Below are 72,089 nucleotides of genomic sequence, written 5' to 3' on the forward strand. Positions count from 1 at the left end.
GCCATGATTGTAGATGTAGCTTAGCAACGACTGGAGAACAGTATTCTGTGTGTTAAGCATTGGCAGATTCTAGAGTGTGTCCTCTCCAACATGGCAGGAAACAGGGGAGAGGACTGGTGTGTGTGGGGTCTGTATACAGGGGGAGAGGACTGGTGTGTAGGGTCTGTATACAGGGGGAGAGGACTGGTGTGTGGGGTCTGTATACAGGGGGAGAGGACTGGTGTGTGGGGTCTGTATACAGGGGGAGAGGACTGGTGTGTGGGGTCTGTATACAGGGGGAGAGGACTGGTGTGTGGGGTCTGTATACAGGGGGAGAGGACTGGTGTGTGGGGTCTGTATACAGGGGGAGAGGACTGGTGTGTGGGGTCTGTATACAGGGGAGAGGACTGGTGTGTGTAGAGTGTATACAGGCGGAGAGGACTGGTGTGTGTGTGTGTGTGTGGGGGGGTCTGTATACAGGGGGAGAGGACTGGTGGGTGGGGGGTCTGTATACAGGGGGAGAGGACTGGTTTGTGTGGGGGTCTGTATACAGGGGGAGAGGACTGGTGTGTGGGGGGTCTGTATACAGGGGGAGAGGACTGGTGTGTGGGGGGTCTGTATACAGGGGGAGGGGACTGGTGTGTGGGGGGTCTGTATACAGGGTGAGAGGACTGGTGTGTGGGGGGTTTGTATACAGGGGGAGAGGACTGGTGTGTGGGGGGTCTGTATACAGGGGGAGAGGACTGGTGTGTGGGGTCTGTATACAGGGGGAGAGGACTGGTGTGTGTGGGGGGTCTGTATACAGGGGGAGAGGACTGGTGTGGGGGGTCTGTATACAGGGGGAGAGGACTGGTGTGTGGGGTCTGTATACAGGGGGAGAGGACTGGTGTGTGGGGTCTGTATACAGGGGGAGAGGACTGGTGTGTGGGGTCTGTATACAGGGGGAGAGGACTGGTGTGTGGGGTCTGTATACAGGGGGAGAGGACTGGTGTGTGTGGGGGCTCTGTATACAGGGGAAGAGGACTGGTGTGTGTGGGGGGTCTGTATACAGGGGAAGAGGACTGGTGTGTGGGGTCTGTATACAGGGAAAGAGGACTGGTGTGTGTGTAGGGGGGTCTGTATACAGGAAGAGGACTGGTGTGTGTAGGGGGGGGTCTGTATACAGGAAGAGGACTGGTGTGTGTAGGGGGGTCTGTATACAGGGGAGAGGTGTAGGGGGGTCTGTATACAGGGGAGAGGTGTAGGGGGATCTGTATACAGGGGATAGGTGTAGGGGGGTCTGTATACAGGGGGAGAGGTGTAGGGGGGTCTGTATACAGGGGGAGAGGTGTAGGGGGGTCTGTATACAGGGGGAGAGGTGTAGGGGGGTCTGTATACAGGGGGAGAGGTGTAGGGGGGTCTGTATACAGGGGGAGAGGTGTAGGGGGGTCTGTATACAGGGGGAGAGGTGTAGGGGGGTCTGTATACAGGGGGAGAGGTGTAGGGGGGTCTGTATACAGGGGGAGAGGTGTAGGGGGATCTGTATACAGGGGGAGAGGTGTAGGGGGATCTGTATACAGGGGGAGAGGTGTAGGGGGATCTGTATACAGGGGGAGAGGTGTGTGTGGGGGGGGTCTGTATACAGGGGGAGAGGTGGTGGTGGTGGGGGGGGTCTGTATACAGGGGGAGAGGACTGGTATGTGTCTGTATACAGACCCCACACACCGGTCCTCTCCCCCTGTATACAGACCCCGCACCAGTCCTCTCCCCCTGTATACAGACCCCGCACCAGTCCTCTCCTCCTGTATACAGACCCCACACACACACCAGTCCTCTCCCCCTGTATACAGACCCCACACACACACCAGTCCTCTCCCCCTGTATACAGACCCCGCACCAGTCCTCTCCACCTGTATACAGACCCCGCACCAGTCCTCTCCCCCTGTATACAGACCCCGCACCAGTCCTCTCCCCCTGTATACAGACCCCGCACACACCAGTCCTCTCCCCCTGTATACAGACCCCGCACACACCAGTCCTCTCCCCCTGTATACAGACCCCGCACACACACCAGTCCTCTCCCCCTGTATACAGACCCCCCACACCAGTCCTCTCCCCCTGTATACAGACCCCACACACCAGTCCTCTCCCCCTGTATACAGACCACACACCAGTCCTCTCCCCCTGTATACAGACCCCACACACCAGTCCTCTCCCCTGTATACAGACCCCACATACCAGTCCTCTCCCCTGTATACAGACCCCACACACCAGTCCTCTCCCCCTGTATACAGACCCCACACCAGTCCTCTCCCCCTGTATACAGACCCCACATACCAGTCCTCTCCCCCTGTATACAGACCCCACACACCAGTCCTCTCCCCCTGTATACAGACCACACACACACCAGTCCTCTCCCCCACACACCAGTCCTCTCCCCCTGTATACAGACCCCCACACACACCAGTCCTCTCCCCCTGCATACAGACCCCACACACCAGTCCTCTCCCCCTGTATACAGACCTCACACACCAGTCCTCTCCCCCTGTATACAGACCCCCCCACACACCAGTCCGCTCCCCTGTATACAGACCTCACACACCAGTCCTCTCCCCCTGTATACAGACCCCCCCCCCACACACCAGTCCTCTCCCCCTGTATACAGACCCCCCACACAGTAGCGTAGCAGTTCACTGCTTCCCCCTTGTAAGCTCAACATAACCCCGCCCCTCCTGGTGACATCACACTGAAAGCAGAGGATACACTCTAGCATGCATACAATCCCCAGACAAGCCCCCGATAGGACCGCACATGTGATGTCTGCGGATAGCACGGCTTAGTGTGAATAGCTGTCCTCCTTACTGCCTGTGTAGATGGCGGATAACCAGCGCTCTATGAATTACTGATGTATGCAGGCAGTGTGGTGGACACCTATATATGGTCATCGGCTCCTCCAATCACCGTGCAGCAGCGGGGGCCTGGCGAGCAGTGACGGTCGGAGGCTCCGCCCAGCTCGGTCATGGTGAGTGCTGTGTGCTGTGTAGTGTCCCCCGGTACAGCGCCCGGCAGGTCTCCTCTTCCCTGTACCGTCACCTGTCCGATCCCTGTATAGCCGCCCTGCCATGCCCCAGTCAAGGCATGCTGGGAACTGTAGTTCATACATGACTGACCCTGTTCTCTGCCATCCCTGTGCCCCTCTCTGATCTCACCTGCGTCTCTGCATTCACTACAATCTACCCCACCCTGTCTACACTTATTGCTGAACTACAACTCCCAGCATGCCCCTCATCTCATACAGAGGTGTGCCCGACATGTGACCCTCCAGCTGATGGAGAACTACAACTCCCAGCATGCCTCTTATCATACAGAGGTGTGCCTGACATGTGACCCTCCAGCTGATGGAGAACTACAACTCCCAGCATGCCTCTTATCATACAGAGGTGTGCCCGACATGTGACCCTCCAGCTGATGGAGAACTACAACTCCCAGCATGCCTCTTATCATACAGAGGTGTGCCTGACATGTGACCCTCCAGCTGATGGAGAACTACAACTCCCAGCATGCCTCTTATCATACAGAGGTGTGCCTGACATGTGACCCTCCAGCTGATGGAGAACTACAACTCCCAGCATGCCCCTAATGTCATACAGAGGTGTGCCTGACATGTGACCCTCCAGCTGATGGAGAACTACAACTCCCAGCATGCCCCTCATCTCCTACAGAGGTGTGCCTGACATGTGACCCTCCAGCTGATGGAGAACTACAACTCCCAGCATGCCCTTCATCTCATACAGCGGTGTGCCTGACATGTGACCCTCCAGCTGATGGAGAACTACAACTCCCAGCATGCCCCTAATGTCATACAGCGGTGTGCCTGACATATGACCCTCCAGCTGATGGAGAACTATAACTCCCAGCATGCCCCTTATCTCATACAGTCCTGTATTCACTCTGTATAGTGCTGGGCTGTTCTTACATATATGTATATACATATAGAGGTCAGAGCTGGAGACCCCACAAGGTTACACTTCAAGTCAACAGAAACAATGTAAATCCATAGGCAGTGAGCTCCCCCTAGTGGAGGCTGCCGCACACAGCAGCTGATATGAGATGGTAGATACTGCAATCATCTGTCTGTATATCTGTATGTATAGTTATGATCAGCTGTGAATACTTACACGTCGTCTTCTGCTATTCCTTTACAGGGGACCCCACAGAAGGATGTGACTATAAAAGCTGATGCCCCCAAAGCCCTCCTGCTAGAGAAGCACTCTGATTACATTGAGTCCTATGGAGCTAAGAAAGATGATTATGTGAGTAGCTGTTATGTGTAATGCGGAGTGTGTGATCTCAGAGCACACCTATATACTCCATAGTGTTCATGTCTCTGCAGGAGTACTGTATATCAGAGCACACCTATATACTCCATAGTGTTCATGTCTCTGCAGGAGTACTGTATATCAGAGCACACCTATATACTCCATAGTGTTCATGTCTCTGCAGGAGTACTGTATGTCAGCGCACACCTATATACTCCATAGTGTTTATGTCTCTGCAGGAGTACTGTATGTCAGCGCACACCTATATACTCCATAGTGTTCATGTCTCTGCAGGAGTACTGTATGTCAGCGCACACCTATATACTCCATAGTGTTTATGTCTCTGCAGGAGTACTGTATGTCAGCGCACACCTATATACTCCATAGTGTTCATGTCTCTGCAGGAGTACTGTATGTCAGCGCACACCTATATACTCCATAGTGTTTATGTCTCTGCAGGAGTACTGTATGTCAGCGCACACCTATATACTCCATAGTGTTCATGTCTCTGCAGGAGTACTGTATGTCAGCGCACACCTATATACTCCATAGTGTTTATGTCTCTGCAGGAGTACTGTATGTCAGCGCACACCTATATACTCCATAGTGTTCATGTCTCTGCAGGAGTACTGTATGTCAGCGCACACCTATATACTCCATAGTGTTCATGTCTCTGCAGGAGTACTGTATGTCAGCGCACACCTATATACTCCATAGTGTTTATGTCTCTGCAGGAGTACTGTATGTCAGCGCACACCTATATACTCCATAGTGTTCATGTCTCTGCAGGAGTACTGTATGTCCGAGTACCTGCGGATGAGCGGGGTCTACTGGGGTCTGACTGTCATGGACCTGATGGGTGAGCTGCATCGTATGAACAAAGAGGAGATTCTGACCTTCATCAAGTCCTGTCAGCATGAATGTGGCGGCTTCAGCGCGAGTATCGGACACGACCCCCATCTCCTGTATACACTGAGTGCGGTGCAGGTAATGCTACTGATAGGTTACACTAGTGTCCCCTACCTGTGACTATACAGCTGTAGCAAAAGCTCCATCATGTCCTGCCTTCAGCTGACGGGCATGATGGGAGTTATAGCTGTGCAGTAGCCTTCAGCTGACGGGCATGATGGGAGTTATAGCTGTGCAGTAGCCTCCAGCTGCCGGGCATGATGGGAGTTATAGCTGTGCAGTAGCCTCCAGCTGCCGGGCATGATGGGAGTTATAGCTGTGCAGTAGCCTCCAGCTGCCGGGCATGATGGGAGTTATAGCTGTGCAGTAGCCTCCAGCTGCCGGGCATGATGGGAGTTATAGCTGTGCAGTAGCCTCCAGCTGCCGGGCATGATGGGAGTTATAGCTGTGCAGTAGCCTCCAGCTGACGGGCATGATGGGAGTTATAGCTGTGCAGTAGCCTTCAGCTGCCGGGCATGATGGGAGTTATAGCTGTGCAGTAGCCTTCAGCTGCCAGGGCATGATGGGAGTTATAGTTGGCACTAGCTATTAGATGCCAGGGCATGATGGCTATTACACAGCTATAACTCCCATCATGCCCCGGCGGCTGGAGGCTATTACACAGCTCTAACTCCCATTAGCTGCTGGGGCATGATGGGAGTTATAGCTGTGTAATAGCCATTAGCCGCCGGGGCATGATGGGAGTTATAGCTGTGTAATAGCCATTAGCTGCTGGGGCATGATGGGAGTTATAGCTGTGCACTAGCCATTAGATGCCGGGCATGATGGGAGTTGTAGCTGGAAGTCACAGGTTGGAGGAGACTGCTCTACATGACTGGGAAGCCTTATCCTTGTGTCTCCATTATGACATTGCTATATGTCTATAGATTGTATTTCGATATCCATAGTCTGTATATACAGGATTCTGAGACGTTCTGCTTTCCTTGCAGATCCTGACGCTTTTCGACAGTCTTTCTGAAGTAGACACAGAGAAAGTAGTGGAGTATGTGAAGTCTCTGCAGAAAGAAGACGGCTCATTTTCTGGAGACAAGTGGGGTGATTATCGGAGATATTAAATAATATTTCCCATCTGGTTGGACCCCTGCAAGCTCAGGAACAGAGACCCCAATCTGTGGATAGGGAATAACTTTGCCACATTAAAGGGTGTGTTCACACGTACAGGATTTGCAGCAGGTTTGATCCTGCAGATATCAATGTAACAAACACTGAACACAGCATCAAATCTGCATAATCAGATCTGCTGTGTATCCTGTTTGTTTGAACGCACACTTAAGGGTTATTCCCAGTTGATAAATTGATGACATATTACTAGGGTATAGAGACTAAGGGGGAGATTTATCAAACATGGTGTAAAGTGTAACTGGCCCAGTTGCCCCTAGCAACCAATCAGATTCCACCTTTCATTCCTCACAGACTCTTTGGAAAATGAAAGATGGAATCTGATTGGTTGCTAGGGGCAACTGAGCCAGTTACACTTTACACCATGTTTGATAAATCTCCCCCTAAGGGTCCATTTACACAGAAAGATTATCTGCCAAAGATTTGAAGCCAAAGCCCAGGAATGAATTTAAAAAGAGGAAAAATCTTAAATCTCAGTCTTTCCTTTATGACCTGATCTCTGTTTATATTCTGTTTCTGGCTTTGGCAGATAATCTTTCTGTGTGAATGGATCCTAAGTGTCATTATAAGACGATTACCCCTGAGATGGTGACGTAGCTGGTATATATGGGTATCGTTTAAGTTGACTTCAGTTCTCTCTTTTCTTGCAGGAGAAATAGACACCCGGTTTTCATTCTGTGCTGTCGCAACACTTGCACTTTTGGTAGGTTCAGTAATACTATACATCGATCTCTTTGTGGCCTCCATCATTAAAGAGGTTGTCCGGGAAGATTTATACTTACCCATGCTGCTGGGACTGCAAAGGGGCATGTCAGGGATGTATACTTACCTGTCCTGCTGCTGTTGGTTCCTGGGCCGCCCACTCTGCACTACTGTTAGTGTTTTCATAATATCTGATGATGTCCTGTTTCCAAAGGAAATGGCTGGTCAGCATAGACCCGTGTCCTCAGGTTGTGTGTGGTATTACAATTTAGCTTCATTCACTTCATAGAAACTGAGCTGCAAAACCCCCACATGCAAACTGAGGACAGGAGTGGCGCTATTTCTGGAAGAAAGCAGACATATTTTTCTATACCTCAATAACCTGTCAGGATAAGTGATTAGTTGGTTTCTTTTATCTCTTACTCTTGTTCTTTCAGGGGAAGCTCAATGCTGTTAACATAGAGAAGGCTATAGACTTTGTTTTATCCTGTATGAATTTTGATGGTGGCTTTGGCTGCAGACCCGGCTCTGAGTCTCATGCGGGGCAGGTAAGGCCTCTAGTGCGGGGGTCACTGCAGTATTGTTACTGTCCTTAGTGTTCTCATCTATGAACTGTCACAAGTTCACATTACAACTTTGTGTTTGTAATTCTAGATCTATTGTTGCACAGGATTTCTGGCAGTCACAAACCAACTGCACCAAATAAACGCCGACTTACTGGGCTGGTGGCTTTGTGAGCGGCAGCTGCCATCGGGGGGACTGAATGGACGACCAGAAAAGGTGGGAATGGTTCTAAGAAAGTAACGTTATTGTTAGAAAAAGAACTAGACCAGAAGTCTTGTATAAAGAGTTACTGCTTAGCGTAGCTATTATATCTAACCTATCATAGTGACGCGTGAGACGTTTGTATCGATGTTGGTCTAAGTTGCAATTTAAATATTTGTAAAAAGTTAAAGGAAAAGTCCGGCGAAAATTTTTATTTAAGTATTGTATTGCCCCCCCAAAAGTTATACAAATCGCCAATATACTCTTACTACGGGAAATGCTTATGAAGTGCTTTTTTTTTCCTGCACTTACTACTGCATCAAGGCTTCACTTCCTGGATAACATAGTGATGTCACTTCCTGAATAACATGGTGATGTCACTTTCTGGACAAAATGGTGATGTCACTTCCTGAATAACATGGTGATGTCACGACCCGACTCCCAGAGCTGTGCGGGCTGTGGCTGCTGGAGAGGATGATGGCAGGGGGACGCTGAGGGACACAGGACACTGGAGGGACACTGAGCATCCCTCTGCCATCATCCTCTCCAGCAGCCACAGCCCTCACAGCTCTGGGAGTCAAGTTGTGACATCACCATGTTATGTAGGAAGTGACATCACCATGTTATCTAGGAAGTGACGTCACCATGTTATCCAGGAAGTGACATAAATTGGGGGGGGGGGGGGCAATACAATACTTAAAAAAAAAAAAAAAATCACTGGGCTTCTCCTTTAATAACGTCAAAAGTTGTCAAGAAAAAATGTTATCATGTGTCAGCCACATTGTCCCCGGCATCCAGTTAATTCATGTTAATTGCCTTGTGTTCCAGCTCCCGGATGTCTGCTATTCATGGTGGGTTTTGGCTTCTCTAAAAATTATTGGAAGATTGCACTGGATAGACAGAGAGAAGCTGCGGCTCTTTATTCTGGCCTGTCAGGACGAGGAGACCGGGGGGTTCGCAGACCGTCCTGGGGATATGGTGAGTTATTCTGTAGATCTGGGTAACAGTAACACGACCATAGACCACACTGACAGATATAATAAAGAGTTCTGCAACTTTCTAATATACTTTGTTTAATGCGGTTCAGGGAAGAAACAAAGTGCTGCACCTCACACCTTATCCTGGTCCTGTGACATTGGGGTTGCAGGGCCGTTCCATGGCCTCCCTTCCCTGCATGTGCACGCTTTGCGAGGTTGGCGGTCGCTGACCGACACGGTGTGGAGTTAGCGTAGGAACCCGTGTGGACCAGAGGACCTGCGCGGTGGTACATGGGGCAATATGGCTTGATCAATTCATATACAGACACTCTGGTGTTGATTTTTAATATAGGCCTAGCGGCATTAGTATCGGCCATAGATGGGATGTGCAACCGTTCCACTCTCTCCAATTCGTGTTTCATACTTTGTTTAATCCATCACCATTCTCAAGATCTCTGCTTGCTTTCCATCAATGTCTTCTCACAGCGGAGGGTTTGTCACAGTTGTATTCTGTCCTGAATACATGATGTGGATGAGGCCTCAGTCTGAAATCATGGCATATTATCTAGACTCGATATAATTGTAACTAACCCCCAGCTATAAAATTGTTGAGGAATCAAAACACAAAGGGAGACATTTATTAAGACCGACGTAACGTCCCTTAGAGTCTGTGGGTCCTGCTATTGCCACCCATGGCCAGCGCTGCAGCCTCTTTATTGGTCACCATGCACTTGGGAGCGGTTGTGTCTACTATTACAGCTCTTTGAGAAAAGTCCTGCACACCAAGTATCATATAGTGCAACCAAAATCCAAAGAAATTGCACAAATAAATAGGAATATAACAAAAAATTTCAAATGTTAAAGTTAATTTGATAAAAGCACATACGTCAAAAAACCAGAGGGAGAGGAAGAAATCATTGTGGTATAACACAAGTAGTACAATTTGGTATATTGTGGTGGGTGTGTGGACAACACCACCATCTAGTGGTCACTTATTATATGGTAATCAGTAATGGATCCCCTCCTATGTGGGCAATCTCAGACTAATATTCACTGTGAAGAAATCCCACGAGGAAAACTACATAGCCAGTCTATATACAGCCATACAAGGAAAAAGAGGAAAGCGAGCACTATAAACCAGCACTGATACCTTACCCTCCGTCTGGCACAGCAGCCCGACGTACGTTTCGCTCACTTCATTAGGAGCTAATTCTCCTGATGAAGCTGAGCAGTAATATATGGCACAACTTCTACTGAATATACACAGCTCTGCCTACTCAACGGTAATCAGGCTGGAATCCTGCTCAGACCAATATGGGTGCCCTGTCCTAAGGAGAGGCCATCAATGTTAAGAGTCCCAGAAACAGCGACCACACATACTGTAAAATACGTAGATAGGCAGATGAATGTATGCGATGTATGGACCAGTAAGGACATGTCCCTTTTTTGCAGGTGGATCCATTTCATACCCTGTTTGGTATTGCCGGACTGTCTCTCCTGGGAGAAGAAAAAATCAAGCCAGTGAATCCAGTGTTCTGTATGCCTGAGGAAGTCCTCCGCAGGGTGAACGTGCAGCCGGAGCTCCTGAGCTGAAGCCTGCAGGAAAAGATGCGTCGCCGTGATCAGCTGCTATTGCTCCCATGCTCCTAACTCTGGCACTATAGACTGAAGCAGAGAGACAAAGTCAGGAACAATTGTTTCCACTTCTTGTATAGCTTTTAATTTAACTTGTATCTATTTGTGATTATTTTTTTAAGAGCCATCACACTGTGGATTTCAGTGACGGACTTTGGTGTGTTCTGTAACATAATACTAAACGTGCTGAAGGAGCGCAATAAAGATGTATGTGCAAAGGATACTGTGATCCGTGAGCTGCCGCCTCCGAGCGGTTTATCTACTGTCTTTAAAGGGGATCTCCAGGACTAGAAATTGTTATGGCCAATCCTTAGGTTAGGCTAGGTTCACACTGCGTTTTCAGCATCCGTTTAACGGATCCGTTTTTTTTAACGTCCAGAAAAATAGGGTCAGCAACGTTTTTTGGTCCGTTTTGGTCCGCCAAAAAAAACGGATCCGTTTTTTTTTATAATGGAAGTCAATGGAAAAACGGATGCACACAAATGAATCCGTTTTTTGCAATCCGTTTTTTATGCGTTTTTTGCAAAAAACGGATGCGTTAAACGGATGCTGAAAACGCAGTGTGAACCTAGTCTTAGGATCTGAAAATCAGATCATGGGGCCCAACTGTGTCCCCATGACCGAAAGATATGTGCTTCTCCAATGAGAGTCCTGGGCAGGCGGTATCTGCAACTTTTTAGCTTCTTTGTAATGCTGGGAGAGTTAATGTGAGGTCAAGTTTCTTGAACCCTCTGTGATTAGCTCTCCTGACATTAGAGTTTTTTTCAGCCGTATCGCGGGGGAGACAGAGGGAAAAGTTCACACAGATTTTTTTTTCTTCATCAGAAAGCAACAGCTCAGAACTGTGGGAAGGAGACTGAGTATAATAAAAAAGTATGGAAGGAATTGTTGGCGTCTGCGGTGCTCCGGGTGCAAGTGGGCGGCTGCGGTGCTCCGGGTGCGGGTGGGAGGTGATCATGTAGGTGGGTGTGTGTTTGGTAGGCCGGCTTTCGCGGTTCTCTTGGTGCTGGCGTGCTCCGGAGCGCCACTTCTCCCCCTGCTGGTTGGAGCGCATTTTTTTTTTTTCCTTGAAAATCAAATTTACGGTTGTCAAAGAAATTGAAATCGATTCTCAAAATCTAAGAGAATTAATCGAATTAATGTGATTAATCGCCCAGCCCTAGTCTCATCATGGGAAGTAAGATATCAAATATTATGTTTTAGGAGAATACCCCTTTAAGTAGTCCTGGAGAACCTTCTGGTTTCTAATCTCATTTGTCAAGCATCATTGAGATGAACATGGAGTGCAGTTCTGGCAAATATATATACGTTTCTTTAATAAAGGCATGTGTCCTTTTTATTTTTCTTTACAATGAGTGGTAGCAGTACGCAGCCGCTCTTTGTCAGTACACTAGCGCAAACTTTTAAACAGTATCGGAGCTCCTGACATCATAATAAATAAGGTTGCTGAGAGCTCCAAAGGTCCAGTCTGCAGAATACCATCCGTGTATGGACGGAATTCTATGGACGTGTGCATTAGCCCTTAGATATCCCGAGCACTGCTGCATACAGATACTAAGCCTCCCCTGATGTACATAATACATGTTATCATTAGAATAGACATTACCCTGGGGAAAGCTGTAAGTAGTGTAGGACAAATGGCACATTCTAGCAGGGTGAGCAGGATAACTGTCAATCACTGCTCGCTGTGCTACTTTGTGGCTTTAAAGGGGTACTCCAGCGAAAAAATGTTCCTGACATGGACACAGGTAGCAGCAGAGAGCACTGTTTCAGACTGGAAAGAATACACCACATCCTGCAGGGCATACAGCAGCTGATAAGTACTGGAAGACTGGAGATCCTTGAATAGAAGTAATTTACAAATTCCTGGCACCAGTTGATTTGAAAGCAATTTTATTTTTGTGCTGGGGGTACCCCTTTAAGGCTTAAAACATGCAGCATAAAAAGGGTTATCTAGGTAAAGGAAAACATGGCTGCTTCCTTCCAGAAACTGCAGAACAGAACTATTGTCTTCAATTTGTAATACCACACACACCCTGAAGACAGGGAGGGCGCTGCATTTGCAAGAAAGTAGCTGTGTTTTTTTCTTACACTGAATAGGCTGAATACATGAAGTTGTATGAAAGCTCCATACCACATATAAGACAACGCTCGGCTTACTGCTCTCTCTCCCAATCTCTCCATACACATAAATGCTTCGGCTGAAGCTTCATGTATTTAGAACAGGGATGGGGAACCTTCGGCCCTCCGGCTGTTGCAAACTACAATTCCCATCATGCCTGGTAGCCAAAGCGAAGCGGATCCGGGACGGGAGCGGGAGCGATGTGGGCCACGGGGTGAATGGTTCCCTTTAAGCTCCATTCACTTCAATGGAACTGAGCAGCAAAACCCTGTCCAAGCTGGAGACAATAGTGGGGCTGTCTCTGGGAGAAAGTGGCCATGTTTTTGTAGCGTTAGAGAACCCCTTTAAGGCAGGGATTGCAAAACTGTTGCAAAACTCCACTTGCCAGCATGCCCTGAGTGTACAGTTGTCCTCCTTGCACCTGTGTGACCTCAGCTCTATAATGCTGCCGGTTTGGGTCAGACTAGAAGTTGTGGCCTAATGTGGATGATAAAATGCGGTGACATCATGTCCGCCTGGCTGAAATATGAGGCTGCATTCACTTCTATGGGTATTTTGGCTGCAATTAGGTAATATTGGTCAATTCAGCATCAACCACTAAATAGTGATGGTCTGTTGCCCATAGCAACCAATCAAGGCGCAGCTTTCATTTCTCAGCCATATGATATGAAAGCTGCTCTGTGACTGGTTAGATTGGTCACGTGTAGACAAGCTCCGCACGTGACTGATTTATGAGACGATTTTCCCGCCATTACTCGATGACAGTGGAGGCCCGCAGCGGGGAGTCGGGTGTTGCTGGTCACGTGTCAGCCGCCCCAATAATATGTCCGGGTTCCCGGGTGTTCCTCGCCACCTCCCGGGATTCCCCGGTGCCCGGCTCCAGACGCCGGTGCTGTCCGAGTCCTCCTGTTACTCAGGCCGGGAGTCGGCCTCCCCTTCAGGACCGCAGCACCTTCACTCCACTGCGGGCAGCTCCTCCTCCACCGACCGGGCGTCCCCTGTGTCTGTAACTCCGCGGGGGAACGGCGGAGAACAGAGCAAGGGTGAGAAGCGGGAGTCTGAAAAACACCCGCCGGCCGTGACCTGAGTGCGAGATCACGTGACTGCGGTATTACTGCCGGTGTAGGGAACCGACCAATCAGATTTGAGCTCTTTGGAGATTGAAAGCGTCGATCTGATTGGTTGCTATAGGCAACAGTCCCATGCTTTTTAATTTTTGCCCCACATTTTTCACAGGTTTATGGCAGATGAGAGAATATTATATAAATTCTGAAGCTTTGTGTAGATGTTTGCTGTAGTTATACTTGGGTTGCATTTTACCACAGCAATACACAACACTTATATAATGGACGTAGTAACAGCACATACAGCATCCAGCGTTGGTGGAGAGTCCGGTCTGTATGTACCGCACCCAGTATGGATCCAGACATGGCCATCAGAGTCCCTCAGGGCCGCCCTGTGGTGAGGTGGCGCTCTGTGCGGGATTATTTAGGCTCCTCCCACACTGGTAAAAACCACAATTAGGGTACGTGCACACTGCGGAATAGCGACGGATAACCCGCAGCTTCCACCTGCCCGAGGACTGTGGCTGGCGTGCACGTCATCTGTCGTCCGTCATTCTTTGGACTGCGGGCCGAATCCACCCCTGCATAGAATGGAGTCTATGACACGGGTGGAGACGCGCAACGGATTATCCGTTGCCATTCCGTAGTGTGCACGTACCCTTAACCCTTTCCCGCACGAGGACGTAACTGTACGTCCTTGCGCAGGTGCGGGCGTTCAGAGCAGGGCCGTGCGGCGACCCCGCTCTGAACCGCGGCGGTCCCGGGTGCCGCTTGTAGCCCGGGACCGCCGGTATTAGCGGGCACGGTCCGATCGCCGTGCCCGCTAATACAGTAATCAGATGCAGCTGTCAAACATGACAGCTGCATCCGATTACCGGATGCAGCACTTCCCTGGTGTCTAGTGGCGGAGATCGCTCCTCCGGGACGTTGTCTCCCTGTCTGATGCTCCTCCCGGACGTCGACTCGGCACTCATTTGTATTCGGCTGCAGCAGCCGAAAGCAAACGAGTGCTGATCTCATTAATCTTTGCTGTATATCTATACAGCAAAGATCTCAATGAGAGATCAAAGTGTATATGCTAGTAGTCCCCTAGGGGGGCTTCTAGTATATGTGTAAAAAAAAGTATTGTTATTAGTAAAAAGCCCCCTCCCCCAATAAAAGTCTGAATCACCCCCCTTTTCCCAGGTTATAAATAAAAGTAAATAAATAAACATGTTTGCTATCGCCGCGTACGTAATCGCCCGAACTATTAATTAATCACATTCCTGATCTCGCACGTTAAACGGCGTCAGCGCAAAAAAATCCCAAAGTGCAAAATTGCGCATTTTTGGTCGCATCAAATCCAGAAAAAATTTAATTAAAAGCGATCAAAAAGTCGTATATGCGCAATCAAGGTACCGGTAGAAAGAACGCATCATGGCGCAAAAAATGACACCTCACACAGCCCCATAGACCAAAGGATAAAAGCGCTATAAGCCTGGGAATGGAGCGATTTTAAGGAACGTATATTTGTTAACAATGGTTTGAATTTTTTACAGGCCATCAGATACAATATAAGTTATACATGTTATATATCGTTTTAATCGTAACGACTTGAGGAACATGCATAACAAGTCAGTTTTACCCCAGGGTGAATGGCGTAAAAACACATTCCCCCCAAATAAAAGAAATAAGTTTTTTTTTCAATTTCACCACACTTTGAATTTTTTTCTGGTTTCGCAGTGTACTTTATGCAAAAATTCAGCCGTCATTGCAAAGTACAATTAGTGACGCAAAAAATAAGGACTCATGTGGGTCTGTAGGTGTAAAAATGCAAGTGCTATGACCTTTTAAGCACAAGGAGGAAAATACGAAAACGCAAAAACGAAAATTAGCCTGGTCCCGAAGGGGTTAAAGAGGAAAAATGTATCTGTCCATCTTCACAATTAAATTTTTTCATTACATCTTATTCCAAAATATGTCACCCTGCTTTGCCCCAGATACCTCGGTGTAATTTGCCTCACCGCCCTGTGTAGGGGTTCTGCCACCATTATTACCTGAGGGAATAAGTGTCGGAACCAGATGGCTGTGATCTAAGAACAGGGTTCTTCCATTGTAATGGAGTGGTGGTTGGACCTGTTTGTCGCCTATGGATCCTTTCCGGAACCTCCATTCTCTTTACTCGGCTTCATCAGGAGAGAGTGCGGCAGTAGCTCCTGCTCCCTATTTCCGACCATGTAGCCTCATAGACTTATGTTGTCAGAATTAGCTCTCTCCCCGGCCATATCTCTTGATGACATCGGGTCTCAAGACCCCTATGCTTAATAACTTTTGACGTTCTGGATGACATGTCAGAAGTTATTTTTAATGATTGGTACTCTTTAAAGCAAATGTACCATCAGGTACATTCGCTTTAAGGGTTGCACATAAATAAAACGGCAAGGGTGCCGCGGTCTGATTGCCGCGCACAGCGCTGGTCTATTGCCAAGCACTGGCCCAGGCTGAAGCACTTGGGGTGGGCCGGCCCATCCCCTGTGGGATGAAACCCCGACCCTTCTATGACGCTGCTCAATTGATTCTAATGGAGCTTCGTCACTGAGGGGAGGGGGTTTCCTCCCACTGGAGACAGGCCGGTGCTCAGCAATAGACCAGCGCTGTGCGTGGGAATCGGGGTGCGGTTAAAAAAAAAAAGACTGCGGCACCGGCGCCATTCTGTTTACATCAAAAATCATTATTTTGGGGATGGGGAACCAATTTTCTGCATTTCAATGATTTCTTATGGGAACATTTGCTTTGGTTTAAGAGTGATTTGATTTACAAGCACTGTCCCGGAACGAATTATGCTCGTAATCCAAGGCACCACTGTGTCTCATTTATCTGACAGATTATTGAAGCCAAAGCCATAGGAGAAAATAGGAGAAATCTCACTCTTTATGGCCTCTTCTCTGTTTATAGTCTGTTTCTGGCTTTGGCTTTAATAATCTGTCAGATAAATCTGTCTGTGTAAACGCACCATTAGGCCAGCCCAGATGTCTATTAACAGACTGGTCCAATGATAAAGTATCCATAGTCAGGTAGTGACTATCCACCCCAGGATCCACCGCAGAATCTGCCTGATACTGTAGAAATTTCAGCTGCAAAATCCAACATTTCTCTTTTTTATGGTTAACACGTATCACAGCTGGTGTAGGGCTCCATCTTATGCGTTCATACAAAATCACACATCATCATTACATATCGGTGCTATATAATTGTGTGAATTTCTGTTGCATAACATCAATCTCACCTTGAAAGTGCCAAACCGAGGTGTCAATCCAGCGTGTTACTTATATGATACAGGTAAATGTAAGCTGCACCCTGATGCTCCTTTTAGACATAAAGATAAATCGCGCTTGTTTAGCAAACAAGTGATTCATTTTTTTCTTTTAAACAATAGGCGTTTAGACCAAAAGAAAAATCGCTAAGAAAAGTTGTTAATGCTGTCATAGCTAATATCGTAAATAATAACCGTATATATATACTGTGAATGATGAGTGCTTACACTGTGATTTTGAGGTCAGCTCGAAACATTTCCGTTTGTTATTTGATCGTTGCTGCGTTTACACCAGAAGTTTATTGCTTTAAGGAGAAGTTCGGGCGAAAATTTTTATTAAAGTATTGTAATGCCCCCCCAAATGTTATACAAATTACCAATATACACTTATTATGGGAAATGCTTATAAAGTGCTTTTTTCCCTGCACTTACTACTGCATCAAGGCTTCACTTCCTGGATAACATGGTGATGTCACTTCCTGGATAACATGGTGATGTCACTTCCTGGATAGCATGGTGATGTCACTTCCTGGGTAAAATGGTGATTTAACATCACCATGTTATCCAGGAAGTGAAGCCTTGATGCAGTAGTAAGTGCAGGGAAAAAAGCACTTTATTAGCATTTCCCTTTAAGGGGTTGTCCAGCGACAAAATTTTTCCTTCAAATCAACTGGTGTCAGAAAGTTATATAGATTTATAATTTACTTCTATTTAAAAATCTCCAGTTTTCCCATACTTATAAGCTACTATATATCCCACAGGAAGTGTTGTTTATTTACATTCAGAAACAGTGCTCTCTGCTTACATCTTTGGCCGAGTCAGGAATTGTCCAGAGCAGCAGCAAATCCCCATGGAAAACCTCTCCTGCTCAGGACAGTTCCTGACTCGGCCAGAGATGTCAGCAGAGAGCACTGTTTCTGAATGTACAGTCATGGCCATAAGTTTTAAGAATGACACAAATATTATATTTTCACATGATCTGCTACCCTCTGGTTTTTATTTGTGTTTGTCAGATGTTTTTATCACATACAGAAATATAATTGCAATCATATTATGAGTAACAAAAGCTTATATTGACAGAATGCGTTAATGCAGCAAGTCAAAATATATATTTTTTTTTATTCAAATCTTTATTTTTACAGTTTTATAAAATTGAAAAAAAAATGGTAAAACAGCAAGTCAATATTTGCAGTGTTGACCCTTCTTCTTCAGGACCTCTGCAATTCTCCCTGGCATGCTCCCAATCAACTTCTGGACCAAATCCTGACTGATAAAATTCCATTCTTGCACAATCAATGCTTGCATTTTGTCAGAATTTGTTGTTTTTTGTTTGTCCACCCGTCTCTTGATGATTGACCACAAGTTCTCAATGGGATTAAGATCTGGGGAGTTTCCAGGCCATGGACCCAAAATTTCTATGTTTTGTTCCCTGAGCCATTTAGTTATCACCTTTGCTTTATGGTAAGGTGCTCCATCATGCTGGAAAAGGCATTGTTGATCGCGAAACTGCTTGGGAGAAGTTGCTCTTGGAGGACTGGTACCATTGTTTATTCATGGCTGTGTTTTTAGGCAAGACTGTGAGAGAGCTGATTCCCTTGGCTGAGAAGCAACCCCACATATGAATGGTTTCAGGATGCTTTACATTTGGCATGAGACAAGACTGGTGGTAGTGCTCACCTCGTCTTCTCCGAATAAGTTGTTTTCCAGATGTCCCAAACAATCGGAAAGGGGATTCATCAGAGAAAATGACTTTACCCCAGTCCTCAGCAGTCCACTCCCTGTACCTTTTGCAGAATATCAGTCTGTCCCTGATGTTTTTTCTAGAGAGAAGTGGCTTCTTTGCTGCCCTCCTTGATCCCAGGCCTTGCTCCAAGAGTCTCCGCCTCACAGTGCGTGCAGATGCACTCACACCTGCCTGCTGCCATTCCTGAGCAAGCTCTGCACTGCTGGGAGCCCCATCCCGCAGCTAAAATACTTTTAAGAGACGGTCCTGGCGCTTGCTGGTCTTTTTTGGGCGCCCTGGAGCCTTTTTGGCAACAATGGAACCTCTCTCCTTGAAGTTTTTGATGATGCGATAGATTGTTGACTGAGGTGCAATCTTTCTAGCTGCGTTACTCTTCCCTGTTTGGCCATTTTTGTGCAGTGCAATGATGACTGCACGTGTTTCTTTAGAGATAACCATGGTTAACAAAAGAGAAACAATGATGCCAAGCACCAGCCTCCTTTTAAAGTGTCCAGTGGTGTCATTCTTACTTAATCATAACATTGATCTCCAGCCCTGTCCTCATCAACACCCACACCTGTGTTAATGGAGCAATCACTGAAACAATGTTAGCTGGTCCTTTTAAGGCAGGGCTGCAATGATGTTGAAATGTGTTTTGGGGGATAAAGTTCATTTTCTAGGCAAATATTGACTTTGCAAGTAATTGCTGTTAAGCTGATCACTCTTTATAACATTCTGGAGTATATGTAAGTTGCCATTTTAAAAACTGAAGCAGTAGACTTTGTAAAAATTAATATTTGTATCATTCTCAAAACTTTTGGCCATGACTGTAAATAAACAACACTTCCTGCTGGACATACAGCAGCTTATAAGTATGGGAAAACTGGAGATTTTTAAATAGAAGTAAATTACAAATCTGTATAACTTTCTGACACCAGTTTATTTGAAAGAATTTTTTATATTTTTCGCTGGACAGCCCCTTTAAAAGGGTATATTGGTGATTTGTATAATTTTTTGGGGGGCAATACAATACTTTAATAAAGATTTTCGCCTGACTTCTTCTTTAAATTCAAACGATTTAACAATTTATTGCAAGATAATCGGCCCTTAAGGGTCCTATCAGACGTAGAGATTTCTTGGCCATGGGGGCTGCAAAGGTGCGCCGGCAAGATCGGCGGCTCATTTGAGGTGCCTTGTGCCTTTATACAGCACAAGAAATCCTTGTATCATTGGAAACTGACAGCTCATATATGTATATAGGTGTATATTTGTATATATCTGTGCTGTCAGTTTCCAGATTCCAAGCAGCAGTGTATACTTACCATCCGTACTGTGTGTAATCCGGTATCTGGCTCCACAGACCTCGCACTGGCTGTGTCTTCAGGCCCCGCTTCCTCTGGCTTTCAGTCATTCATGAGGACGCAGCAGCCTTAAAATGTCACTGTTGTGAATTTTTTTTTTTGCAGAAATCAATAGTCCAGGCGATTTTAAGAAACTTTGTAATTAGGTTTATTAGCCGAAAAATGCATTTTTATCATGAAAAAGCAGTTTAAAGCTCTCCCCCCCTGTTTTCATTGTTCTCCTATGGAGAGAGCTAAATAAAAGACCAAAACAGGACAACAAAGAGTTAATCTACAAATACATCGCCCTTTATCTCCTCTGACAGTCACCACTGACCTCTCTGAGCTCTGATTACAGCTGTCACCCAGCTCTGTGCCTGTAATCCTCTGTTATCTGCTTTCTGCTGTCGGCTAACTCCCTCCTCCCCTCTCTATAGAACAGACTGGGTACGTCTGATGCAACAAGTCACAATTTCCTGATTTTTTGCAGTGGATGGAAAAGAGGAGGGAGGGGGGGACCTGGGAAAAGGCTTTTTAAATGCAGATAAAGGCATATTCGGCTTATAAACCCAATTACAAAGTTTCTTAAAATTGCCTGGACTATTGATTTCTGCAAAAATAAAAATACGACAGTGACTCTTGCAGTTACTTCTACACTCTTACTCTTACAGTTACTGCAGCATCCAGATGCTGGATCACAAGCAGTGTGCCTGGTAAGTATACACTGCTGCTTATGATCTGGAATCTTGCAGCACAGATATATACATATCCGTTCTGTCAGTTTCCTTCTAGCTTTCTTGGTCACATAAACCGTATTTACACAGGACTATGTGCTGCCAATAAAAATAAATTTTAAAGCATTTTCCAAACAGACAATCAGCCAAAAATCAGGAGCTCAGGTTTGCCTGCCGGACAGAATATCCTAGACTTCTATGCTATTCCATGGGGTAGAATATTGTAAAAAATATATTTTTCTTTATTTTAGCCACAGAATCCTATTTTGCAGACAGAAGTTCCTTTGCAGAGAACACCAGTGCTTTTAATGTCGCCTCCGTTACCAGCAGCTCTTCACTAAAGGCGCCCGGAAGTTCTTGTGGCAGAAAACAACTGGGCGGCTACTTTACCAAATCCAAGATCCAGACTCCTGTGACGGGATATACAGGTAGTGCTGACGGGTTTACATCATTCATATACATGTATGTCATGTCATATATTGTCTGCACTTGAGGGGCACACGCAGCAGCCACCACTGTTCAGGGTACTGCCGTACAGTTCTATTCCACTTAATGGGGCAGCACTGCAGTTCCCTGTACAGTCCCTTTATTCTCAGGAGGTCTGTACCCTACCCATAAAGTGATTTTGGTCTTTATGGTCTTATGCACACTATAAAGCCACATTCGAAGACCCTACATCAGGGATGGGGATCCTTCGGCCCTCCAGCTGTTGCAAAACTACAATTCCCATCATTCCTGGACAGCCAAAGCTTCGCTTTGGCTGCCCAGGCATGATGGGAATTGTAGTTTTGCAACAGCTGGAGTGCCGAAGGTTCCCCATTCCTGGTCTACATGGTCCCTGGTCTGTGATTCTCCCCATTTACCATTGGTGAGAATCTGCTCATGTTTGTTGTATGGATGTGATGATCACTCATATACCATATGGTTCAGTAGTCCATTCTTTAGTATTATCGATGATTCTCTCATTTTTCAGTGACGACTTCATCTTCAGCCTCGGCTCGCTCTGCCGCTTCTGTTTATGTAGCGGTGGTGGAAGGGAGAGGCCTCGCCAAAGGAGAAATAGGCATGGCTAGCTTGGACTTAAAGAATCCCGACGTGGTTTTATCTCAGTTTTCAGACAGCAGCATCTATGTGAAGGTGAAACTACTGCTTACTGACTGGAGCTAGAGCTGATGGTCTCTATTATTTGATTTATTAATGGCCTTACCACTGATATAAGCTCCTTTAATCTGGCGTCAATAAGACCCAATAACGGCTGATGATTTTCCTGTATAGATTTTAATTATATTTCTTTCTTAGGTAATAACAAAACTTCAGATTCTGACACCGCTGGAAATACTGATGCCAAACACTGTGTGCGAAGATGGAAAGACCACAGAACTGTTCCGTCTTGTCAATGAAAACTTCAGGGTACATCGAATTGTTTTACACGGTTTTAACTTTTTTGATAAAAAAAAACCATTTCTTGCCATTGGTTTCCCAGATAAATTTATGCACTTGCAGTCAGAGCAGAAATAAAATGACTTTGGCAGACGGATACTGTCATATTTCCCAGGTGATTCTTGGGGAATAAGGGGGGGGGGGCACAAAGAACTCTGAGATCTTTTCACTACTGTGGGGGCTAAATTTGGAAGTTTTGTGCAGATTTAGGCTATGTTCACACATTGTATGACACTGGCAGATCTTTAGCGCCGCTGAGTTCTGTTGCTGGCGCATCCCTGCACGCCCGCATCAGGAGTCTTCACTGCACGCAATGCAGCGTACTTCATTGTGTGGACTGACAGGTTCTCTGCGGCCGCTATTCAATGAATAGCGGCCGAAGAAAACTGACATGTCAGTTTTTTGTGGCGCTGCTAGAGATCTATGTGTATATGCTCCGGCTGGGATTCCAATCATGCAACAACGGCCATGATTAATACGAAAATATACGTTGTGTGAACATAGCCTTAGGGGGCATTCACATGCTTTATGATTTCGGTCAGTGCACGGACGATGTGTACGGAATTGCGTAACTCCTGGCATCATGATTTCTGATTATGATGATTTAAATCTGTATAAGTACAGTAGGACGAAGATTTGAACTGTTTTTGAGCTTCTGACATCTTGATAAATCACAATGCCAGGAGCTCAGAACTCCTTCTGTAGCACATCGTCCGGATTCTCTGACCGTGCATGGAACATGTGAGTGCCCCCTTAGGTACCGATTTCTCTGCTTATTCAAGCACGTCAAAAAAATTCTATATATTTACATAGATCTCAGCAGTGAAGCAGCCCACTGTCCAGAATAAATGCAGAATATCACAACACATGGCTTCTCGATTCCCAGCCTGATTTATGATAATATCCCAATCCTTCTTGCAGACCACAGACTGCTATACTCTGAGCTATGGGATGCATTACATAACACTGATATATTTTTTGACTTACAGGATGTTTCCTTTACTACTGTACAGAGAAGGTATTTCAATGAAAGTAAAGGCCTGGAATACATAGAACAATTATGTGCCCCAGAATTCAGCACAGTGTTAATGGAAGTAAAGTCAAAGTATGTATTTTTACAATTTTTTTTAAATTTAACTTTCAAAAGACTATCAGATTACAAGTAGTCTTTAGAGATGAACTCTCACAATGTTGTTTTGTATTGTTCCATGCTACTCTTTCTTTAAAGGGGTTGTCCGGCGGAAAAAAATTATTCACAGAATAACACACATTACAAAGTTATACAACTTTGTAATGTATGTTATGTCTGTGAATGGCCCCCTTCCCCGTGTTTCCCCCCACCCACGCTAGACCCGGAAGTGTGGTGCATTATACTCACCGCATGTCGTGTCGTCCACGGTCTCCGATCGTCAGCAGTGACGTCTTCTTCGGGAGCTTGGCGGATCTTCCCGAGTGCCGGCCACCCTCTGCAGCGTCATCCGAAGCTCAGCCGCGATTGGCTGAGCATAACTGTGCTCAGCCAATCGCGGCTGAGCGGCTGATGACGCGGCCACGTCATCAGCTGCTCAGCCGCGATTGGCTGAGCACAGTTATGCTCAGCCAATCGCGGCTGAGCTTCGGATGACGCTGCAGAGGGCGGCCGGCACTCGGGAAGATCCGCCAAGCTCCCGAAGAAGACGTCACTGCTGACGATCGGAGACCGTGGTCGGCACGCGACAGGTAATGTATAGCGCACCACACTTCCGGGTACACGGGTGGGGGTGGTGGGACACGGGGAAGGGGGCCATTCACAGACATAACATACATTACAAAGTTGTATAACTTTGTAATGTGTGTTATTCTGTGAATAATTTTTTTTCGCCGGACAACCCCTTTAATGGGTAATAAAAATGAATTAAAAAGAGCAAACATTGTATTTTAGCTTCATTTTACCTTTCTTTTGTAGGTACTACTGTCTAGCTGCAGTGGCAGCATTGCTGAAATACTTAGAATTTATTCAGAATTCAGTTTACGCTCCAAAATCTCTGAGATTTCGGTTTCAAGGAAGTGAACAAACAGCAATGATTGATTCTGCGTCTGCTCAGAACCTTGAACTCCTAGTGAATATCAGAGACTCCAGGTGCGGCCATAGCTGGTAAAAACATTAAAATAAGAAAACTAATTGTACACCAGATTCCTTTACTAACCTTTCTACTCCACATCTGCACATAGTAGAGATCCAGAGGCCTTAGGAAATAGAAATCACCGGCCTAAATATTATTTTACTATTACCGTGTTTAAAGAGCATCTGTCAGCTCTTCTGACTTGTCTCTTTCAGTAAATTCTTACGCTTTGAGGAAGGCTGTGTAGAGCTGACATCTGGGTGTTACCATTCACCTTGTCAATAGGATGTATCCCTACACAATGTGAGGACAAGGTCAGTGTGTAAAGGAACTTGTCCTACTGAGAAGGTGAATAGTAAAGCTCATTAAGAAGCCGTGCATGCAATGTCGAGTAGCTGCACAGTGTCTTCGAGATTGCGAAACACACCCGCACATCATGATCACAACTTAGCTTAAATGTAGTGGGAATAGGTCCGACTCATAGTCAAAGATTTTGCTGTGAAATACAATATATTGCAGTATAAGTGTATTTGCAGTGTCATTCATCAGTGGAAATGTGCCCAGAATATACATCACATATGTTCATAGGGTCCCAGTGACCCAACAGAGGTCAACTGCAGTTTCCTTCCCTAAACGATTTGGACATAGAAACGTGATCCTCTTCCTGAATTCACACGTATGATTATTTACTTACTAGTCCATCCATTCACTTTTCAGAAACAGTCACACTCTTTTTGGGGTCCTGAATACTACTAAAACTCCAGGTGGAAGCCGGAGACTCAGATCAAATATCTTGGAACCTCTGATTGATCTGGAAACCATCAACACGAGGCTGGATTGTGTCCAAGAATTTCTTGAAGATGAGGAACTTTTCTTCAGTCTCCAATCAGGTACATGGATGCTTCCTGCAGAATTTCAGTTAAGGCCCTATTACACGAATCGATTATCGGCCGATATCAGCAGTGGCGGTAGCCTGAGCTCCTGGGGGGCCCATGGCCACGCAAAAAGACTTAGACCTTATTCACACGTCCGTATGTTTTCCTGGATGAAAATCTGGATCCTCTATTTTTCATCCGCATTCCGCAAAAAATCATCAGTTTTGCATCCATATTGTGTTCCGTATTGTTATCCGTTTTTTTGAGGATCCGCAAAAAAAGGTGTAGTGAAGAAAAAAGAGGGGATGGCAAAAATGATATCAGAAGCTGTCCCAACCCCCCAAAAAAGGTCACCTGGTCGTCTTGGGGTCATTCTACAGTCATTTCTATCAGGCAGGATATTTCTGGCAGAAGGAGCTTGGTGATGTCACAAAAAAAAACGGATCCGTGATACGGATGGTTTTGTGGATTGCAATGTACTCTCCGCACATTTTGTGCTCTCCATAGACTTCTATTGGGGTGTCCGTTCTGTAATTACGGACCGTATTACAACATGTCCATTTTTTTTTGTCACGGATTGCGGATAAAAACGGATGTATGAATAACACCATTGAAAATAATGGGTTGTAATGGATTCTGTTTTTCCTGGTCCGGGAAAACGGATGAAAAATACGGACGTGTTAATTAGGCCTTATACTTTAAGTAGTGTATTGTCTCCTGGCTACAGTTCTGCCATAATTTGCAAAAAAACCCTGCTTTTTTGCCACAATTTTGCACAAATCAGGGCATCATGACATTATCTATCCTGTACTATGTACACCACACTAGTGCTTCCATAGTTACAGTAGGGTTGGGGGGCCCAGGCTTTGTGAACAGCCCGGGCCCTATGGTAAAGTTAATCCGCCCCTGGATATGGTCCGTTACCAATGATAATTGCTTTGTGTAATAGAAGACAACGTTGGCACAATGTCGGCTGATCGTTGTCTTTTAACAGGCTGAAACACAAATGATCAGCCTGGCAACGATCTGCTGCCATCACTCCATGCACCAGGAGCGGCGGCAGCAGACTACCGCTATCTTCTATGGGGTGCACCACCACTTACTGTACAGGTGCGGGGATTCCTGTCATAATAATGGGAATCCCTGCTTTAAACCATGCTCCTGCACAGAGATGTCTTCCCTCTCCAAGAGGCCGCCATACTTAGCTGCATAGGAGACATGCTGGCCACCTGGGGAGGGAGGACATCACGGTGCAAGAGCTCGGGTCACGCCCAATATGCTGGAATCCCCCAAGTGCATCCCCAATACACTTTATATTGGAGAGGGAGGACATCACTGTGCAGAAGCACGGTTTGGAGCCGGGGCATCCCGTCATTATGACCCCCCTCCTGTGAGCCTTGGTGTCCGAACACCTCAATAACTATCAGCTGAACATTTAGCTGACAGTTATCTCCCCTGATTTTGTTCTGGATACCGAACAATGTTCGAGTACTGGACAGAACTTCAAGGAGAAATTCTGTTTGAATACAGAGGTATTAGGAAACTGAGGTATTACTGTATATTTCTCAGTTTTGACTGTAACATGAGGAGTAAAATGTGGAGCAAAGGTAAGTAGCATTAAAACATGACCGAGGATATCACTCAAAGCTTAAAACCTTGAAACTGAACACAACATCCTGAACTCTGTCACATTACCCAAAGCTACTTACATTGTGTTATTTGGTACAAAGCAGTATCATTAACTGCAAGGGCACATAGGATGCCTCGGGCTGCACTGTACACAATGCCATAGTGACACATACAAACCCATTCTTATTATTCCTCAGTGTTAACAGTCACATTGTGTAAGTGTTTCATCTTGGGATAATCAGGGCTCAGACAGTGATGGCCATGCCTCAGTGATTCCACTTCCCAGAATAGAATATATGAATATTACTGAGGCAGAGCAGCGATTTTATCCCTTTAATAAGCTGAAAGAGTCACAGAATAATGATTTTATCCACTGACAATGACAATTCATAGAAATGTAGAATATTGTCAGCAGAAAAGCCATCTACTTCCCTTATAATATTTCCGTTTTACCTTCATTACCTTAGGATAGATATATGTTTATCACAGGCAGGGTTACGTTCACTTACTGTAGATTTACCTACCACATCTACTGGAAGTTTGCTCAAAGCATCTACTACTCTTTCAGTAAAGTAATGTATCTCATGGTGCTTCCAGAATGGTGCAATTTTTATTCTTTTTCTGGACTATTCAGAATAATTAAACATTGCTTTTTTCACAAGTTCTTTCCAGGTTCTTAGACACGGAACAGCTTCTCTCTAACCTTATACAGATTCCAAAGCAGAACACGGTATGTATATAGATGAGCTACAGTATATGATGCTGCAATCATTCAGATGCCTATAGGTGAGGTTAAGAAAATCCCGGCACTCACCTAGTAGAGTTATGCTTGTTTATTATGTGCAAAACATCATAGGGTACAGGAGGACGTGTTTCGGCATGTAGCCTTCATCAGCTTGAGCCAAAACGCGTCATCCTGTACCTTATGATGTTTTGCACATATTAAACAAGCATAACTCTACTAGGTGAGTGCCGGGATTTTCTTAACCGCTACTTCTGGGAAGATATCCCGCCACGAGCACCACCATCACAGAAGTGCCATCTCCTTTACAATATAGAATAGGTGAGAGCTCTATCCTGAATTTGTCAGGTTGCAGTAAAATGACATGGTGGATTTGCTAAAGATGTTTTCCCCAGCAAATCTGTTCCAAATCGCACAGCTTTTCTGTACTATGCAATCCCCAAATGACAGAAAAAAATGTTTATTTTATATCCACAATTACAGATTTTTCTGCGGATCAATGTGTAATCCACCGCAGGAGGAGGGTTATTTGCAGATTTTGACTTTGCCATTAAAGTCAATAGGGATAGTCGGCACTGTGGGTCAATTTCTGCACAGAAAATGTGTGGAAATATCAGTTTAAAAAAATCAAGTCCCCTTTGCTGGTACTGTTATACTGTGCAATTTTTTCAATGCGAAAAAAATTCACAGCAGATCTACACACCAATGCGCCTACCCTAAAAGGTGCGTGTAACCTTGCACACAAATTACATCAATTGGGCAGACTTAAAGCATAACTGTCACGTTTATTTTTATTGCAGAAATCAGTAGTATAAGCGATTTTAAGAAACTCTGTAATAGGTTTCATCAGCCAAAAAAGCCTCCTTCTGTACTCAAGAAGCAATCTCCCAGCCTCCCCCCCCCCTGACTTTTTATCTGTGCATTATCAGGCAAACACGTCTTCATTACAGAGAAGCCAGTGAAGACGGGCTCTGCTCTCTCCTATGAAGGGGGGAGGGGCTGAGGGAGATGAGGGAGCAGGAAGAGGTGTCAGCATGAAGGTCAGCTGTTTCTAGACTCTCAGGGCACCTAAACCTTTAAATTCAGGTGTCAGAAAGGTCAGTGCTTATCTATGAACTTACTGAGAGAAGATTGCAGGGTGTTGTGCTGTGCAGGACTGCTCTGTGCTCAGTCACTCCTAACAGCCCCTCCCCTCTCCATAGCCACATAATGGAGACAGAAATCCTGCTTCATTTGATGTGAGGGGGGAGGCTGGGAGATTGCTTTTTCAGTACAGAAGGAAACTCTTTTAGTACATAAAACCTATTACAGAGTTTCTTAAAATCGCTTGTATTGTTGATATTTAATGTTTTCAGAAAAATGACCCTGAAATGACAGTTACGCTTTAAGCCCCTATTACACAGGGCGATGCAGAGGAGCAAATGAGCGCCGACCTGTCAGGATAACGCTTACTTGCTCCTCGTTTCCCGCTCACTTGTAATAGCGCCGGCAGCGAGTGGGTACAAGCCGGGGGAGGCTGAGGGGGGCTGCCCGGGTGATCGCTAGATCGTCCAGGCAGCCCATCAAAGATAGCGGTGGTCTGCTACCGTCGCTACCATTACACAGAGCGACGGCAGCATATCGCTGCTATCCTGATTGTTGTGTTTTCAACATGTTAAAAGACAACGATCAGCCAACATCGTGCATTTTGGCTGATCGTTGTCTTCTATTGCACGAGACGACTATCGTCAATAACAGCCGATATCGGCTGAGTACTAAGAATCATAGTTTTGTGTAATAGGGCCTTAAGGCTATGTTCCCACACCGTTGTCTTTTGGAAAAGATTATATGCTGATTACAATGACTCGCACCATATTTATTATGCATTTTAGACACTATAAGTAAGGGTATAACCTTGGTAAAACGTGACCTGGCCTATCATGTGACACCATGCGGCAGAAATGTTGTCACAAAATTCTAGCGCAATTTAAGCCAACTAAGGAACCCTTTCCTACAGCCTCGCCGAAGGCAGCAAACGAGAGTGTTAAAGGGGTTATCCAGCGCTACAAAAACATGGCCACTTTCCCCCTACTGTTGTCTCCAGTTTGGGTTGGGTTTTGAAACTCAGTTCCATTGAAGTAAATGGAGCTCAGTTGCAAACTGCCCCTGAACTGGAGACAACAGTAGGGGGAAAAGTGACCATGTTTTTGTAGCGCTGGATAACCCCTCTAATAGTATGTTCACTCATTGCAGACTGCAGTAACGTCTCCATATCATACAGTTAGCTTCTTTACCTCAGGGCAGTCCCCTGTAATGTAACTAATGGCGGGTCCAATGATTTCCTTTGTTTATCCCTCCATTGTTTTACCATACCACCTCACCCTTTAATACAAATGATTTACAGTATTTATTAGTGTCACTGTTACTTCTACCTGCTTATTAAGTAACAATATTAGGGTAACATCCTCTGCAGTTAACGCTTTGTGTCTCTCAAGTAGTTTTACCTGCTTGGTGAGACACCTGACAAGATGATTGTATGCTCGCTTTCCTTCACAATGGATTGTCGAGTAGGATTAACACCTTTGCACTGATTCTTTTTGCTTACTAACTGTAAAATGAATTAGGAGTTTCCTGCTATTTTCCTAGCAGTGTGGTTACTCCATCTAACTGGCTGTGCTGCTCCCTCTACCACTATAGTAGGAGGGCAGATCAGAGGGAGGAAAGCATCCAAGTCTTCACAATGGGCAGATCACATAGGCTAGATTCACACTAGGTAAAAAGGATGCCCGCCTTTCATAATAACGCTTTTTAAATAGCTGATATTATTTGCGCACCTATTGGTACCACCTGTTGGCAACTTTTTGTAAAAATTGTTTTTACTTAAAGTGTCACTGTCGTTTTTTTTTTTTTTTGCAGAAATCAATAGTTCAGGTGTTTTTAAGAAACTTTGTAATTGGGTTTATTAGGCAAATATGCCATTATCTGCAATCAAAAAGACTTTCCTCAGCCCCCCCTCCTCTCTCTCATCCACTGCTCATTATCAGGAAATCTCGACTCTTTTACATCAGTCGGATCCTGTCTGTTCTATGGAGAGGGGGGGAAGAGGGAGATCAGTTACCAGCAGAAAGCAGAGAACAAAGGATTACACAGTAGGAGCTGTGTGAAAGCCGGTATTCAGAGGTCAGAGAGGTCAATTCTGCGTCAGAGGAGATAGCCGGTGATGTAACTGTAAATTAGCTCTTTGTTGTCCTGTTTTGGTGCCTCATCTCCCTCCACCGCTCCCCTCTCCATAGAAAATCATGAAGACTGGGGGGAGAGCTTCAAAATTTTCTCATGATAAAAATGCATTTTTCGGCTAATAAACCCAGTTACAAAGTTTCCTAAAATCGCCTGTACTATTGATTTTTGCTAAAAAAAATTTAACGACAGTGACACTTTAAAGAAAATGTACCATCAGGTACATCGCTCTTAGTTTTTCATATGAATATACCGGCTCCAGCACAGGGATGCCAGTGCCGTGGTCCTTTTTTTTTTTTAACTGCAGCTTGATTTCCACACATGGCATCGGTCTATTCCTGGGCCTGAAGCACTGGAGGCAGGCCCGCCCTCCCCCAGTGTGACAAAACCCCTCCACTCTGTCATGCAGCGCCATTGATTGTAATGGAACTGCGTCACAGAGGGGAGGGGGTTCGGCACACTGGGGACTGGCTCATCCACCTTCAGTGCATCAGACCGGGCCGGTTCCTGTGAATAGACTGGCAATGTGCACAAAACCGGGCCACAGTGCAAAAAAGGACCGCGGCACCAGCATCCCAGTGCTGGGGCTTGTATATTCATATAAAAAAACTGAAAGCGATGTCCCAGATGGTACATTCACTTTAATAAATTGCGAGTGCACCGTCTGCAGTCTCGTGAAGCAGCAGAACGTCCTCCAGAGCTTAAGTTTACATTCACTACCTCTGTATAAATAAGTGGACTCCCATGTTTGCAGGCTTATAGTGGGGGGATACAAGTAAGCAGAAACATTACAGATTCAGAATCAGTGTCTTTTTATTTACTGATGATTTCAGTTTAGGGGGGGTTGGGGTCATGGCATGGTGTAATGAAAGACTGGAAGCTGCGGATTAAGAACAGGGCCACATAGCAACATAGTGGCGCTCTGTCAGGGCTGGATTTTTGGGATGATTGACGGTCGGCTTATAACATTTGTATTAGGGAAACTCGTCACTATGGAGCTGTAGCTTAAAGGTTTTTCAAATACTGATGACAGAATCATCACTTATGCTCCCAATTTCTGTTACGGGGGGGGGGAGACAACTAGGACCCCCAGGAAAAAGAGGCTTCTGTTGTTCTCTGACCAAGCACTATGTAAAGAGTTAGATCACATCTTTATAATTCATCAGCTTCATTAAGAACAGACCTTGATGGCATATGCTGTAAATGTTGGGTAGGAAGCTCCTTCAGCTATTTATTCTTTTATTGTATATAAAAAGCAGAATTAAGTCCTTACAGTATTCTCTATAGAATGCACCATGCTTCTCTTAGCCTTCTGAATGAGCACTTATCCCGGTGGTTACCAAGCTCTTAATGAATCTTTAGAATTTAGGAGTCTTTGCTTTATCTTCAGGTGAATGCATCTGTATAGACTGTAATAATAATGAAGCCGATTATCTCTATGACAGGAGAAAGCCGCAGATACAAAGATAGGCTATCTCATCTCACTCAAGCATACACTTGAACTTGTGGAGCCTTTAAAGGTAACTATTGTGCTATGTTTATCTACGTTAGTGACACTTACACAAGGTAAATGGGTCGGGATTTATGCAGATTGTTACCTGTGGATTTGCACTGATTAGATCTGCAGTGGAATAATAGCAATTCCTTTGCTTCTATAGCGCTGACATATTCCACAGCAATGTACCAAGAATTTATTTTCAAATGTCACTAATTCCATTTTTCTATGTCTTAGGGCGTAATTAAAAACTGTAAAACCCCCCTACTGCAGGCGTATCACTCATCGATAGATGATGCCAGGTGAGTGGAGATCACTGCGATTCCAAGTTTTGTTACATATAAGCCATTCCGTCAGGCTCCACATCTGCCCTTGTCGACAAGCTGTCAAAATGGGAGGCCAAGAAGATCCCAACGTGTCCATTGACTTGAAAGTAGTGTAATTGTGACTTTGCATTTTATGAAGATATACGTTTTCTGTGCAAGACTCTTAAGGCCGCCATGGTAGACCATGTTTACTCAAAAGCCGTATACATTGACAAAATCAACCAAACTTATGATTACACTCCATTTAGCCCATTAAAGTCAGTGGGCATGGTGGGCTCTGATGTGGCTTCATTTTTGACAGCTTGCTGATTTGGAGTTGACGAAGAACCTGGCGTATAAACATAATGGAGGGAATTTATCGTTAGTGCATCTGGCGTATGCCAGGGAAAAGGTGCAAAAAACTGCCTGATGGGCGGGCACCGCAAGGCAGGGAGGAGGTCTGGCCACCTGATGTATCATGATATACGTCTGCTAGCTAGTTCCAGAAGAGGAGTAGATTGCTATGCCATGCGGCAGGCCCAGGCTGGCTGGATTTATTGAGATGTGTGCACCTCTTAGTTAACCCGACAGGGTGCATGGGGGTGAGGTTTTATTTAAAGGGAATCCTTTACCTGTTATTCTCTTTCCAAACTGCTGACATTATTAGATAGCTGTTAGGTAAAGGAAACACATGGTACCTTTCATATATCCATCTGTGCTTTCAGGATGTAATGTTTCCTCTCTCCTCCCTCACTGCTTGATTGACACCTGGAAGCAGAGTCCCCAGCAGATTCTTGTATGGAAGGGGAAGGGGAAGGGGGGGAGGAGGTGTTACAGGTTGCTGTATGAGCTTGGGAAAGCCTCTTTGACTCTTCATTCTATAGAATAAAAGCATTTTTCTATGTTCTGGAAGCACAGACAGATATATAATGTGTCTCCTTCAACTAACAGCTATCTAACAGTGTCAGCAGTTTGGAACGCGAATTGCAGCTGAAAGATTACCTATAAAACCGGCATACCTGTACCCCTTGATATATTTCATTTATGGTGAATGTGAACAGGGGGGGGTGTCAAACGCAGCAGATGTAATTGAGCCTTTATTAGTATAAGGCCATGTTCACACACAGTAAAGTAGAAGCAAAGTACAACAGTGTGTTCTCTACCTACTTCATACCTGAGGTTTGGCTGCTGTAGTTGTAAACCTCACAGCTTCTTGTTCTGTCAGTAAATGACCCCTTATATGTTTACATTTCATTTTTTTTTTTAGGTTTAACATCATACTTGAAAAAATTAAAACAATTATTAATGATGAAACCAGATACACCAGAGGATGCCTCAATGTGAGGACTCAGAAGTGTTATGCCATAAAGCCAAATATTAATGAGTTCCTGGATATTGCCAGAAGGACTTATGCAGAAATTATAGACGACATCGCTGGTACTGAATGCAGCCAACATTGTTTACTATATATTGTTTGTGGTGTATTCTTTCCAATGTGGAGAGCAGGAGAGGTTTTCTATGGGGATTTGCTGCTGCTCTGGACAGTTCCTGACATGGACAGAGGTGGCAGCAGAGAGCACTGTGTCAGACTGGAAAGAATACACCACTTCCTGCAGGACATACAGCAGCTGATAAGTACTGAAAGACTGGAATTTTTTTTTAAATAGAACTAAAATACAAATCCCTGACACTTTCTGATACCGGTTAAATTAAAAGATTTTTTTCCTGCTGTAGTACCCCTTTAAAAAACACTCCTCTGGTGTAGCCACACACATTTAAGCCCCACCTCTTGTTGATATCACTTCATGCTGTATTCTCCATTCTTTATAATATTGTTATTGTGGGTTACATGGGGGCTATGAGGTGTACGCTTTTATCTCTGTACAGTAATGATATCCCAGCTTTCTGATGAGTACAATTTACCATTACGGACAAGTTTCAGCATGGCTCGAGGATTCTTCATTCAGACTAACGTGGAACATGGGTACATGCAGCAAACCCTCCCTACAGAGTTTGTTAAGGTACATATCATTTTATATGAACATTGCTGTATCCTTGGCCTTAGTACTGGACTAATAATCAATAATTCAATAGCAATAATCTGCTGGATCAGGCCGATTTGTCAGATTATCGTTCTGTGCACTAAAGACAACAATCAGTCAATGAAAACGATCGTCAGCTTATCGTGTCCCTATGTTCTGACTTAAAATCTACGTCCACCGACCACGCATGTGTAATAGCGATGCACGGCCAACAGCTGATGGATATGTAAATAAAATGATAAAGTATATACATACCTTCCCACGCTCCCCAGTGTCTTCCTGGCTTCTCCCTACTCCCTGCAGCCGCCAGTGCAACTTCAGAGCCCATAGGCAAGAGTGGTTCTGTCTCCAGAAGATTTTTTTTTTCATTTTATGCAATTCTTATTGAAACAAAATCAGGCATGTGTAAACCACGTATCCTTGTGTACAGCATGTATCTACACAGAGAGATTAATCTGACAGATTCTTGAAGCCAAGACCAGGAATGGATCTGAAAAGAGGAGAAATCTCAGTCTTTCCTTTATGACCTGTTCTCTGGTTATAGTCTGTTCCTGGCTTTGGCTTCAAAAATCTCTCTGTGTAAAGGCATCCTTAGGCAGAACTGAACCTCTCATCCACACTTTGTTATCTTTCTTCTCTGTACCAGGTGACACGAGTGAAGAACACCATCAGCTTTACAACCGTGGACCTGATCAAGATGAATGAAAGGTGTCAGGAATCTCTGAAAGAAATCTATCATATGTCTTACGTGTAAGATTTTGTTAGGTTGTCTTCTCTAAATATGCTTATTTGCACAGCTATTTTTGGGACCCTCAGCTAACCAGAGTATGGGGGTCTTATGTCTATTTTTTGCATTACGCTACATGAAACGATGGAAGCAATATTGTGCAGTAAAATAGATGTGGGGCAGTGATACACAATATGCCTGTCACTCCAATGATATTTCATACAAAAATAAAAAAAAGTATGGCAAAGGGATTCTAAGGTAGTTAAAAATACATCTTCATTGATGGCTCCGGCTGCTGATGTATCTCTCCTCCATACTTTACACTACAGCTCTGTGTCCTCAGATTGGTTTTTGTGTTTGACCTCCCCTGGCAAAATTTATAAGATGAGATCATTAAACATAAAGGAAGACCCCCAGCCATTATACCTTATAGCAAATAGACTATTCACATCTATGACAAAAAACAATGTTTGCTTAAAGAAGAAGTCTCGTGAAAATTTTTATTAAAGTATTGTATTGCCCCCAAAAAGTTATACAAATTACCAATATACACTTATTACGGGAAATGCCTATAAAGTGCTTTTTTTCCCTGCACTTACTACTGCATCAAGGCTTCACTTCCTGGATAACATGGTAATGTCACTTCCTGGATAACATGGTGATGTCACGACCCGACTGCCAGAGCTGTGTGGGCTGTGGCTGCTGGAGAGGATAATGGCAGGGGGACACTGAGGGACACAGGGCACTGGAGGGACACTGAGCATCCCCCTGCCATCATCCTCTTCAGCAGCCATAGCCCGCACAGCTCTGGGAGTCGAGTCGTGACATCACCATTTTATCCAGGAAGTGACATCACCATTTTATCCAGGAAGTGACATCACCATTTTATCCAGGAAGTGAAGCCTTGATGCAGTAGTAAGTGCAGGGGAAAAAAGCACTATATAAGCATTTCCCATAATAAGTGTATATTGGTGATTTTTTTGGGAGGCAATACAATACTTTAATAAAAATTTTCGCCGGACTTGTTCTTTAAAGGGGGTTTCCAAGCTTTTCCCCAAAAATGCCCATGGGCAGGAAAAAAACATATACTCGCCCCTCCGCTATCTCCATTACTAAAGAGCACAGCACAGGTTTCCTGATGACGTCCTGTACACTCATTATATTCAATCACTGGCCTAAGCAGTTATATGTGACCACAGAGGAAAAACCAGGAACAACCACCATCTTTTTCTGCACTCTGTGGGTGGATTCACATGTGTTATTTCAGTGAGCATTTTTTATCCAAAACCAGGAGTAGAAGTGACAAGCATCTTCTTTATAAGCAGGGCGGATTGTGCCTAGTTGTTAATATTTTTGGACAATGTGCAAAAAAAAATTAAATAAATTCTTAAAAAAAAAAAAAAGAAGTGACAAGGATCATATTATTGTATTATTATCTTCTGTATTTTCAGAATCATTTGTCAGCTTCTTAGTGAGATCTACGAACACATCCATTGCCTCTATAAGTTATCAGACGCGGTCTCCATGCTGGACATGCTGCTGGCCTTTGCCAATATTTGTACGTTTTCAGAATATGGTAAGAACCTAGTTTTATAATGAAAATCTACATTTACACATTGTGGGGGAGATTTATCTAACATGGCGTAAAGCGAAACTAGCAACCAATCAGATTCCACCTTTCATTTTCCAAATAGTCTGTGAGGAATGAAATGTTGAATCTGTTTGGTTTCTTGGGGCAACAGAGCCAGTTTTACTTTACGCCATGCTTGATAAATCTCCCCCTATGTGTGCTGAAGGGAACAAAATCTATAGAATAACACCCCTACTAACAGCAATACTGCACTGTGCAGGCTCTGTGATGTGTAATACAGCAAACATTATTCAACTTCTCAGGAACTTATAATACTATGTCTGAATGATACTGGTGTTAAAAGGGTTATCCAGCGCTACAAAAACATGGCTGCTTTTGCACCACACTTGTCTCCAGATTGGGTGGGGTTTGAAACTGTTCCATTGAAGTAAATGGAGCTTAATTGCAAACCACACCTGAACTGGAGACAAGAGTGGGGAAAAAGTGGCCATGTTTTTGTAGAGCTGGATAACCTCTTTTAAGGGGTTTTCCAGGCAAAACAGAGCAGTGTTTCCCAACCTGTGGCTCTCCAGTTGGTGCAGAAAAGGCTTTGGCTGTCCACAGCTTGGAAATCACTGCTAAAGAATGTCTATGGACCCTTCTACTCCACCAAGCACAAAACAGGGAGACAAGTGCTCAGCTTAGAGCTTCTCCCTCCTCTTCCCAGTAATCGGTGGGAGTATTGACACGCAAACCCTCAGTGATCAAAACTTTGACACGTGTCTATGACATAGGCTTCTTAAGGCAGTCAACTATATGCACTTGAGACATACATTCAAAATCTATCCTATTTTGATTTTAATATAACTAGTTTGATTTTAATATAACTAGTAGGATGCCAATGAACACTGAGTAATGCTAACTTCACCCTCTCTCTGTTTCCTGCAGTTCGTCCAGAATTCACAGATACAACAGCTATTAAGCAGGGCTGGCACCCGATCTTAGAAAAGATAGCAGTGAGGAAACCAGTGGCCAATGACACCTTTATAAGTGAGGGGAATAATTTTATCATACTCACCGGACCAAATATGAGCGGAAAATCGACCTACCTGAAACAGATTGTTCTTTGTCAGATAATGGCACAAATAGGTAAGAACAAAGATGAATGAGACTATAACCTGCTGTTTACTGCTGTTTTTTTATTACTACTGGAATGTACATTGTTGCTTCTATTGGAGTTGTGGGACGGTTTCATCCATGCATATGCATTAAGCTGTTTACATTACAAGGTCCTTTAAAGGGCACCAATCACGCCGAAAATCCATCTTAAGATAACGAAACGTGCTGGCACATCACCCAGCACGTTTCCTAAACATCCTCTTGTAACCTCCGTGCCCCCCTCCATCAGTCAGTAATCTTACTTTGAAGAAGTCCCGCGCTGTATGTAAATTTCTGGCAAGTAGTCACGGTGGGTGGATTTAGTCAAGGTGGGCAGAATCAGTCACAGGTCCTGGGCGTCTGTAATGGCTGTAATCACGCCCAGAGGGGCGTGCTTGAGGTCTGCCTTCCATCCACGTGACCCGGTGGCTTGCGTTTCACGTTGGCGGCGCGCTCACATCATCCGCACGCAGCGCAGACGTCTTCTGTAGTCCGCGCATGTGCAGTACGGCGGGAGACGACGCCGATGTACTGCGCATGCGCGGACCCTGGAAGATGACGGCGCTGCGTGCGGATGACATCAGCGCGACGCCGACGTGAAACGCAAGCTGCCGAGTCACGTGGATGGAAGGCAGACCTCAAGCACGCCCCTCTGGGCGTGATTACAGCCTTTACAGACGCCCAGGACCTGTGACTGATTCTGCCCACCTTCTTCAAAGTAAGATTACTGACTGATGGAGGGGGGCATGGAGGTTACAGGGGGATGTTTAGGAAACGTGCTGGGTGATGTGCCAGCACATTTCCTTATCTTAAGATGGATTTTCGGCGTGATTGGTTCCCTTTAAGACCCACAGATTTGTCAGCCACAAACGAGTGCAGTGCCTTAACAGGAGACAAATCAAGCGGCTGGGCTGCACAAACAATCCTTGTATCGTTCGTGCAGCCTGGAAAACTGACAGCACAGATATATATCACAAGCAGCACAGATGTACTCAGTACATTCGCTTCAAGTTTTGCACATGAATAGATCGGTGCCGCAGTTTTTTTTTGAACTGTGGCCCGATTCCCATTCATTTCCGGGGCACGGGCCGGGGTGAAGCACTGGAGGCGGACTGGCTCGCCCCCAATCGGAGGAAACCTCCGCCCCTCTGTGACACAGCTCTATTAGAATCAATGGAGCCTGCATCCTTGGTTAGTCATTGTCACTTTTATATATGCCGATTGTCACCCGCAGGAGCGTTTCTAGCAACACTTCTGTGTGAAAGGCCCTGTACAGTCCCAGTACAATTATAACACTACATCCTAATGATGGTGCATCCTTTCTCCTAGTTTACTCTTGTTTGTGCCACCTCTGTCACTGTAGCCCATTGACCTAATAAACACAAACTACTAGAAGCTTCTGGAATGTGTCTCTCTGGGAGCAGGAATGTTTTGTAATAAGAAGCTCAATGCAATGTTAAGAAGTTACACAAAAATCTTGTATCCGGGTAATTAGAGGTTTGTGTAACAGCTACAACTCCATTCATTCAGTGTTACCATAGTCTTCAGTACAACTCGCTGTGAGCGTTCCAGCATGGATACACAATAACACACTGAGGGGTTCATGTTTTATAGGCTCCTTCGTCCCTGCAGAATATTGCTCCTTCAGAATCGCTGAGCAGATATTTACCAGGATTGGGATGGATGATGATATCGAAACAAATGCCTCTACATTCATGAAGGAAATGAAGGAGGTATTAGAAACACGTATAATAAAATGATGTGCACTCTCCAATACCCAGATCTGAGGTGTATACTGAGGTAACCTAGGATATAAGACAGGAGGAAGGAGGAAAAGAAGGACATAATGGAAACCTTTATATATGTTACAGGAGGAAGGAGGAAAAGAAGGACATAATGGAAACCTTTCTATATGTTACAGGAGGAAGAAGGGAAAGGGGGATGGACACAGCGGAAACCTTTATATATGTTACAGGAGGAAGAAGGGAAGGAAGACACAATGGAAACCTTTATATATGTTACAGGAGGAAGAAGGGAAAAGGGGGACATGATGGAAACCTTTGTATATGTTACAGGAGGAAGAAGGGAAAGGGGGGACATTATGGAAACCTTTATATATGTTACAGGAGGAAGAAGGAAAGGAAGACATGATGGAAAGCTGTATATATGTTACAGGAGGAAGAAGGGAAAAGGGGGACATGATGGAAACCTTTGTATATGTTAAAGGAGGAAGAAGGGAAAGGAGGGCCTGATGGAAACCTTTATATATGTTACTGGAGGAAGAAGAGAAAGGGGGGCCTGATGGAAACCTTTATATATGTTACAGGAGGAAGAAGGAAAGGAAGACATGATAGAAACGTTAAAGGGTTTATCCAGACTTATTTCAGAAATAGCGCCACTCCCGTCCTCAGTTTGGGTTTTGCAGCTCAGTTCCATTGAAGTGCATGGAGCTGAATTGTCATACCAAACACTACCTGAGGACATGGGTGGCGCTGTTTTGCAACAAAGTAGCTGTGCTTTTTCTAAACCTGGATAACCCCTTTACTATATGTTACAGGAGGAAGAAGGGAAAGGCGAGCATGATGGAAACCTTCATATTTGTTACAGGAGGAAGAGAAAGGGAAGTACGATGGAAACCTTTATATATGTTACAGGAGGAAGAAGGGAAAGGGGGGACATGATGGAAACCTTTATTTATGGTACAGGAGGAAGAAGGGAAAGGGGGGGCATGATGGAAACCTTTATAAATGTTACAGGAGAAAGAAGGGAAAGGGGAACACAATGGAAACCTTTATATACGTTACAGGAGGAAGAAGGGTAAGGAAGAGCATGATGGATACCTTTTTATATAAGACCCTATTAGGATGTATGAATGGATTGATTATTTACTTATTTATTTATTATTATTAGTATTATTTATTATTTTTACAGATTACATACATTATGCAGAACGCAAATGAAAAGTCTTTAATAATAATTGATGAACTGGGTAGAGGCACCAGCGCTGAGGAAGGAATTGGCATCTGCTTTGCTGTCTGTGAGCGCCTTATAGGATCAAAGGTATCTTTCAGTCTTCTTTGATAGATGACACAATGCAGAGGCTGCAGACCTGTGACCTTATCCGTTCATAATCTTCATAATCTTTTTCTCCTTTTAGGCTTTTACGCTTTTTGCCACTCATTTTTTGGAGCTGTGTCACCTGGGTACTATGTATCCAAATGTGCAGAACTTTCACTTTGAGGTGAAACATGAAGACGCCATCTCTTACATATCTTACACATACTTGCTATCAAAAGGGCACACACAAGAGAAGAATTATGGCAAGAAGACGTTTCATTGGTCATTGATGTCTGTTCTGTCGCTGTCGCTGTCTAGTTTTATCTGTTACATTACTAATATCCTGTTTTTAGGTTTAAAGGCAGCATCACTTTCATCATTACCTCCCTCAGTATTAGAGGATGCCAATAAGCTCTCCAGGCTGGTCGCAGACAGAATTCTAGTAAGTGAATGTCTAGCAATAGTTATCCACCATTAGGAAAATGTTCGGCGCTCACGTTATGGTGGGCACAGGTACCCTGGGTATGGGCTGCTGCCAGTAAGAGGCTGACGCTAACCATAAAAGTGTTAGCTCCTTCTCCTAAGAGACACCTGTCCTATATGAAATGAGTTTTATATAATTGCTCATAGGAGGATTGCTAATAGAATCCATTTTTTTTTTAATAAATTTAGTTTATTTTTTTCCTGTCCAGAAAAAGGTGAATGGTGTCCACCCCACCACCAAGACAAGTGAGACAAGAGAACCAGATCTCCCCCGTCACCCACCAGCCTAAGGGTCACCCAGATTCCTCTCTGCTCTCTCACCCAGGCTTCATGCGCTGTACTTGTCCTAATCCAGGGTGGTGTCATTCCTTCAGAGAGGCCTAGACCTTGGACTAGCCCTGAGATCTCTCACAGTTCTTGTTTCTTTCCTGTCTATTGTTTTCCATCAGTCACTGGCTTCGTCAGAGAGCTGTAACATTCTGCAGAATGTCAGCAATCACAAGATACAGATGACCGGCACCAGTCAATGAACGAGTATTCCTGCCGCTCACTGGTGGAAATCACCGATAGGCAAAGTCATAGCAGGGTGCTCAGAACTAAAATAAGTGTCCAATGTGAATAGCAACTCAGAAAAAAGTTTGGTACCCACCACCATTGCGATCAATCTGAGGTGCAGCAGAGAGGGGGATACACAGATAGACACAATCCTGGACGCAACCCCCCTCCCTGCTGCACCTCCATCGTGGAATAAGTTATAATTGATCACAATGGTGGTGAGTGCTGAATGTTATTCTCAGTTGCTATTAAATCAACAGATGTGATATAAATGCAAGTTCGCAATTTACATGAATTACATATATATTTTTTAGTGATCATGCATTAAACAAAGCTATACTTACCTGTATCCAGGTCCAGTCTCCTGAAGCTTTCTAGTCTTGTGGTAGTTGAAAAAAAGAGACTAAACACAGGAAGTCATGGCCCGTACATAGGGTCACGGCTGAATGTGTCCATCAGTCACATGACTGTTTTTTCAGTGAGCGCACAGATGACCTGGACTTCCTGTGTTTATTTTTTTATTTTTTCAACCAGCACAAGACTAAAAAGCTTTAGGAGACTGGACCTGGATTTCTGGTAAGTTCAGCTTTTGTTTAACAGCATGAGAACTAAAAAAAAAAATGAATGTAAATTGCAGACTTGCTTTTTATCACATCTACTGTTGATTCAGATTTTGAAAGGTATACACTTTAACATCTCTTTTTTTTCTTGATTAACAGCAAAAGCAAAGCAGCACTCCAGAGAGTGCCAGGCAGACGGCAGACTATCGCTTAGCTCTAAGACTGCTGCAGGCTGCAAAGAATTCACAGCTGGACTCGGACAGTCTAAGAACTTATCTCAAGCTGCTGAAAAGCAAATATTCCTCCACGTGTTGTGGAAGTGATCAGTCATCTATGGAATCTGCTGAGTGACTGCAGATATGTGCACCAAATAATGCAATAAAACCTAATGAAGGACAGATAAACATGATCATGTGTGATTAACATTTTAACTATTTATTTAAAAAAAATAGAGGCCACCATATTGGAGACACACTGCGCATTTGTGTAAAGGTTTAAAGGGGTTGTATGGTGTTAGAAAAACATGTCTGCTTTCTTCCAGAAACAGCACCATTCCTGTCCTCAGATTAAGGGTGTGGGTTTTGCAGCTCAGCTCCATTGAAGGAAATGGAGCTGAATTGTAGTACCACACACAACCTGAGGACAGGGGTGACACTGTTTTTTTTTCCCCAGGAAAGTAGCTGTTTTATCTAATCCTTAATAACCCCTTTAATTCATGTGGTCTATAGTTTAGGAGATGGCACAACAGACGCAGCCTCTTCAAACAACTCAAGCAGGCTTTACTCCATAGAGGCATGTCAAACTTGACACTAACATACAAGTGACAGATAAGTGGTACTGTCGGGGCAATGACTCAGTAACCTATTCTCCCTATGTACCAGGGAGGCCTCCCTATAATATGTGCACAAAAAAACAAACAAAAGAAAACAAATTCACATCTCCTAAAGCAATGAAATAAATGTACAGGTGTATGCTGCCATGGCTGCAATTCCAAAGCAAACACACATCTTTACAATCTCTGACCTCTGTAGACAGGGATACTGTTACTGACTCACTATTCACTCTCTAGTCTGTAAGTAGCATCACTTAAAGGGGTATTCCACACAAACATAATGTTTGATATGTTGCTGCCCATGGTGAGACTAACAATTTTCTCCATACTTGTTATTATCTATTTAGTCTCCTTCCCCCAGTTCTGAGCTGCAGCTTTCTGCTGAAGGTACACAAATCTGTGAGCTTTTCTTTTTTTCTCCTCTCCTCCCCCCTCCCTTCTGAGACAGATGATGTAAACAAGTCCCTGACCGGCTTTATCTGCAACTTTCTAGCTTCTTTGTAATACCAGACGATTTAATCACCATGAGTTCATTAGCAACTTGACCTTACAATAACCCTGCCAGCATTACAAAGAAGCTACAATGTTGCAGATAAAGCCAGTCAGGGACTTGTTTACATCAGCTGTCTCAGAAGGGAGAGGGAGACAGAGAGAAAAGCTCACACACAGATTTGTGTGCCTTCAGCAGAAAGCTGCAGCTCAGAACTGAGGGAAGGAGATGGAATACATAATAACAAGTATGGAAGAAATTTTTAGTCTCACCATGGACAGCAGCATATAAAAAGTTATGGTTGAATGGAATACCCCTTTAGGGGCACATTACTGTGCGGTTCAATGCCGTCCCAGCGCTGCTCCCATGTTGTTTGTTGTATGTGTCACTACTTACTTTATACATTCACTGATCCCAGCGAATATTCACCGAGCAGGGAGGCAAACAGTACAGTTATATATGCCCCTGTAATGTTATATAGACACCGCTACAATGCATACAGTCTATTGGTGAGCAGCAGGGGGGCCCCAATGTTCATTTGATGCTGTGTTCACACTATTTGAAGACTTTGCTTTTTTAATAGGGACATTTTGGGTGTTTTTCAAACAGATGTCATAAAGTGAGTTGCACTATGCTGTTGCAATATCTAAATTCAGCTCTGCTACATCTGTACACCTAAATTACTGTAATATCTAAATAGAATCTCATTAATATATAGAGATGAAAAGAGCACTCCCCAGCAGTCCTGCTTTAGTAAAGCAACTTCTGGAACTGCCCTTTAAGCCAGTCCCTGGTCTATTCTGTCACTTTTTGTCACGTGTTTTTGCCCTTTCTGTTTTGTTTGACAGTTACCAATCCCCCCGGTGTCACACCAGTCCCGTCCTCATTGTATGGCTGATCAGACAATACCAGCTCTATGCGCCTCTGGGCAATTTTAGGTGTCAATTTTCCACATACCTTGTCACTTACACAGTTGTCTATGAGACTGCAACAAAAGGGAGGGCTGTCTCATTCACTTCTGGGGAGGCCGGCTGCTCAGTGCAAGCAACGTGAGAGTCGGGAGCCTGGAAAATGCAGCAATTCAAGGAGAATTCACCAATGACACGGCAAAGACCGATAATCCGATTACACTAAGGGATCCCAAGAGCTGACCCCCCGGGGAGTGCGCTCCTCAGCTCCGCTCCAGCATGTACTTCAGCTCGGTGGGAGGAAACATTTTTAAAGCACAAGTACAAAACCATTATGAGAAGGTCCGCTGCGATCTCTACCTGAAGGAAGTCTCTAAAAGACACGTTCACTCCTTAACCAACATCAATAAGGGCATCAGGGAGGCCAGAGACACTTTAAGGGACATCCGGGCCAATTCTGGATACTGCACAGATGGGCCGGGGAACGAGACGGCCACCAAGGCGAATGCTTGGAAGGAATGGAGGATGTCCCAACCGAATAGCGAAAATCCGGACACGCAAGCAACGCGGAAAATGTCCATAAAGAGTAAGAAACTGGAATCTGAAGAACAGGCGACCATGAGTAAGACGACCGTAGACGGTTTTAGTCCTAGATCCTTGTTTCCTGAGAAGAATGAACTGAACGTTGTAGAACGTATGGAAAATTCCATGTCTGGTGCGGGCGGTGAGAATACAATGAATGGGGACAGAAGTGACATTGTCCCAGATGGACGGTTGCTGAGAGATGGAATACTAACGCTGCCAGACAGCAGGAATGTGAGCGGCCGTGTTATACGGGGGACGAGCAGGCAGGGAATGGAGCTTCAAGGAAAGAGTCACGTAAGATCCGATAACAGGACCCCAGATACGGCCCCCGCTACAGATACCGAGTCCCCCGCATCCAGCACTGAGCACCCCCCGCAGTCTCCTATAGACTCCTCCAAGCCTGGAAAACCAAGACCCAACACCGAAAACGATGGACTTCTGGCCTACCGGAGCCTGACCGCACCGGAGAAAGCGTCACGGCTAAAATCACAGGTAAAATCGGCAAAGACCACCAAGAGCGAAAACAATAAAAACTCCGGATCGAGTTACTTGTCCGCCAGCGACGTGAAAAAAGTCAAAATCCACGTGAGTATTTCCAGGACGGAGAGGAAGAAGCTCCTGCAGGAGTTAATCGCGGGCTGCACCGTGCCGTGTGACCGCAGCGCGCTGGAGAGGCAGCGCCAGAGGCGGCTCCACCAGAAGATCCAGACTTTCTTTGAGCTGTTGTTTGAACAGGACGATAAGTGTGATGAGGATGATGAGAGTGATATATGTGATGATGAGTAGAAGACTCCTCTCTATGGTGCATTATATAAAGCAGGGATGGGGAACTTTGGCTTTCTAGCTGTTGCAAAACTACAATTCCCATCATGCATGGATAGCCAAAGCGAAGCTTTGGCTGTCCAGGCATGATGGGAATTGTAGTTTTGCAACAGCTAGAGGGCCAAAGGTTCCCAATCCCTGCATCATGCAAGTCATTCGCTGCTCCAGCTGTGTTAAAGAGGAACTCCGGGGTGTTCTTTCAAATCGACTGGTGTCAGAAAGTGATATAGATTTGTAATTTACTTTTTCTTTTTAAAAATCTTACGTCTTCCAGTACTTATCAGCTGCTGTATGTCCTGCATGAAGTAGTGTTTTCTCTCCAGTCTGTCACAGTGCTCTCTGCTGCCACCTATGTCCAGAGCAGGAGAGGTTTTCTATGGGGATTTGCTGCTGCTCTGGACAGTTCCTGACATGGACAGAGGTGGCAGCAGAGAGCACTGTCAGACTAGAGAAAAATACACCACTTCCTGCAGGACATACAGCAGCTGATAAGTACTGGAAGATTGGGGATTTTGAAATAGACATATTACAAATCTATATAACTTTCTGAACCAAATTGTTCTTCAGGGAATGCTACAGCCCACTTATCTGCTGACTGTGAGGGTCCCAAGGACTATTTGGTGTGTGAAAAGTTTTAAAGGGGTTATCCAGCGCTAAAAAAACATGGCCACTACTGTTGTCTCCAGTTTGGGTGGGGTTTTGAAACTCAGTTCCATTGAAGTAAATGGAGCCTAATTGCAAACTGCACCTGAACTGGAGACAACAGTAGGGGGAAAAGTGGCCATGTTTTTGTAGCGCTGGATAACCCCTTTAAGTGTTCAGATTACCAGCGATCATAAGAAAGAGTTGGGAGAAGCATTTGGCTGTGCGTTTCACTCCCCTATGCAATAGGTGGGCTCCATTATAAGTCTATTGAGCCCACTCAGTGCAACTTGACAAAGATCGCTGTGAGTCGGGGAGTAAGATGCACAGCTATAGGCTTGTCCCAGTTCTAACTGATCAAAACTTTTAAAGGGGTTGTCCAGCAAAAATATATATTTTTTTTTCAAATCAACTGGTGTCAGAAGGTTATATAGATTTGTAATTTACTTTTATTAAAAAATCTCAAGTCTTCCCATACTTATCAGCTGCTGTATGCCCTGCAGGAAATGTTGTTTTATTTTCAGTCTGACACAGTGCTCTCTGCTGACATCTCTGGTCGAGACAGGAACTGTCCAGAGCAGGAGAGATTTTCTATGGGGATTCATAGAAAACTGAGTTCCTGTCTCGGCCAGAGGTGTCACAGAGAGCACAGAAAATAAAACAACATCTCCTGCAGGACATGCAGCAGCTGATAAGTATAGGAAGACATGAGATTTTTTAAATAGAAGTAGATTACAAATCATATAACTTTTTGATATCAGTTGATTTGAAAGAAAAAGATTTTTGCTGAAGTACTACTTTAAGTTTTTGTCCAATGACAGAAATGTTTGTATGTCAGACTGGAGTTACTGATAATAACTTGATGAAACACGGCGCTAATAACATGAAAATAATAATAATCCTATATAGAAAGGGTTAGACCTATACATTGTACTGTTTACCAAAACATACTATATATATATCAACTTTGCACTTTTTATGGGTCATGTGACCATGTAAAATTTTTATTCTTGGGTCGTGCACTGTGTAATATTTTTTATAAGGGAGAGAGGTATAGCCAGCTGACGCTATGAGTAAGCACTGACCGTGTGAAACATGTCGGCCAGAAATTGCGGATCTCTATGTAGTAACTTTTATGTTTACAGTAAAATAAAATTGGATGTTTTTTTTCTGGAAATTCCACCATGTTGCTGAACCTCATGTTTTACCTATTTAATCAGGAACTAAATATTACCGCCATACTGTTGCTGATGCACTATATGAATGCTATAGGTATACATAAATAATACTGTCACAGTGGAAGAAATCATTGTGACAGATAATATAATATAATAGGCTCAAAATAGTGTGTGCACATAGCCTTAAAGTGTCACTATCGTTTATTTATTTATTTTTTTGCAGAAATGAATAGTCCAGGCGATTTTAAGAAACTTTGTAATTGGGTTTATTAGCCGAAAAATGCATTTTTATCATGAAAAAGCAGCTTGAAGTTCTCCCCCGTCTTTATGGTTGTCTATGGAGAGGGGAGGAGTAGAGGGAGATGAGGCACCAAAACTGGACAACAAAGAGTTATTTACAGCTACATCACCGGGCTATCTCCTCTGAAGTCAGCACTGACCTCTCTGACCTCTGAATATCGGCTTTCACACAGTTTCTGGTGTGTAATCCATTGTTCTCTGCTGGCGATTAATCTTCCTCCTCCCCCTCTCCATAGGCTACACAGGGCTCAACTGATGTAAAAGAGTTAAGATTTCCTGATTCTGAGCAGTGAATGAGACAGAGGAGGGGGGGGACCTGGGAAAAATCTTTTTGAATGCAGATAATGTCATATTTGCCTAATAAACCCAATTACAAAATTTCTTAAAATAGCCTGGACTATTGATTTCTGCAAAAAACAAACAAACAAACAAAAAAAAACGATAGGGACACTTTAAAGGAGTTATCCAGGTTTAGAAAAAGCACATCTACTTTCTTGTATAAAACCTCCTCTGTCCTCAGGTTGTGTGTGGCATTACTATTCAGCTCCTTTCACTTCAATGGAACTGACCTGCAATACCACACCCAAACTGAGGACAGGGGTGGAGCTGTTTCTAGAAGAAAGCAGCCATGTTTTTCTAAGCCTGGATAAGTGGCTACACTAGTTTCCCCCACACTTTCCTAAACACACGCAGTGACAATACAGCCTCAAAATGCTGGTAGCGATGCGGTTTCCCCAGGCACACCATGTATAGAGTCTGGCCTGATGGTGTTTTGGGGGGCCCATGATGGTCAGATACAAGAATGACATCAGAAACGCTGGTAATTTTAATAAATTCAGTCTTTATATCTCTATATATAAATTATAGTCTTTATATGATATCTACTGGTTCCTTCACAAAAGGAGGCTCAGTCTCCTGAACAATCAGGTTATGGCTGGAGCAGGGTAACCCACAAAGCTGGTACGTACTATAGGAAGTGAGCCCTTCTTATGTCACCAGTCGGGACTCAAACTCGCGGCCCTCCAGCTGTTGCAAAACTACAATTCCCATCATGCCTGGACAGCCAAAGCGAAGCTTTGGCTGTCCAGGCATGATGGGAATTGTAGTTTTGCAACAGCTGGAGGGCCGCGAGTATGAGACCACTTCCCTAAAGCAAATCTTAGCTTCCTGGCTTTCAGGCTACACAGAAAAGAGTTACTTGACCATTGGCACTGCAATTCCCAAAGGTAGGGTGCAGGTTTGGAGGGTTTAGGACCTGGCAGCTACATGGTACTAGGCCCGGACAGAAGCCCACTGAGGTCTTAGTGTATTGCTATGGGCCCTTGTTGTCTTTTTCTGCTTTCAAGTTCAGGTTATAACCAGACTTGTTTTCTTTAGATGCCGTCATTGCCCCCAGGCTATGCTGGACTCTCACTGACAGAAGGAATAGTGCGCTCCTCCCCACACTACACCTATCCTTACTTCTTGTCCCTCTCATTAGAGAGAGCAAACACCTCCCTTCCCACTAGACAGTTCCTAGCTTTGTGTCTGTGCATGTGTTAACCCCTAAGCTTCCAGCCAATACCTGGTACAAATACAATTATGGTATAAAACATAGAAAACATCATAAAGCAGTATAAAATACAAGGCACTGACTGGGTGACACCCACCAACAGGCCCTGCCGGGATCCCAGTGGAAGGCTTCACTTTGCACTGGTTCCTGTATTTTATATACCTTCTGTTCTACATTTGTTCTTCAATTTATTTGTTCGTTCTCTAAAATAAAACTCTGGTTTAAAAATCATTTTTAATAACACTTATAAGGGCAACATCAACAAATTTTTTTGTAAATTTTTTTTTTCAAATCAACTAGTGTCGGAAAGTGCCAGAGATTTGTAATTTACTTCTATTAAGAAATCTCCAGTCTTCCAGTACTTATCAGCCGCTGTATGTTCTACATATTTATAACTATGTCTATGACATACACCAACTGTACTGGAAGACTGGAAAGAATATACCACTTCCTGCAGAACATACAGTGGCTAAGTACTGGAAAGAATACACCACTTCCTGCAGAACATACAGCAGCTGATAAGTATTGGAAGATTGGATTTTTTATTTTTTTTTTTAATAGAAGTAACTTACAAATCTCTGGCACTTTCTGACACCAGTGGATTTGAAAGAATTTTATTGTTTCGTCCCCCGTTAATGACCGTATCCTCCTTCAAGTGTGTGGAGACCTGGCTTACTAATGCTAAAAAATATATAATGCTATAGAATATATGAATAAATAAAAAATAAATATTAGAATTGAGCAAACTTCGAGCACTCTCGGGTTTGTCCAAACCCGAGCATGCGCCATTTGACTACCGGTGGCTGCTGTAAGTTGGATGCAGCCCTAAGGCTACCTGGGAAATGTGGATACAGCCATAGGTCCATGTTTTCCAGGACTCTCTAGGGCGGTAGCCGACGTCTCCAGCCACCGTTAATTAAATGTGGTATGTTCAGGTTTGGACAAACCTAAGAGTGCTTGAAGTTTGCTAAACTCTAATAAATATATATACACATATATACATAGACAGCATGGCCGCTCTGTAAGAGCATTGTGTAAACCTGACACATCTCACAGCTGGTTGTTACTAGCACCGAGAGGAATAATGGGCTCAGAAAGGGCAGTACCCATGAGGTTAGGCAGCAGACAAGCCTATTTAGAACTTACAGTATATTAGAAAGGGGTCACTTACTTCTAAGCTATGTTATATTTCCACCCCAAAGGCTTTACACGTGCTGTAAAAATATACAATGTTCCTTTAATGCTTTACTACCAGTACAGCAACCAGGGGTATGACCAATAAGCCAATACATTGATAACTTTGATTTAAGGGGGGTACTCTGCAGAATAACAATAAAAAAATATATACATTACTTTGATAACATTAGATTACAATGTAAGGGGTGACACAGGGCCCTCTGCTGCCACCAAAGTTTCTGTTAGGAACTGCAGGGCTGCCCAAGGCTGTGATGGTGACAGCGCTTTATTAGACCTGGGGGGTTGTGTTGACCAGGTATTGGACAGCCCTGCAGTTCCTAACACAAACATTGGTGGCAGCAGAGAGGCCCCTGTCACCCCTTCATCCTGCAACTCAATGTATGATAATATTTAAATAAATATAATATTATACATTTTAACAAAGTTATATAGTACAGAATAATATAATTTTTTTAAAGCAAGTTATACATTTTATTTTGTTACTCTCTAAAGTACCCCGTTAAAGGAGAATCTGTACTTTTTATCGGTATTTTGCTTGCGCATATGCAACTTTTTGATCAATTTTTATTACGTTTTTTTTTTTTTCTAAATTTGATATGACCAAAAATCAGCAATTTTGCCCCTTGGCGGGTTTTTACGCTTACACCGCTTACTGTGCGAGATCAGAAATGGGATAACTTAATAGTTCTGCATGGTGATTCCGCATGTGTTTATGTTATTTTTTTATTTATCCCATGGGAAAAGGGGGGAGATTTAAACTTTTATTACTGGATGGGATTTTTTTTTACAGTAATTTGTAGACTCCTATGAGCTATGACCCCGATTGATCATAGGATTCATTGGTCTATGTAATCCATGCTTGATTACTAAGGGCTGCCAAAGCCCCTAGTAATCCATCACCGGATGACGCCGAGGCTTGGCCTGGTGAGTATAAGAGATCGGGTTCTCACAATTGTATAGTGGGAACCTGATCTGCCAGTAGACCACTGTGGAGGCGTTTTTTAAGCTGCCGACTGGGCTGCACCGGCTAGTAGACGAGGTCCCTGGCTTCTGATAGCAGCCAGGGGGCATCGTGTATAGCAAAGGGTCAAGTTCTGAGCTCGCTCTATACACCATTGATGGCATCAGGATGATCCTGCTCGTCCTCTGTCATCAACGGCGTAAAGATATCTGTTGGAATGTCTTCACTTGGTCCAGTTTGTTTAAAGCGTTGCTGTCATTTGAAGTAACTTTTGACGTACTGATCGCACCGGGTCTCATCCCTGATCCCAAGATACATTTGGGGGAAGAGCATGTCAGGGCACTCCACTCCCCGGGCACCTAAACACCTGACTATTCGTAAACTGTATTGAAGCAAAGAAGTGTGATTTGATTGACAGCCAAGGTGGGGACGGACATTCAACCCCCCCCCCCCCCCGCCTGTTTCTCAGGATTCCAGCTGATGCGATCAGAAACATATGACAACCCCCTAAAACATCTTCCAGATATTAGACCATAAAACGGTATTTCCCAAGAGGTAATCTGATCCGTTCCAGTTATTCAGAAGATTCAGCTTCCTTAGTGGAGCTGTAAAATAGAAGGAGAGATATACAATCAATTAAAGGTATAAAACGAGCACAGTGCTTCCATACAAAGAACTAGAGAATGATGATAAAGGGTCATGGAGGTCCGACCACATCATAATTTACATCTAAGCAGTTCACGTAACATGTAAACCATCATGACAGACATTCTTCACGTTTGTATGTTTATACAAGTATCAAAATTGGTGACAAATTTGTTTAGGCCGATTAGTTTATCTAATACACTGTCAAGATGTAGATCATTACCTGCTGCTTGGTTCATCCTTGGGCACGACTTCACCAATGGGCACGACTTCACCAATGGGCACGACTTCTCCAATGGGCACGACTTCTCCAATGGGCACGACTCCACCAATGGGCACGACTCCACCAATGGGCACGACTTCATTCTTTGACATGACTTCACCCTTGAGCAGAGATTTCTGTAAAGGTTTCAATATAGAGAGTAATGAGTGATGATCACACAATACATATTGGGTAGGTAGATGCAGGATCAAATTTATGTCTCTCTCTATCTATAGAAATCATGGAAAAAGATGTGTGGCATCAAGGATGAATGTGCGATATGATTCATAGCCTAGTTGTGCTGTCATTTGATACTAGAGAAGTTACCCAGCACTGCCTGAAAATTGTGGTTAAGGCCGAACCTGCTGATTGGTCTGTCCAATGGGAGCTGTATAGAGGGAGAAGAGGAAGGGACCCAGGACTGATCCCTGGGGAACCCCAACAGTAAGAGTTAAGGGAGAAGAAGAAGTAGAGCCAGAGAAGGATACACTGAAGGAGCGGTCAGAGAGGTAGGAAGAAAACCAGAAGAGAACAGAGTCCTTAAGGCAAAAAAAGGCAGAGAATAGGGAGGAGGAGGTGGTGGTCTACGGCATCAAATGCTACCGAGAGATCCAGGGGGTCAGTAGTTTCCCTGTGATTTGGCCTTCAGGAGATCTTTTGACACCTTAGTGAGAGCGGTTTCAGTGGAGTGAAGGGATCGGAAGCCAGACTGTAGGGGGTCGAGAAGAGAGTTATCGGAGAGAGATAGCGGGTTAGGCGGGCGTAGACCAGATGTTCCAGGAGTGTAGAGATGAAAGGGAGATTAGTTGATGGATGCACAGGTTGGGTCAAGAGAAGTTTTTGTCAGTAGTGGGGTCATAATAGAGTGTTTGAAGGAGGAGGGAAAGATACCAGTGAAGAGGGAGGGGTTAAATATTTTGGTGAAGTGAGTAGTGACAGAGTGACTGGATGAGGGGAGCGGGAATAGGGTCACCAGGGCGAGAGGAGGAGAGGGGCTTGGAAACGTCTTCCTCTGTCACTGGATCAAAAGCCGAGAGTGATAAGGAGGTGGGAGAGGAATCTATGGAACTAAGGGCCAATTTTACTAAACTGGTTAAAACAGAATTAAGGACCAATCCTATTCAGTCTGATGCCAGCTTTTATTTTTAAGACCCCTCTGTTTGGTTGCGATGGGCAATGGCGTACACTGACTGTATAAGGAAAAGGTTTTTATGTGCATCATGCATTGGTGAGTGCCACATTTTTGCTCTTTCTGGATATTCATCATATGGACACTTGTGAATGGATCACCAGACACAGTTCACACTGCATCTCTGTGGCTGCAGTACGGTTTGGTAGTGCCAAGACTGATTTGGCAATGTAGGAGAGATATTACCCTGTGACTATTCACTTTCAGCTACTTACCTTCTCCTCTGATTCCTCAGTCATCGCGCTACATGAAAAGATGATAAGGGTAATGTTAGAATTTAGACCAGTCACATACATACATATAAAAGGGTCAATCGTAAACATCTTACTCCTTCTTTTCGTGAAGGATGCCAATGAATGGAGACTCTTGAGTTCCTAAAGAAGGGAACAGAAAATGAACCATTTTATTGCATTTCAACGATATTAAAAAAAATTCCAGGTTCTGACCATTGATGAAAACTGGGGGACATGCGAAGATGACCAGAACCTCCGGGGATCAGAGAAACTTGTTATCATGAAGAGTTTTAATCTGACTTCTAGAGATTGCCTCTAGGGATGGTCCGAACCCGCCGAGGTGCAGCGGGAGAACCGCCTGGAAAACTGGGATACAGCCTATGGCTATGTCCCAGTTTTCCAGGCGTTCCTCCCACTGGATCCGCCTGCTGCACGGAGCGGGCAGACAGCGGTAATCATTGCGGAGGCTTCGGGTTCGTACGAACCCCGTCCGAACCAGGTTAGGACCATCCCTAATTGCCTCCTTATACCCCTGTGACCCATCTATATAAGTCTTGGTGGAAAGCCATAACCACACCTCCTAATGGAAACCAATACAGGAAGGGGATGTCCAGACCATTTATAGAGGAACATCTCTTCCTCTTAGGCCATTGTGGTTGATATAACAGGCCGTCTATGGATGCTCTTTTATAGGGTTTTGGCCAGTTTAAGGTTCTCAGCATAGACTATACAGTAACTACATATAATTTTTTTCAGCTTCTAATCCCTTATGGTGTTCTATCGTATGGCCATATCCCCATCCATGTACTGCATCTCCAGGAGCCAAAGAAGAACATCTCCTGATGAAGGATCAACGTTCTAGGTCACTACACCAAAATGGCCATAGAAAGAGATTGTATAGTGTCCCCTCCCTGATCCCTACAGATTGAGGACATTGAGCTATAGTTGTGGAAACATCTGATTCCCCAGTTGTGGCCTCTATAGAATAATCTATATTGCTGGTTGGGCATTTACACCACTCCCATCACCTCACGGATAAGGTGGACTTACCTGTATCCTCAATAGAGGTCGGAAAGTCTTCAAGTCCTGGAGGAACAAGAAAAGATTATTATAATACGTATCGAAGACTTTCATTATTCCAAAATAATCCCTTTTCATAGACATAGAAGGTGGATCAGTCACCTCTCCATTTATTTAAAATCTATAGAACAGGTGGTGGCTCGGAAACCTTAGTCGGGTATGTGACCTCTACTCTATTCTCTATGTCATTATATAACCGGTAAGGTCATACATTATTATTCTTGTCTACATATGGACGTACCTTGGCCACTTGTGATTGAAGGACTCTTCCTACATTTCAATATAGCAAAAACTGCCAGTGCCAATATGAAGATTACAGCGGCTATGGTGGCTTCATAACTACGGGTTGTCATCTCTTCTGTAATGAACAATAACAGACATTAGAATTCATATTTACACATGTACACAAGCTACAACATTATAATAAAAATCTGAGCATAAAAAGACGGCTTCATAATTTGAATATTAGTAGCACAACTACAACCAGCAAATACCCCCGCAGGGCGCCGCACCAGTCAGGAGTCCAGAGGTTTCATCCCAAATTCTCTATCACACCTTAAAGGGGTATTCTTATCTCAACTCATATAGTAATATTTAAGTATTCAAGTTCAATATTTTTACAACTTGCCTCCTTCTCCTAATATGCTGCTCTTTTCCTCCCATTGTTGACAGCTCGTTGTCTAGGTTACCGACCACCGCTTTGCTCTAAAAACAGTGTTCTGGCTGGTGTATATATACTGTAGATATAGTATACACTGATACACTGGGGGGGGGGGGGGGTGTTTACGAAGACCGACTTACAAGTATGTCGGTCTTATATTAGGCTCCGCCCCCTTTCCCCCGGCAGAGGGAACATACAGCTTCCAGCAGGTGTAGATTTTGATCATGATTTACCCCTAGGGGCCACGCCTCCTCCCCACCTTATCAGGCCCCTGCAAGCTCCGCCAGTCCGCCCATCAGTCAAGCGGGGTGTACGGGAGGCGTACACCAGGGAAAAGGGGCGAATCTGCACCTTCTCCCTGGCCTACGCCTCGGGAGTATGTTTCATAACTGTCCCTCTAGATCTCTATGTGGTGAGCCACCCCTGCGTTGGTATAAAGGTGGTACGGCCGGTCACTTGCTAGGTGGTAGAGTGTGACGCCAGTTCTATGGCGGGTGGCCGAGATGTAGCCAGACCCTAGGGTGTTATGTTGTGACGCCAGTGTTGGTTGGGCACACTGGTATGGTGGCACACCTGCTGTTTTTTGAGAGGGTCGGTTACACCTTTTTCCCCTGTGGTCAGTGTCCTGCTGGGCTGCTACGGGGTCCCTTGGGTTGTTATCACGGTGGAGTAATGACCCTCCCAGGCTTGGTACTGACACCCACAGAAAGGGGAAGTGTCCCAAGGAGTGTGTGTATACTGTGTTGGTGCGGGATGAAGAATCACAGAATCTCTTTACCATGAATAAAATCTTGTTTACTCTGAAAGTACTTGTGTGCAGCAGAACATACAGCTTTACATTGACACTTAATAGTTCAGGATCCAGATCTGTAGTGAGAATGTAGAGTGCGGTACAGACGTGCTGACTGGGTTGCCTGCTGAGAGGTATATAGAAGAACCAGGGTAGCAGAGAGGAGGATGTCGTTAGAGTCCCAACCCAAGTAGTACTGTGCTCTGCCGGGATGTTGGAGGATGAGGTAGAGATAGAAGAATACTTGAGAGAACACTTGTGCCCATGCATCGACTTTTGTCGGAATGAACCACCTATTGCCCTACCAGTGTCAGGGGACCCGTCCTAGAGGGTGACACAAGCCCCAGACCCTGTTACCTGGGATGAGCGGAATGCTGAGGGTTTCCTGCTGACATCCGTCCTGCGAGATAGAGTTCGTAGGCTTCTATCAAATTTGCTCTATCCGGATCAGTTCCCAGCTTTCTGCCTTTGTGAATACTGTCCTGCACTGTGACTCTCCTAGTTCACGGCGTGGGTTGAGATGAGCTCTGACTTGTCCTCTCCTGTAAAGGTTTTAACACTGCATAGTGCTGAGTAAGGTTACTTGAAGAGAAACTCTTAGGTGCTTCTTGGCTCTACAGAGTCTAATGACTAAAGACCATCCTAAGACTGGGGACCTGGCAGATGGCCAGGGCCCAAAGGAGCCACTGTAGGGAGCGTCCTAGCTTGCGTCCTTCCCCTACAAAGTCCAATACAAAAAGACCTCTACACTTCCTCTACCCATGTGATTTCCTATCTACAGCTCCCTGTAAGGTGTGCTGTGAATGGGTGAACAGTGCATAAAGAAGAAGTAAGGAAAGAGATGATAGGACAGAAGAATAAGATACTCTCATTGGTTCACAGATCCATGTGACATATAGGCAAACAATAACCCTTTCCTTACTTCAGCTGTGCAGCAACTGAGTACACATACCTACAATAGCGACATCGTGTGGCGAAACTTTATCACTACCACATAACCACTTACTTTCAAGTACAGGCTTTTGCGAGGGGTGTAAGCAATATCAACACCCGTGGTGGGACACCACATCTATACATCTAAACACACATTTTATATATATACACTGACCACTGCTTTTAGAGCAGAGTGGTGTTCAGTAACCTTGAAAACGAGCTGTCACCAATGGGAGGGAAAGAGCAGCATATCAGGAGGATAAATGAATGTATATGCAAAAATATTTAACTTGACGAGTCCTACAAGTATAACTATATTAGCTGAGATGGGAATATCCCTTGAGGCTATGTTCACACACTGTCATTTTGTAGCTATCTTTTTGGACGCCCATCATTTTGACAGCAAAAGGCGGGTGTTTTTTTTTTACGGCTTTAGATAACGATCATGATAATTATCAAAAGGCGGCCGTCCAAAAAGACAGCAGCAAAATTACAGTGTGTGAACAGTGCCAGAGGCTATGCTAACGCAACATTTGATTTCAGCTGTGTTTTTAGACAGTCACTCACTTCAATGGCTATTTTTTATTTTAATGATTACGGACATATTTTCACCTCAAAAATGATGTCTGGAAATAAATGTTATATGAACATAGCCTCAATGTTATTGCATAATTTTCATGGAAGTGAGGCTTTTTACAATCTTCTTACATTACGTCATGTCCGTACAAGGACGCACATAGGATCTCCAATATATTTCTATTGTATTGTATGTGGTGTCCTACCACGGGTGTTACTGTTATATACACCCTTCAGAAAAGCCTTTACTTATTGTATTTGTGTGGTGATGAAAGTAGTGATAAACTTTCGCCATGTGTGTTCAGAAGCCGCACAGCTGAAGTGTGTAAAGGGTTATTGTTTATCTGTATGTCACATGAATCTGCAGACCAACAGGTATCTGTACTTCTTCTCTCCTATCACCTCTCTCTTTACTTCTTCCGTTTGCACTCTTCACCCACTCACAGCACACCTTAAAAGCTGGGAGATAGGAAATCATGTGGGTAGAAGAGGTGCAAGGAGTCTCTTTTGTTGGACATTGTAGAGGAAGGACGCAAGCTAGATACTGTAGCTCTCTACAGTGGTCCTCTCTGCCAGGTCCCTGTACACTAAAATTTCATTCTTAGCTAGAACCCCGTATGGGAAGGAAGCAAGACAGTACACATCTAACAGTTTCATCTTAAGTGATGCTACACAACACTATGCAGTGTTAGGCCCCTTCCAGGAGAGGACAAGTCAGAGACAATCTCAACCCACGCCGTGGACAAGGAGAGTAACAGAGCAGGACAGTATCCACAAAAGCCACAGAAGCTAGGAACTGATCCGGATAGAGCAAAGTTGCGCAAAGCCTAGGCACTCTATCTCGCAGCGCGGGTGTCAGCAGGGAACCCTCAGCATTCCGCAGATCCCAGGTAACAAGGTCTGGGGCCTGTGTCACCCTCTAGGAAGGTTCAGCCGAGTCTAGTGGGCATAAGCTGGTGTGAAGACTAATCAAAGGTCAATACACTGGCACAGGTTTTCTTCTAAGTATTCTACCTCATCCTCCAACATCCCGACAGAGCACTGTACTACTTAGGTTGAGACTCTCACAACATCCTCCTCTCTGCTACTCTGCATCACTCTACTAGCTACTCAGTCAGTACAGCTATATTCAACACCCTATTCCTGTCGCAGATTCGGTTGCTGTATTACCAAGGATCTGTCTACCAAGTGTAATCAAATGTATTATCTAGTGCTTTATCAAGAGAAACGTTTTAATCTTGTAACCTACTGCAAGCAAGCACTTTCCAGTAAAGAACAACTTTATTTATGATAATGAGACTCTGTGATCTTTCTACTCCCACCGACAAAGCACACACACCACAACCTTGGGACACTTCCCTCTTTCTGTGGGTGGTGGTTCCGATAGTCCGGGAGGGTCATCATACCACTCAGCTCACTCGTGATTCTACTTAGCCAAGGGACCCCGTAGCAACCCGGCAGGACACTGACCACAGGGGACAAAGGTACAACCGCCCTTGTCAAATAAAAGCAGGCGTGCCCTCACACCTGTGTGCCTACTCGGCACTGGCGTCACGATATAACACCTCAAGGTCCAACTGTATCTCAGCCAACCATCACCGGAGTGGAGTCACACCTCACCACCTAGCAAGTGACCGTCCGTTCCTCCGACATAACATAACAATAACATCACCGGGGGTATACCAGTACACCAGATTGTATCTCTAGAATACAATTATCCATTGTTCATACACCTTCTTCTGTTTTTTTTTTTTTTTTTTTTTTTAATATTTATTTTATTTTTGCATTTTATACAAGTCTAAACATTTGTGAAGGGAAATAAAATCCCATCAAGAAGAACAGTGGGTATGTCTTTAAAGAACCTTCTGGGTTTTTTAATGCTTTTTTTTTTTTTTTAAAGCTAAAACCAGTGATTACGTTTTTTTTTTTCTTCTTACCTGAACAAGGTTTGAAATGGAAAGAGACATTTTTCTGGTCAGCCGGGTTATAGACTATACAGATAAATTCCATATCCCGGTCTAAAGGCAGCATTGTGCTTCCAGAATGTTCTGTCGTCCAATTCTCTGAGTCTTGCTGTCTATATTTCCAGGTGTAGAGGAAATCTGATGTATTTGATGGGACTGAACAATGGAGAGTAGCATTACACTTTTTACGCATTCTCATCACTGTAGATGTGATCTGTGGTGGGGGGACGGGCTCTGAAACCAGAATCAATACATTATTCATTCATAGTATAAGGGTTAATGGATTCCCTCCCTCACATCCTACATTAGAGGTCTAGACATCATGTCCATTAAGCCTTCCTGATGGAAAGGGCTCAATAGTTTTTACCCAATAAGGCTCCGTTCACACGGAGCAAAACTGGTGGACATGTTCATTCTTCAGCACAGAGAGAGGAGGTGCGCGAGTCTCCCATAGACTGGTATTATGACACACAGGCTGGCGGGATTCCGCGGTGGAGAATTTTGCCACAGAATTCCACCAGTTTTGCTCCGTGTGAACAGAGCCTAAGGGTTAATTTTGAAACCTTATAGTGGCTCCATTAGAATTCATTAAGCCGCGTCACAGTGCTCCGGGGCAGGCCAGTGCTCCCGAAAAGACTGGCGGCATGCACGAGAAGCGGGCGGTAGTTCAAAAAAAAAGGACCACATAGGCGCTGATCCATTAAGCTATAGAACCCAAAGCCATGTACCTGATGGTAGATTCGCTTTAACTTTTATTATTGGTTGTTTCCCCTATACCTCCAGTGTATACCACAAAACTAGAGGGTCCTCAGGGGGACTTCTCTTCAGATGGATCTCCTACACTGTGATATGATCATGGGTCCCATTCTAAGCATGGGCCACATGGTTCAACAGGAAACCATCTGTATCCAGCTGTAAAGCAGGTCCCATACTTATTATTGGTTATCTGGGGTCTATGTCAAGTCTATATCGTATACTCATGAGTCTTTAAGATGCCCCCCCTACAGTCTTGTAGTATCATAAGTATTGTCCACATAACCTATAATAAAGTTCACGTAGATTTAGTTTGATCCATAGACTTGATACTCATGCGTACGTACCATAGATCCTGACATTGAACGACTCATTTTCTGTCTCTCCATCTTCCAAAGTAACTTCTGCAGTGTAAACTCCGTTATCCTTCTCGATGAGATTATCGATGACCAGTTCTGTTCCATTGCGGGCCGGCTTATATCTGTTGTCCAGTTTCTCTTTCAGAACGCCATCTTGAATCTTGATGATTCGCCATTCATGTTCTGGGGTTTTATGCTTCCAGGTAATGTTTTTTACGGAAAGGGGGTCATAGGATGTTAGCAAAGTAACGGAGGAGTGTTTGAGCCCAGATATGATCTTATTACGTGGAGCTTGGACTGAAACAAATGAAATAAGGACACAATGTGCGTTAGACAGTTAAAAAAAATGCGAAAGTGCCCCCAAACCATCTATTAGCTCAGACTCATTAATTCTTATACCAACAACATAGTACTTATAGCACAGAAGGCAGCTATACAACAGAGAACACCTTCCTACCATAACCATAGACTGCAATACATAAACCATGGAGGATGCTGCCATTTATGTAAGATAGGTCGAAGCAATATGAACCGAACCAAAGGAAACATCCACTTACTGGTCTCTGTTAGAGATGAGCGAATACGATTCGATCGAGATGATATTCGATCGAATATTGCGGTATTCAAAAGATTCGAATTCAATCGAGTAGTGTGGCGAATCTGCAGGAAACATTTGAAACCCCTCCCATCGCAGTTGGCGCTTTTTTTTAATCAAATCACCATGCAGGGAGGCTGTGAGGGACCCTGGGAGTACGCACAGTCACAAGACAGAACTCCTTGGTCACAAGACAGAACCCCTCTGATTGGGCCAAGAGATAACTTGTCCCTGAACTCCACCCTTCTCCAGGAAGGAGTGAGATTCCCTGGTGAGGACCAGAGGTAGTGTCTGGCTCTGCCAGGTGAAGTGACCACTGTTCTCAGTCCACCTTCAGGTCTGGGAATTAGAAGAGAAGCAAAGCAGCATCTTTACTCCCAGAACTACTAGATCCCTTTGGTAGAGGAGCCTGGATCATCTGTTTGGGACCAGTGTAAGAGTAAGTGATCTACTGGATAGAACCCCCAAATGCCAGAGGACTTCTCTGAATTTACCAGTATACCAAAGTGTCCCACTCCAGTTCAAGCTACTGAGATATCTTCCTCTAATTTCTGCAATTCAGAAACCTTCAGTCATTAGGTCCACCCTGCTCCAGAGACCTATTGCCCAGGCCCGAGTGTATGTGAGACCCTCAGCTCTGCCTAACCTATTCCTCAGTGTATGTGAGACCCTCAGCTCTGCCTAACCTATTCCTCAGTAAGCTGCTCATAAAGATAGAAGAACTGAGAGGATCAGAGTTATTAGCTGCCTCAGAACCCCATCACTAAGCTGAAAGCTCCCACAGATCTCACAACTAACTCCTGGTGTTGGATCCTCCTGACTGCATATTGCCACCTTATGTCACTGTATGAACTGTACCAAAGTTTTACCTCAAGTAAAGTGCCGTATTGCTTTCATTCTACAAGTGTGTGGACATTGCTTACTTCAAGGTACATATCCAATTGCATCTCCTGTGTGTGTGCTGAGAGGCCGGGCCACCATAACACCCTCGGACCCCACCGTGACAAGTAGGTTCCAGTTAGGCCCCAGTTGCACCATAACACCCAGCAACCCCTCACAGTTACACCGGGATACCGCATATACTGTTTCAGTAGCCCAGAAAAAGGCACGTCATACATACTGTTCTAGTAACGTTCGTACAGCATGACGCGTGATACGTGCAAATAACATGAAGCTCCATGGACGCACATTGGAATCATGTATGTAACACTGCGCAAGAAATACAAACAAAATGTGTGAACATTGCCGTAAAGCGTTTGCAAATATTTTTCTTTTGCAACTGCGGAGAGTGGCATTATACTGCGATTTTGGGGTGTTGGGTGCACCCAGGCATGCTCCCCCTAATGTTCCAGTGTCATTCCATTGTTTAGGGAGATTTCATGGGGGACTTGGTGACCTCCAAGTGGTTGAATTTGGATTTCCAAGTGCCGCAATTTTTTTCCCATAGACTATAATGGGATCGAATATTCGTTTGAATAGTCGAATCTCGGTGCCTATTCGATTCGAATTCTCGAAAGTCGAATATTTCACTACTCGCTCATCTCTAGTCTCTGTAAATGGATGGCGGGCCGCTGTATGTGTCAGCACCCCCAGGACCCTGTTTATGATGCAGCAAATGTGATCAGCATCATTGTAGGCCAGGCAGATCCCAAGGTTGACAGGACACTAAGCATCTCAGCAGAATGTTGTCGAGGGACCAAGTGTTGTATGTGCCATGAGATGGCGGGCGGTGCCAGAGGAGCCCGCTTATTGTATGTGAGCACAGCCATGTGGGTGCAATGGTGGGTTGTGGAGTCAAATGATGCAAGACATATACATTCATGTGCATCCGTTTGGACTTTCGTTATAAGAAAAAAAAGATCAAAACAGATTTTTTTCTTTTGTATGAGGCACTTACATCACTAACAGCAGCCGTAATAGACTCTTTCCCCTGACTGCACCCTTACTGGCTGCATAACCCCTTCCCCCTGACCCTGATCACGACACCTTCATAAGTTTTACCGTTATGCATCACAGAGGCGAACCAGACATTCTAGGGTTAACAAAGGCCTCAGAAGCTATAGGAGTATTTGTAAACATTGCGCAATTGGGAGTGCACTGCGATTGTCTCTGCTTCGCCCTATTCTTCCTTCAGTGTATAAGGGCGTACGCTCTATGTAAACGTCTCCTTAAGGTATAAGGAATAAAGACCTAGGCGTCAACTATACATGAGGCAGCTGCAGGCCCAGTAATTCCCAGTGATCTGTTATGAGCTTTTACAGCTGCTGGGAGTACAGGGAGGAAGCGAGGCTGCAGCGTTAGGCCAGGAACATGTGTAAAGGAAATACAGGAAGCACGGCCACAAAATGTACACGGCCCCAGGCTTACAAAGATACACAGCCAGCAACATGAGACCATCACTCACCTGCGCCAAATAGTAACACGGACAGAAACCATGCAGCCCTCATAACGCAGGTGAAAGAGGCTCCGCCATTGTTTTTTTGTCACATGACCTCACTTCCTGATGGGATAAGGGAGGCGTTCAGACCCCTCCCCCCATACACACCTCGGAGTTGAGAGCTATAACTGCACATTAGGGTCCATTTACACAGAAAGATTATCTGACAGAGATTTGAAGCCAAAGCCAGGAATGGATTTGAAAAGAGGAAAAATCTCAGGCTTTCCTTTATGACCTGATCTCTGTTTATAGTCTGTTCCTGGCTTTGGCTTCAAATCTTTGGCAGATAATCTGTCAGATAATCTTTCTGTGTAAAAGGGCCCTAAATGGACCCTTAGGCTATGTTCACACTACGTATTAGTCTGTACGTTTTTTTTTTTGGTCCGTAACTATACGGATGCTCTTCTGTCCGTGTTTTGACTGTATTTTCTGTCGTCACGTCCGTATCATTCAGTGGATTCTTGCCTTGGCTCGATCCGTCTGGAAGCCTGTAATTTATTCCTAAATCGGCCCGCCCGTCCAAAATAAACACACCCACATCCCTATAAAAGTACGCCCACTCGCGCAGTGCGCTCATGTGATCTAAGCAAAATGTCGGCTAATGATCCCCCCCGCTCTCCCGAAGGAAGGATCCGAATTCATCGGAGACACGCGCCGATCGTGCTCGGCATTATGTGGAAGCTACGCCATCATTACTTAAGATTGTGTGTAAGTGTAATGTAATGTATTGTATTATTTTTTAAATGTAATATATATATATTTTTTTTTTTTTAGTTTGAACACATGTTTTTTACACATTTTAATGGTCTGTGATTACAATATGTCTAAACAAAAAATGATTTTGTTAGCAGCAAGCTGCCTTAATTTTAGTTGACAAAAGCTCCATAAAAGCAAAAATGTAATACTTTAGTGACTAATGTAAATGTTTCTTAAACTTTCCAATATATTTTTATCTTATCAGAGGCGACAAAACGAACAGCAGCGCCGTCAGGTTGGCCGCCGCTATTGGGTGCACCCCATCAACGTGCGCAGGGAGACCCGTGGCCACATAGGTTGCCTCTACGACGATCTGCGTCGGTATGTAATATATTTTTTATAAAAATTATTTCTTATATTTTTTTTTTCCTCTCGAAAATAATCAGAGCTAAGATCGATGATGTCCTTAATGTTTGAATTTTGCCTTCCGACCTTTCAATGCCATTTCTGCCATTATTTGCCGCTCACACGTTCCTATGATGTGTTTCTGTGTTTTTTGGATAGTATAAATAATTATTCAATTTTCTTTGCAGGCATCCTGAGAAATTCCAGGCGTTTGTCTGGCTGCCTATGGAGGCATTTGACCGGCTCCTGGACATACTGAGCCCACATCTCCAGAGACAGGACACCCACCTGCGGAAATCCATCCCTCCTGTGGCGCGTCTGCTCATAACGTTGAGGTGAGGACCCTTTTTTTTTATAGATACTGTTCCTATAATTATGTAACCACATTTGTTGTCTGAATTTTTAGCTTTGGCAAAGGTTTATTGGCGAAATATAACTAATTTTTATTTATTTATTTTTTTTTCCCAACAGATTCTTGGCGACCGGGGAGAGTTATGCATCGTTGCACCTCCAATTCCGGGTTGGTAAGTCTACCATCTCTGGAATTGTGAGGTGCACGTGCGGCGTGATCTGGGAGCATTTGCAGCCCATCGTGATGCCCAGTCCGACCCGGGAGATTTGGCTGCAGTCAGCAGCAGGCTTTCAGTCTGTGGCCAATTTCCCCAACTGTATAGGGGCGGTCGATGGGAAGCACATACGTGTTCAGCAACCACCGCGATCAGGATCACAGTATTTCAATTACAAGAAATACTTTTCTGTGGTCCTGATCGCGGTTGTTGATAGCACGTATCGTTTCCTTGCCATCGACGTCGGCTCCTATGGCAGTACTGGGGACTCCCGGGCGCTACTGAGATCAGAGTTTGGGAGGCGAGTACTGTTAGATCGCGTAACTCTACCTGCTCCCACTCCTCTTCCGGGTACCACGCATCCCGCTCCATTCGTCATGGTAGGGGACCAAGCCTTTCCTTTAATGCCCAACCTGCTGCGCCCTTACCCACGGAGAGGGCTGGATGAATGGGGGAGAGTATTTAACCAGAGGCTGAGCCGGGCACGTAACTTCGTGGAGTGCGCCTTTGGGATCATGAGTAGTCAGTGGAGAGTCTTTACCACTGCCCTGCAGTTGAACTTGGCCACAGTTGACATGGTCATTAAAGCTGCCTGTGTTCTCCATAACTACCTCCGGGACTATGCCCCCCCGGATGTGGACGTGGAGACGCTGGCAGCTTTTAGTGCCCCTGTTAACTTTGGCCAAGGTAGACAACCCAACTACTTCATGACTCCTGAAGGCGCCGTGCCCGAGCCCCTTTTACAGCCTCCGTTATGAGCCACGCCCACAGGACTGATGGATTTCTGCATGTGTGTCACCTGTCTCTGGTTTTTTTTTGTTTTGTTTTTTTACTTTATTACATATGTTTAATTGTTTTACATATGTTTACTTTTTGTACATATGTGTAATTTTGCACGATATTTATTAAGTTACAAATATCAAAATTAATGAGATAAATTTATTTTTCAACAACTATCTGTCTGGCCTTTCTATGTCTGTGAAACATGTAGGTCCTGGCCACATTTTTGTTGTGTGGTAAAATACACAGAAGCTCCCTATATCTACTAATGGCCATTAATTAGCGAGCAAGGCCAGATCATGGTAATGTTCTAATTGGATATTGATGTGAAACTAGTGTGCAGAAACTGTGATGTGACCCCAACATGTGTATTTACTATGGAGTGTCCAGCAGGGTGCGCACTATATGTTTAACTTTATGTATTGTCTGGGATTTGTAACAGGGTCAGATTTTGTTAAAAAAAAATAGCTAAATACTGCACATCTTATTGGGGCAAACAAATAGGTAAGAGGATTATATAGCTATATCTGAAATTCATGACTCGAAGAATACTACAAAGAGGCAAACAACCATATATGTCGATATGGATTTATTTAATGTTACAACAAATAAAGATCACAGGGTAGTAGTTGGGGATGATGGGCCAGAGGTTGTGTGGGGACTATTTGGTAACATCTTGTGTCAATATATTAGGGGTGTACACCTTTAAAATTCTACTTTTATTCAATTTTCTAAAAACACAAAAACAAGTACAGTACAATCCGTATTTACACCAGTCCACAATTCAGCTCAGCCTACACAGTCCCAGCCGGGATGTATGAAAATAAAACCGGTTGTATCTCACCAGTCTGTCGTCCCGTAGTCTCGCTGGTATCTCTTCAGTAGACAGTGCCAATAAATCTCCTTCTGGGCTGGTGGGAGGAGTCGATGGTGTTCGGAGACACCCTCCAGGAATACACCACAAGTGTGCAGCTGTGGGCCCGCTTCATTGATGATATATTCATCATATGGAGCGGGCCAAAACGGCACTTTCTGGATTTTGTGAAAGCCCTGAATGTAAACGAGATTGGACTACATTTCACATGTGAGATACATGAGTCCAAACTACCATTTTTGGACATCCTGATTGAAAAAAACGGGAGGGGTGGCCTGGACACAACTGTGTACAAAAAACCCACCTCCACCAATGCCCTGCTGTCGTGGAGCAGTCACCATCCCAGAGCCCTGAAGGCAAGTATACCGAAGGGCCAGTACTTGAGGATGAAGCGGAACTGCTCCACGACAGAGGAATTTAAAAAACAAGCTGATGATCTCAGAGAGAGATTCACCAGAAGAGGCTACCCGGATAACATTTTACGGAAAGCCTATCAGGATGTAAAGGGTCTCGATAGGACACAGCTCTTGATACCAAAAGATAAGCAAGAAGATGCGAAAATAACCAGAATCATTGCAACGTTTGATGGTGCATTGAGTCAGGTTAAAAAAATCATAGCCAAACATTGGGATGTGTTGTTAATGGATCCCGACTTGCAAGACACCTTAGGCCCTTACCCGCAGATCACCTACAGAAAGGGGAGAAGCCTACGAGATAGACTAGTGAAAAGTCACTTTGAAGCCCCAAGACCACCAAATACTTGGCTTGATAGACAAATAGCAGGATGCTTCCGATGCAGTGGCTGTATAGCGTGCGCCCATATTGATAAATGTAAAAATTTTAAGAGTAATGTCACCGGTCGTAATTATGAGATCAGAGACTTCATTAATTGCAGGTCAAAGGGCGTAGTATACAAGGCCACATGCATTTGCGGCATGGAGTATGTGGGGAAGACAGTAAGAGAGTTCAGACGGAGGGTGGGTGAGCATTTGAGAGATGTGGCGAATGGAGCAGACAAACCAGTGGCGAGACACATCAACGCCACTCATGGAGGAGATGTGACAGGTCTCAAGTTTGTAGGGATACAGCTGGTCCGTCCCCATTGTAGGGGCGGTGACTGGGATAGAGTTATCCTGCAAAAGGAGACCCAGTGGATTTTTAGGCTACAGACTGTTGCCCCGAAAGGGTTAAATGAGAAACTGAGTTATACCTGCTTCCTCTAAAATAAGGTTGAGGCAGGAACCACAATTCTCCATTTTCCCACCTGACCCTCTGTATATTTAATATTAATCTGACTTTATCACAATGTGAACTCCTCTTTCCCACTGTAATATGATGCTGTAATATAGGTGTCTATTTGCATAGTGAATGACTTGGCTGTCTGGTGGATACACATGATTTAGAAGAAGATGGAGAGAAGAAAGAAAAGGAGGAGAGGAAAAGAAAGGGTCATAGATTGCTATAAAAGAGAATAGAAAGAAATATATAAACGATAATGCCTGTACATTTCTGTTTAAGTTGCTTGGATATGTAGGGGTTAAAATTTACACTCTGTTGAAATGAGGCACATCACATGGAGGGAGCAGGAGGTGTTGAGAGAGATTTCGTTTGTCCAAATAAGTTAGGTAACGGCCGTTTTAAGTGGTTAAACAAACCAGGGACATAGGCTGTATTGTTGTTGACTGTATCCATGGTTACCCTGTAGCGCTCCGTAATGACGCGAACGGCCACCGGAAGTGACGTCACGGCGGGACCGGAAGTGGGGCTAGCGTCCGGAAGTGGGGCAAGCATGTTCAGGGATACGGAGGTATATAGGAGGATCCCTACAGTGAGAATGCAGGTACCGAGGTCTGTAGATGCCACTGCACCAGACACTTTAGCTGATTATTTGCACAGATAGGCCGAGACTCTGAGGGGCATTAGTTTGCAACTGCACTTTACTGAACTAGCGTCAGATCATTAGATACTTTTTATCTGAATAGTTGGTAGATGCATTTGCACTTTATGTAAATAGCCACAGAGTATTAAAACACTTTAGGTGAGGCCAGGCAATGTAGGCAATAAGACAGTTTAGCACCATTTACATTAGTGTTTGATACCCGATTTTGTGTTTTCCCCTGATGAATTTGGTTACCCAGAGGAAACGTAACACGTTGGGAGTGAATACAGGGTATAACAGGGACTGAACAAAGGGTTAGATCGGGGCAGGGGTCGCCCTTTTTAGGGCGAGTGCCCCGACAGTTCCCTGTGCGAGAAGGGGTAGTGACCAACACGCACACACAACAAGGGCGTATTAGGGTTAAAATTAACTCCTGATTGGTCACAACCTGTTATTGGCACTGTCTACTGAAGAGATACCAGCGAGACTACGGGACGACAGACTGGTGAGATACAACCGGTTTTATTTTCATACATCCCGGCTGGGACTGTGTAGGCTGAGCTGAATTGTGGACTGGTGTAAATACGGATTGTACTGTACTTGTTTTCTGTTATGTGGGGTTCTTTTGTGTTTTTAGAAAATTGAATAAAAGTAGAATTTTAAAGGTGTACACCCCTAATATATTGATTTAACTCACCGTGAGGGTGGAGAATTTTTTGTCTGCGGTGAAGACACGGATATTGGTTAATCAACATCTTGTGTCAACGTGACAGGAGATGGAATAGTGTGCAGATGCGTTTGTCTTGCCATTATGTGACCACCACATCGGTGTCACAGCAGCTGCCCACAGCCAGCCTGACTGTAGGCTGCCAACACACCCATCAAAAAGGACATCCACATCCCCCCCAAGCTCTTTATGCCATCAGTAGCCAATGTGATGGCAGACATTGTAAAGAGTCTGTGGTTGATGTGGCCCCTTGAAGCAGAACTTTCCACTAAATAATAAAAAGAGTAATCATAATTTTTAACAAGGCCCAGAAAGTGTACCAGATAAGGGTTGGTCTTGGTGGTGGTGGTGAGGAGAGGGAGTGCGGCCCGCAGACAAAGTTTTTTGGATGGTCAAGCCAGATGTGAGTCTCCCTCGGCAGGCTCCACAGGTCCCTCTTGCCATATTGGTGGTGGAGTCATGGGGCGTGCCTCTGCCAGATGAGGTTCTTCATTCTCTTCCTCCGCTGAGGCCTCTGCTGGTTGTCGAACTTGTTCTGCTCTGATGATAAAATTACAGAGGCCACAATAAGTAATTTAATAATTTGGACTAACATTGTTAAAGTAGCATTGACAAATATAGTAGCTTACTCAGCCTGTTAGGGTAAGAACTCCAGCAATAGATCCAATGTGTCAGCCTTGAATTTAGCGAACAAGCTACAGTATTGTATGTCCATTCACACAATGCTATCCAAAAATGCTTCTCTGAAATATATAAATTCACTAGGCAAGCACATTTCTAAACACACACACATATATTGTGCGAATTTGTCGTAGGATTTGTAATCCTAAAAGGCGACATGATTGACAACGTAGAAATGTTTTTTTTTTTAATATTATTTTAATTTTAGTCATGTCCCTGGTTTATACAAAATGCTACTTAGTCAGGTGTTGGCTCATGGTCAGATCATAATCATTTCACTAAGGCGTTTAGGGCACGCTGCATTTACACTTAATCTTCTGTCCAGCAGGGGGCGCATGATGTTGGCAAAATCAATGTTATTAAACTATTCCATACATAGCGTGCTCACCCTGCAGGACGCTCAATGTATATAATGTCGGAGTACGTTACACATAAGACAATGACCTACTACTCTCATCATCTTTTCCAAGCATGGACACATTCATCAATTAGGACACACACTTACTCTCGCCGTCTACTGGAATTCAAAATGAAACGCAGCATTCTGGCAAAACGCAAAGAGGCGAGTTCTTCTTGGGAGGCCCCACGCCTCATCAGCTGTCGTCGCTCCCTGATGAACCTGTCCCTCACACTGTACCACCTGGTCTCCACATGTTTGGCTGAAATCCAAAAAAAAAAACAAAAAAAAAAGCCTAAGATCAGAGCGTCTTGTGAGCATAAAAATTTAGAGTTTACATTTGCTTCTTGCTAAGTCACTTACCAATAATCAACTTCTGTAATCTACTATACTTGTCCCAACCTGGGTACACAATCCGGGCCACCTCCCTCCATGCGGCACTCCGCCTTAGACGGCTTGTGTAGC

General features: G+C 44.4%; 3 protein-coding genes across 5 annotated transcripts; 2 read left to right on the top strand and 1 right to left on the bottom strand.

Annotated features, from left to right (window-relative positions):
• The first annotated feature begins 2,895 nt into the window (after positions 1-2,895).
• RABGGTB (Rab geranylgeranyltransferase subunit beta) lies at positions 2,896-11,669 on the top strand. 2 transcript variants are annotated; one of them, XM_069981467.1, is made up of 10 exons: positions 2,896-2,980; positions 4,164-4,271; positions 5,067-5,264; positions 6,176-6,281; positions 7,016-7,068; positions 7,505-7,615; positions 7,722-7,847; positions 8,661-8,810; positions 10,262-10,763; positions 11,023-11,669. In XM_069981467.1, exons 1-9 carry the CDS (start codon positions 2,978-2,980, stop codon positions 10,400-10,402), a joined length of 996 nt encoding a protein of 331 aa, XP_069837568.1. In that variant the 5' UTR covers positions 2,896-2,977; the 3' UTR covers positions 10,403-10,763; positions 11,023-11,669. The 2 variants fall into 2 exon arrangements, with proteins under 2 accessions (XP_069837568.1, XP_069837569.1); XM_069981468.1 differs by lacking the exon at positions 2,896-2,980 and adding an exon at positions 4,051-4,071.
• Positions 11,670-13,273: 1,604 nt separating this feature from the next.
• MSH4 (mutS homolog 4) lies at positions 13,274-43,066 on the top strand. 2 transcript variants are annotated; one of them, XM_069979444.1, is made up of 20 exons: positions 13,274-13,609; positions 20,971-21,147; positions 21,693-21,856; positions 22,019-22,129; positions 23,149-23,264; positions 24,105-24,278; positions 24,979-25,151; positions 27,428-27,495; positions 32,169-32,243; positions 32,456-32,520; positions 33,791-33,960; positions 34,411-34,544; positions 35,212-35,315; positions 36,744-36,868; positions 37,811-38,011; positions 39,635-39,753; positions 40,952-41,080; positions 41,178-41,340; positions 41,431-41,519; positions 42,835-43,066. In XM_069979444.1, the coding sequence occupies exons 1-20, from the start codon at positions 13,390-13,392 to the stop codon at positions 43,024-43,026; spliced, it is 2,769 nt and encodes a 922-aa protein (XP_069835545.1). In that variant the 5' UTR covers positions 13,274-13,389; the 3' UTR covers positions 43,027-43,066. The 2 variants fall into 2 exon arrangements, with proteins under 2 accessions (XP_069835545.1, XP_069835546.1); XM_069979445.1 differs by lacking the exon at positions 13,274-13,609 and adding an exon at positions 13,762-14,027.
• A 17,455-nt stretch (positions 43,067-60,521) lies between these two features.
• Positions 60,522-64,674, bottom strand: LOC138800110 (SLAM family member 5-like; the record flags this gene model as incomplete). Its single annotated transcript, XM_069981919.1, has 3 exons — positions 64,587-64,674; positions 61,576-61,884; positions 60,522-60,709 (listed from the first exon to the last, which is right to left on the bottom strand). Coding segments are annotated over exons 1-3 (540 nt in total), but the record flags the coding sequence as incomplete, so codon positions are not given.
• Positions 64,675-72,089: the final 7,415 nt, after the last annotated feature.

This window comes from Dendropsophus ebraccatus, chromosome 8 (genome assembly GCF_027789765.1).
Source record: "Dendropsophus ebraccatus isolate aDenEbr1 chromosome 8, aDenEbr1.pat, whole genome shotgun sequence".
In the NCBI taxonomy this organism is placed as follows: Eukaryota; Metazoa; Chordata; class Amphibia; order Anura; family Hylidae; genus Dendropsophus; species Dendropsophus ebraccatus.

Coding starts and splice junctions, on each gene's coding strand:
- RABGGTB (XM_069981467.1), top strand. Junction 4,272..5,066: donor GAGCTAAGAAAGATGATTAT/GTGAGTAGCTGT, acceptor ATGTCTCTGCAG/GAGTACTGTATGTCCGAGTA. Junction 7,616..7,721: donor CTGAGTCTCATGCGGGGCAG/GTAAGGCCTCTA, acceptor TTGTAATTCTAG/ATCTATTGTTGCACAGGATT.
- MSH4 (XM_069979444.1), top strand. CDS start 13,390: ATGTCCGGGTTCCCGGGTGTTCCTCGCCACCTCCCGGGATTCCCCGGT. Junction 21,857..22,018: donor ACAGCAGCATCTATGTGAAG/GTGAAACTACTG, acceptor TTTCTTTCTTAG/GTAATAACAAAACTTCAGAT. Junction 41,341..41,430: donor CACACAAGAGAAGAATTATG/GCAAGAAGACGT, acceptor TCCTGTTTTTAG/GTTTAAAGGCAGCATCACTT.